Raw genomic sequence first — 72,089 nt, 5'->3', positions numbered from 1 at the left:
CTGCCCTCCACCCATGCTGTCCATATATCTCCACCATATTTCCCATCCCCATGTCACTGCTTTGTCTTTTGAACTTGGATGGTCCTACCTGGAAGAACATATGTTTGAGAAATTGCCAAATGGTGATTTGAGTGTGGTGAGCAGAGGAGGGGCAACTTCCAGGACCTGCGAATCTCTCCCTACTTGCTCTGCCCAGAGAAACAGAGAAGAGTGCTCCACCCTCCTTCTCATTCCAAGGAGAGATGATCAGCATTCTGGGCCTCTCTTCTCTGCCCAATACATAAGCCATTGCCTGACATGGAGCTAAGCACAGATAAACTTCCCCTCCCCTCAGAACTTTGGAAACTCCCTTCATTCTAGATTCTCTCTCTTCCAGAGAAGGAAAATGTAAAGTTGCATATCACACTTCATACCACCTAGAGTTCATCATCAGAGAGAATTCTGTAACACCTGAGGCCCAACACACACTGTTTAGTGCCCATGTCACTACTCTTATGCTATCAGATATCTAACCTCTTTAAGGTAGTAAACAATGAACAATCCCTTAAATACCTGCATATGGGCTTACCGGTTGTATTTCCCCAAATGTATAAATATCAATTGTAAAAGTAACAAAGCACCTCTAGATACTGAATTAGATTCAAAGCCCGATGTATCAGTTTCTCATGAAATACTCTGATCCCTTTAGGGCACTGAAAATGCACGCACAGTTTTATAGGATTACAAAGCCTGCCAGCATGGAGACATCACCACTTCAAACTGCTCTAATGCAAGTGATTGACAATTGTTTAGTTTTTCTTAGGGTTTGCCTTCCTCAGGGCTCAGGAATTTCACTATTCTTATTCTTCCCCAACGTGCTGTTATCTTACCAACCTTACCAGAACTTTTAAAGCAGAAACAGCATCCAGCTAGCCATGGCCACGGGGTCATTTTCCTTATTTAATTTTATTTTTATTTAATTTAATTTTTTCAGTGTTCCAAGATGCATTGTTTATGTACCACACCCAGTGCTCCATGCAATATGTGCCCTCCTTAATACCCACCACCAGGGTACTCCTTCCAAAACCTTCCCTCCCAAAACCCTCAGTTTGTTTCTCAGAGTCCTCAGTCTCTCATGATTTGTCTCCCTCTCTGATTTCCTCCAATTCACTTTTTCTTTCCTTCTCCTAATGTCCTCCATGTTATTCCTTATGCTCCACAAATAAGCGAAACCATATGATAATTGATTCTCTATGCTTGATTTATTTCACTCAGTATACTCTCCTCCAGTCCCATCCATGTTGATAGAGAAGTTGGGTATTCATCCTGTCTGATGGCTGAGTAATATTCCATTGTATATATGTACTGTATCTTCTTTATCAACAGTTAATCATGTCAAAAAATGGGCAGAAGACATGAACAGACATTTCTCCAAAGAAGACATACAAATGGCTATCAGACACATGAAAAAATGTTCATCATCACTAGCCATCAGGATAACTCAAATCAAAACAACATTGAGATACCACCTTACCAGTTAGAATGGCCAAATTAAAAAGACTGTAAACAACATGTGTTGGAGAGGATGTGGAGAAAGGGGAACATTTTTACACTGTTGTTGGGAATGCAAGTTGGTGCAGCCACTTTGGAAAACAGTGAGGAGATTCCTCAAAAAATTACAAAAAGCTACCTTTGTAACCTACCCTATGACCCTAAAATTGCATTACTGGGTATTTGCCCCAAAGATACAGAGGTAGTGAAAAGAAGGGCCATATGCACCCCAGTGTTCATAGCAGCAATGGCCACAATCACCAAAATGTGGAAAGAGCCAAACTAGGGTCATTTTCTTTAGGGGATCTCCACTAGATACATTTCAGTAAGATTTTAAAATCCACACTGTTCTCATTGTTTGTTTCCAACACAATGTCCTTCCCCCAATAGTGTTCTCTTGGCATTGTACTTGGCCAGCACTGTGTATCCAAGGGCCTGACCAATATGATATGGAGACTTGACCTGTTAGCAGAGTTAAATGCCCTCCAACCTTCCTCAGTATTTTTTCTTTTTTGCAATTAATGAGAGCCCTGAATTTGATTCCCAGGAGGTAGCGTTGTCAAAACTAAGGAAAGCTGGACATTAGTTCAAGTGGTTAGGATAAATTTCAATCAGTAATATTCTCTTGCAACAGGGAAGAGAGTCCAGGGTGAAGTGAACTCAATTTGTATAGAGGTGACTGGGCATTTTAAAGACAGAATGAAAGAATATGGAGGAAAAATTGGGTTCTTAAACAAAGTCAGGGAAGTAAAAAATGACAAAAGTAAGGAAGAGGGTTAAACACATGTGGGTTTGCTAACTGGTGCTTGTGGAAGTTGGGCTTCTCCCCCAGAGGCTGGAAGACAGGAATCCGTATCTTGAGGGGACAAACTGACTGGGACAAACAGTAAATTACTTTAGCAGGTTTGTTTTCTCAGGCAGGCATTTTGAGGGAGTCAGGGTCATTCTAGCGATACAGACTTGAATATTTAGGGATTATTTTGATGTTTTGTTTAGGACTTTATGGGCCAGTGCTGAGGTCCAGTCAAGAAGAGGGCTCAGAGTAGTATGACTAGAGTTTGGTCAGGGAGAGAATCTTTGCAGGATGGCCCTGCTTGGCCCCTATCCTTTTGGATTGTGTAGAAGCACCCTACTTTCTGGATAGAAAGCATTTCAGCAGACCCCTTCTCCATCGGCAATAGGTTCCCAATTCCCTATCTCTGTCCCTAATTGACAAAAGAAGGAAATCTTGCCATCAACATATCCCTTTTATGTTATCATAGGAGCAACTTATTTTTCACAGATGCATATTCTCCATTCTAGAGCAGACTCCTTGTGGGCAAGCACTAATAGCAGTTCCTAAGGTGTCCTGGTGAGCCATGGATCAGAGAAAGGGGGAGAGTGCTGTGACATTGGGGCGCAGACATCCTGTTGTCACTGTCTGTGTGCTGGGCTCCTGCTGTGCTAGCTGCTTGCTTGGGGAGCCTGCTGCTACAGGGTGCAGGCACTCTGTAATTTAGGTGCTGTGTGGCCGGGCAGTCTCTCATGATCTGGAAGATATAGTCCAAAAACACAGAAAGGGAAATTAGAGAATCGATTCCATTTACAATAGCACCAAGAACCATAAGATACCTGGGAATAAACCTAACCAAAGAGGTAAAGGATCTGTACTCGAGGAACTACAGAACATTCATGAAAGGAATAGAAGAAGACAGAAAAAGATGGAAGACCATTCCATGTTCTTGGATCAGAAGAATAAACATTGTTAAAATGTCTATACTGCCTAGAGCAATCTATACTTTTAATGCCATTCCGATCAAAATTCCACCAGTATTTTTCAAAGAGCTCGTGTAAATAATCCTAAAATTTGTATAATCTTTGGTATCGGTTGAGCCCTGATTTGTGACCAGTATGTGGTCTATTCTTGAGAAGGTTCCCTGTGCATTGAAGAAGAATGAGTATTCTGCTGTTTTAGGGTGGAATGTTCTGTATATATCTATGAGGTCCATGTGGTCCAATGTGTCATTCAATGCTCTTGTTTCTTTATTGATTTTCTGCTTCGATGATCTATTCCTGAGAGTGGCATGTTAAGATATCCTACTATTAATGTATTCATATCAATATGACTCTTTATCTTGATTAACAGTTTTCTTATGTAATTGGCTGCTCCCATATTGGGGGTATAGATATTTAGAATTGTTAGATCATCTTGGTGGATAGTCCCTTTAAGAATGATGTAGTGTCCTAACAATGAATTCTGTTACACTGAAAAGAAATTAAAAAAAAAAAAAAAAAAAGAATGATGTAGTGTCCTTCTGAATTTCTGCCTACAGTCTTTAGTTTAAAATCTAATTTATCTGATATGAGAATCACTACCCCAGCCTTCTTTTTTGGCTCATTAGCACGAAAGATGCTTCTCCATCCCTTCACTTTCAGTCTGGGTATATCCTTAGGTTTGAAATGGGTCTTTTGTAGATAACATATGGATGGGTCCTGTTGTTTTATCCAATCTGCAACCCTGTGTCATTTTATGGGTGCATTTAGGCCATTCACATTGAGAGTAATTATTAAGAGATACATTTTATTGACATTGTGTTACCTGTGATGTCTTTCTTTCTATAGATTGTCTCCATATATTTCTGTTCAATGATATTCTTAGGTTTTTCCTCTTTTATAGAACCCCCCTTAATATTTCCTGCAGTGTTGGCTTGGTGGTCGCATACTCTTTTAAACCTTGCCGGTCTTGGAAGCTCTTTATCTCTCCATCCATTTTGAATGTCAGTCTTGCTGGATAAAGTATTCTTGGCTGCATGGTCTTCTTATTTAGTGCCCTGAATACATCTTGCCAGCCCTTTCTGGCTTGCCAGGTTTCTGTGGACAGGTCTAACATTATTCTGATGGGCTTTCCTCTGTTTGTAAGGGATTTCTTCCCCCCAGCTGCTTTCAAGAGCTCCTGTCTACAATTATGATTAGTTATTTTCACTATCAGGTGTCTTGAGGTCTTTCTAGATTCTATGATCTTGCGGGAGACCGTTCTGCCTCTAGTACACGAACGCTGGTTCCATTCATGAGATTGGGAAAATTTTCATGGAGAATTTGTTCAACTATATCTTCTAGTCTACTTTCTTTCTCCTCCCCCTCAGGGATTCCAATAATTCTGACTTTGGAACATTTCATGGCATCATTTATTTCCCTAATTCTGTTTTCATGGCTTCTAAGCTGTTTATTCCAGGCTTCCTCCTGATCCTTTTTCTCCATCTGTTTGTCCTCCAGATCACTAATTCTATCTTCTGTCACAGTTGCCCTAGCTTTTAGAGAATTTAGATTGGATTGGAACTCATTGAGAACATTGTGAACATCATCCCTGGTGGCTTTCACTTCTGCCCTACTCAATTCCATTTTGTCATCCATGGCTTTCTCCAACCTACCTATTGCCTGGATAATTGTTAGGCTGAATCCCTTTCCAACATATTGTCTATGTCAATAGCCATTAGCTCTGTTGCAGAAGGCCCAGTCTCTGAATTTTTCTTCTGTTGGGCATTCCTTCTCCTAGCTATTTTGGTGAGAGATGGCTGAATGTATAGACTGTGGTGCAGGCAACATGCACCCTGGAACACTTCTGAGAAGTCAAGAGTCCCCACCCGAAAGAAAGAAAAAAGGAAAAAAAAAAGAGATCTATCTATCTATATAATATAAAAGAGAAGGCCCAGCCCAAATGGGCCCCAAGGTAAGATTTATGAAGTATACAAACAAAAACAGACAAACAAAAAGACTGACAAACTAGATGACAAGAGAAAAAAATCAATATATAAAAACAAAACAAAAAAAAGAACCTCGTTAAAAAGAACCCCCAGTATAAGATTTATATACTACCAGGAAAAAAACAAACACACAGAAACACTGGCAGAAGAAAAAGATGGGAGAGTGGTTACAAATTCTCAATGTGGGTGAGGAAGTTTATTTTGATTCTTCCTGGATGTATCTTGATATCTTTGTTAAAGGACTCAACTTTCCTATAATAAAAGGGGATTAAAAACTGGTTTACCTATCGGGGTAGGATTGATTGGGGAAAGGGGATTACCTTGAAGCTTAACTCTATATGAATACTTAAAAAAAAAAAAGAATAAACTAAACTAAAATTTAAAAAATTAAAAATTAAAAAAGGAAAAGAAAAACACAGGTATATGTATCAAAAAGTTCAGGTTAAAAGGTTATTATGGAATTAAAAAAAAAGATTTTATTTATTTGACAGACAGAGATCACAAGTATGCAGAGAGGCAGACAGAGAGGCAGGCAGAGGGGGAGAGAAAGCAGGCCCCCTGCTGAGCAGAGAGCCTGATTCAGGGCTCGATCCCAGGACCCTGAGATCGTGACCTGAGCAGAAGGCAGAGGCTTAACCCACTGAGCCACCCAGGTGCCCTGGTTGTTATGGAATTTGATGTACTGGACTTCTGACTGTGGTGGTAAATGAACCAGAATTGTGGGAAACGAATTAAAAATAAAAGTTGCATCTATGAAGTAGTGGTGGTTGTCCTCTTGTCTTTTTTTTTTTTTTTTTTATTTGGTTGGCTTTCTGGGGTAGGGGCCTGCTGTGTGGGTTTTCGGGCTATGTCCCTAGAGTTAAGTCCTCCTGCCCCCATCAAGGGGGTGGGCTCTGAGTAAACCGGTTTTTCAGGCTTTTGTTCTCTGGAGTTTTTTTGGTTTGTTTGTTCTTTTGTTTTCCATCACCTTGGCAGCTTTTGATGGTTTTTGGAGGTTTAGAGGAAAGAAAACTGCACCCAGACCTCCCTCTCAGAGAGAAGCCTCAGTCTGTTCCCTTCTGGGTCCTCCAAAGCACATAAAATCCCCCTCAGCTGCTGGCAGAGCATGTTCCCAGTCATGGTCTCTGGGGTCACAGGAACTCCTGCTTGTACCCAAAACCATGATAGCTGTGGCTGTCTGGGTAGCTCCAGACCACCAGAGTGGTCCCAAGCAGGGATAGCGCACTGAGATTTTCCCACTAGCCGGGGAAGGGAGTGCTCAGACTCTCTGGGTTGGGAAGAGCGCATGCTGGTGCCTGCATGCACCTTTCTCAAGGGAGCGTGTGGGGCAGGACTCAGACTCTGGTCATGCAGCACATGCATGGAGAGTGCAAAAGGCTGTGGTTCTGATGAAGTTCTAGAACCTAGGTGATGTTCGGTGGGATGAGGTCCAGAGCCGATGACCAAGAAAGAATTCTTGAAACATCTTTGGTGCAAAATGGTTGTTTATTAAAGCACGGGGACAGGACCCGTGGGCAGGAAGAGCTGCTGCCCCGGGTTGTGAGAGATGGCAGGTTATGTACCTTGTGGTTGGGGGAAGGTGAGGGGAAGGGAGGTTTCAACGGAGCTTTCACATGCTAAAGAGGGCCTACAAGGTGCTGGGATACCGGAGGCCTTGGAGGCCTTGGGGTTTGATCAATGTTGTCTTTTGGCAAGCCATTCACATTTCTGCTATCAAGTGTCTTTGTTAGTGAGATTTGGGTTTAGAAGAAATTTAACTTTATTTAGGACTTGAGGAACTGAGTTATTTGCCTCTGGAAATTGTGCTATTGATAAGGTAACTTCTTTGTTTGTAGATATCTAGGACATTTGTAAACCAAGGGAGACTCCTGTCTTGTAGGATTGTGATTTGGGCAAGTTAACTATTTGTTTCTCCCTTATGGCAGTGAGAAGGGGTGCAAGTGATGAAGTTCTAGAACCTAGGTGAAGTTCGGTGGGCTGAGGTTCAGAGCCGATGACCAAGAAAGAATTCTTGAGACATCTTTGGTGCAAAATGGTGGTTTATTAAAGCACGGGGACAGGACCCATGGGCAGGAAGAGCTGCTGCCCTGGGTTGTGAGGGATGGCCGATTATGTACCTTGTGGTTGGGGGAAGGGGAGAGGAAGGGAGGTTTCAATGGAGTTTTCATATGCTAAAGAGGGCCTACAAGGTGCCAAGATATCGGAGGCCTACCCAAGGCCTTGCCCTTGCGGCTTGATCAATGTTGTCTTTAGGTCAGCCGTTAACATCAAGATAGTTGGGAGATTCTTGGTGGGAAGTCACAATCTTGCTATCAATCGTCTTTGTTAGTGAGATTTAGGTTCAGAAGAGATTTAACTATATTTACATTCCCTTCTACCTCAGCATCCTTCAGTTTTGTTTATGGTGGGGAAGGTGACATTAGGGTTTGAGAACTGAGTTATTTGCCTCTGGAAATTGTGCTATTGATAAGGTAACTTCTTTGTAGATCTCTAGGACATTTGTAAACCAAGGGAGACTCCTGTCTTATAGGATTGTGATTTGGGCAAGTTAACTATTTGTTTCTCACTTAAGGTAGTCAGGGGTGCCTGAGGAATGTCACACACATTACTGAGGGGAACGGGTGGAGATGGGGTGCAAGGTGCCAGCTTTTGCTTTGTCCTCAACCATCCTCCTGCTCCCTCATCAGTTCTGCTGCCTGGTGAGTCTCCCTCACCCTCATGGGGGCCACCACCCAGATGCTCTCTGGTGTGCTGGTGACTCAGGAACCAAGACCTGGCTTCTCCACACTCTCTGGCTCAGCTCCAGGGGTGGCTGTCCTGGGTCTGGGGACTTAAGCCTCTATCCCTAATTGCCCCGATTCCCACAATTCCCCCCCCCACAATCCTTTGTTCTTTCTGAGTGCTTTCAACCAGACTCCAAGTTAATGCTGGTCCCCAATCGCAGGGCACTCTTGTGTTGGGGTATTACTTTCCAATGTGTCACTTCTGGTGGCTCCCTCTCCCTTTTGTTTATCTTCTGATATCAGTCTGATGTTCCCACTCTGCTTTACCTGCCCACTGACATCTTCTGCCTCGTAGAGATCCAGAAGTGTATAATTCTAATCTCAGGCTGATTTCATGGGTGATCAGTGTTCTTTGGTAGGTAATCAGCTCACTTTAGGGTACAGGTTGAAAAGGCGCTCTTGGGTCGGCGGTTCCAGGAATGTAGGAGGAACAATAGAAATGACCGCCAGGGCCGCCATCTTCCAGTCCCCTCCCCCCCCTTCCTTAACTCTAGACTCTCCCACCAAATGGGTGTACGCCCAGGTCACGTCTCCATAGGTAACCTGATACCTATGCAGGAAACAGGAGTATCAGGAGCCTTCACCCCATACCTTCTGATCACCAAATATGGATGTGAGGCCATGCCCTGCCTTGGCCTGATAAAAGACCCCCACCAACTCCCTCCCAGTACGACTTCCTCGACTCCCCCTTTCCGAGTCACAGAACATCACCCTTCCTCGACTCCCTCTTTCTGAGTCGCAGAACCTCACCCGAGAGTGCCCACCTCCTCCTGGCGTGACTTTCCTGGCTCCCCTTCTCCCAAGCCCTGAAACTTCGCCCAAGAGTGCCTTTAATAAATCTTGCCTGCGCCCACCTTGCCTGGTGTTGTGTTTACCTCACCTGAAAAACCTTACAGACGCCCCTCCTACTTCCCCACCATCTTGTTGAATCTCTATCCATTCATCTATTGATGGATATCTAGGTTCCTTCCATAGTTTGGCTATTGTGGACATATCTCTATAAACATTCAGGTGCACGTGCCCCTTCGGATCACTATATTTGTGTCTTTAGGGTAAATACCCAGTAGTGGAAATGCAAGCTGGTGCAGCCACTCTGGAAAACAGTATGGAAGTTCCTCAAAAAGTTCAAAATAGAGCTACCCTATTGATGAGGGAGCAGGAGGTTGGCTGAGGACAAAGCAAAAGCTGGCACCTTGCACCCCCTCCTCTCCACCCGTTCCCCTCGGTAATGTGTGTGACATTCCTCAGGCACCCCTGACTGCCATAAGGGAGAAACAAATAGTTAACTTGCCCAATCACAATCCTACAAGATAGGAGTCTCCCTTGGTTTACAAATGTCCTAGATATCTACAAACAAAGAAGTTACCTTATCAATAGCACAATTTCCAGAGACAAATAACTCAGTTCCTCAAGCCCTAAATAAAGTTAAATTTCTTCTAAACCCAAATCTCACTAACAAAGACACTTGATAGCAGAAATGCGAATGGCTTGCCAAAAGACAACATTGATCAAACCCCAAGGCCTCCAAGGCCTCCGGTATCCCAGCATGTAGGATGGGATTGTAGGCCCTCTTTAGCATGTGAAAGCTCCGTTGAAACCTCCCTTCCCCTCACCTTCCCCCAACCACAAGGTACATAACCTGCCATCTCTCACAACCCGGGGCAGCAGCTCTTCCTGCCCACGGGTCCTGTCCCTGTGCTTTAATAAACCACCATTTTGCACCAAAGATGTCTCAAGAATTCTTTCTTGGTCATTGGCTCCGGACCTCATCCCACCGAACCTCACCTAGGTTCTAGAACTTCATCACTATGACCCAGCAATTGCACTCTTGACTAGCTTTGAAAAACAGTAATTATTATTAGTATACAAACAGATAAACATCCCTTACTGTTGAGCTCAGTCTAAGTGCTCTATATGTATTTTCTCATTTAATCTTCACATCTACTGCTGAAGAGGTGTTATTATTCCCAGTTTACAGAAAGGGGAACTGAGGTACAAAGCCCTTAAGTCACAAAGCTAGTACCAGGAAGAACTGGGATATTTATTTATTTTAATTGGAATATATTGGAATATATTGACATAGAACCCTGTGTAAGTTTAAGGTGTAAAATATGTTAATTTAATGCATTTATATATTGTAATATGACATTGTAGTGAAAATTACTACCCCATCACATTACATAATTATCTTTTCTTTTTAGGGGTGCCTGGTTGGCTCAGTTGGTTAAGTGTCTGTCTTCAGCTCAGGTCATGATCCCAGGGTCCTGGAATCGAGCTCCACATCAGGCTCTTTGCTCAGTGGAGGGCCTGCTTCTCCCTCCCTCTGCTGTTTCCCCCTGCTTGTGTGCTCTCTCCCTTTCTCTCTCTTTGTCAAATAAATAAATAAACTCTTTAAAAAATATCATTTCTTTTTAGTAGTTGGAGTAGTTGAGATCTAGTTTCTTAGCAAGTTTGATGATAATAATACAATATCATCACTTTCTACATTCCCTGTACTGTGGATTATATCTCTAGTGCTTATTTACTACTTATTGTAGGTTTATACCCTTAAACAGTATCTATCCTGTCTCCCCACCTTTCTTCCCCTGGTAACCACCATTTTATTTTCTATTTTTACAACTTTGGCTTTTTAAAAATTCCACATGTAAGTGATATCATATAATACTTGTCTTTGTCTTTCTGACTTATTTCACCTAGCATAACACTCTCCAGTTCTACCCATGTTGTTACAAATGCCAGGGTATATATCCTTCTTTCTCATGGCTAAATAATATTTCAAATACTATTTGCGTGTGCACACACACACGCACACACACACACACCTGCTTTATTAATTCATCTGTTGTTGGGTACTTAGGTTGTTTCTATATCTTGGCTATTGTGAATAGTACTGTAATAAACATGGTAATATGTATATTTCTTCAATATCCTGTTTTTATTTTCTATATCCTGAGGATATAGACTCAGAAGTGAAATTGCTGGATTATATAGCAGATGTAATTTTAATTTTTTGAGGAAACTCATATTGTTTTTCATAGTGGTTGAACCAATTTACATTCCTACCAATAGTGTAGGAGTCCCCTTTTTTTCATATAATTACCAGTACTTGCTATATGTTGCCTTCTTGATAATAGCCATTCTAACAAGTGTGAGTTGACATCTCATTGTGGTTTTGATTTGCATTTCTCTGATGATTGGTGATGTGTATCTTTTCATGTACTTGGTCATTTGGATGTCTTGTTTGGAAAAAAAACTATTTAGATTTTTTTTTCTTTTTTTTGCAAATTTTCAAATTAGATTATTATTTTTTAAAATTTTGAGTTATATGAGTTCTTTATACCTTTTGGATATTAATGACTTATCTGATATATGGTTTGCAAAAATTTTTCTCCCATTCTGTAAATTGTCTTTTTGTTTTTGTTATTTATTTCTATTTTTGCTTTGCAAAAGCTTTTAAATTTGTTGTAGTCCTATTTGTTGGTTTAGGTGATATATCCAAAATATTGCCAAGCCAATGTTAAGGAGACTCTTCTCTATATTTTCTTCTGGGAGTTTTATAGTATCTTATATTTGAAACTTTGAACCATTTCAAGTTAATTTTTGTGGGTGGTATAAGACAGGGGTTTAATTCCATTGTTCTGCATGTGTCTATTCAGTTTTCCCAACACAATTTTTTGAAGATACTGTCTTTTTCCCACTGGATGTTCTTGGTTCCCTTGTTGAATATATAAGCAGGAGTTTAATTCTGGGCTCTTTATCCTGTTTTTGTGTCAGTACCATACTGTTTTTATTACTGTATATTTGTAGTATAGCTTGAGATCAAGAAGTCTGTTACCTTCTGATATCTTCAGCTTTGCTCTTTTCCCTCAGTATTGCTTTGGTTATTCCATGTCCTTTGTGGTTCATGCAAATTTTAGGACATATATTTTTTCCCCATTTCCGTGAGGAATGCCATTGGTATTTTGATGGAATTTGCACTGAATCTATAGATGTTTTGGGTAATATGGATGTTTTAACAATATCAATTCTTCCAATCCATAAATACAGAATGCCTTTCCATTTGTTTGTGTCATTCTCAATTTCTTTCAGCAAAATCTTACAGTTTTTATTGTACACCTTTCATTTCCTTTGTTAAATTTATTTATAAGTATTTTATCATTTTTTGATGTTATAAATGGCATAGTTTTAAATTCTATTTGTATGTTTCATCCTTAGAGTATAGAATAGTCATTGATTTTCATATGTTGATTTTATATCCTACAACTTGAGATCTAAGTGTTGAACCTGGTTTGGCTGGCCCCAGATCTGTGACCTTAATTGCTGTGTTTTCTGTCCCTAAGTATAGGAAACAACAAAAACAACATAAACAACAACAACAGCAACAACAGCAGCAACAACAGCAACGTCAGCAATAACAGCACAAACAGAAAAGGAAATAGGATAGAGAATTCCAGATTGCTTGTAGTAAGAATGAAGTGTTATCTTGTAAAAGTTATTTCAGTTGTGTATGTGCATGTATTGGATCACAATGTGAAATCTATTTCTTAAAATTGGTTATGGTCAAGAAATCAGAAAGATCCTGGTTGGACCAGAAGATATTTTCTCTGATGTGAATTTACAAATATCTGGTTCAGCCTACTGAAGACTGAATTTATGATTTACCTCTCATGTGGCAATTGTGAAAATCAATACAAGGAGACATCACTATCATGGTGTTAGTAGAATGGAAGGGAGAATTTTCAGGCCATACCACCTGATGTAAGTTACAGAAAAGTTGTCAGTTATAGACCCTAACAGAAGAATTGTCAACAGGAGAGAATAATCAATTATAGGTTCCAACACGAAAGGATATATATTGCATCTCCTACAGGAAACCAACTATCCCAGCCACTCAGCCAATGAGAAACAGTCACACTAACTTCTGTTTTTCTCAAATGGATTTTTGCTCAAAACAACCTCTCCCAACTTTCTCTGTCTTTTCCATAACATAACATTCTATCTTCTCTGCACCTTTGTATCATTCACACTCATGCAAATTACTTCACCTCTGTGAGACCCAAATTTGCTTAGCTTTACAAAGGAAATGATAATAATACTTACCATTGAGTATTGTTATGATTATTTACTGAATATATATAATCCATGTATAGGCTCCTATCTTTCTAGAGAAAAAATAAACAATCAAAAATATTAGTTATTATCAAAACACAGGATCTCTGGTGCCTGGCTCAGTACCCTGAACATAAAGACGTTATGGAGTACGTGGTTGACTAATTGATGCAAATCCTAGTACCACTATTTTGCTTCTTCACCAACAAACAAATGAGAGTTCTTTTTGCTCCACAGCCTTATCAGCATTTGGTGTGTCAGTGTTTTGGATTTTACTCATTCTAACAGGTGCAGAATGGTATCTCATTGTTGTTTTACTTTGTATTTCTCTGATGACTTGTGATGCTGAGTTTATTTTCATACATTTATTTGCCATCTTCCTGTTTAGTTTGGTGAGAAGTCTGTTCAAATGTTTTCCCAATTCTTTTTTTTTTTTAATTATGTTATGTTAGTCACCATACAGTATGTCATTTGTTTTTGAGGGAGTGTTCCAAGATTCATTATTTACATATAACACCCAGTGCTCCATGCAGTATGTCCCCTCCTTAATACCAATCACCAGGCCAAACCATTCCCCTATCCCCTTCCCCTCTAAAACCCTCAGTTTGTTTCTTGGAGTTTACAATCTCTCATGGTTCATCTCCTCCTCTGATTTGCCCTAATTCATTTTTCCCTTCCTTCTCCTAATGTCCTCCATGCTATTCCTTATGTTCTACAAGTAAGTGAAACTATATGATACTTGACTTTCTCTGCTCATCTTATTTCACTCAGCATAATCTCCTCCAGTCCCATCCATGTTGATGTAAATGTAGGGTATTCATCATCTCTTATTGTTCTCCCAATTCTTAAATTGGGTGGTTTGTCTTCTTATTGTAGAATTTAGTAAAATTAAATTTAATTAACCAACTTATGGTAGAAATTTTAAGAGTTCCTTGTATATTTTTGATAATAGTCTTTTCTCAGATACATCTTTTTGCAAGTGTTTTCTCCCATTCTATGACTTGTCTTTCATTCACTTTACAGTATCTTCTGCAGAGCATAACTTTTTAATTTCAATGAAGTTCAACTTATCCATATTTTCTTTCATGGGCTGTGCCTTTGGTGTTTTATCTAAAAAGTCATCACCTAAACCCAAAGTCTTCTAGGTTTTTTCTTATGTTGTTTTCTAGGAGTTATGTAGTTTTGTCTTTTACACTTAGGCCCAAGATCCATTTTGAGTTTTTTTTTTTTTTTTGAAAGGTATAAGATCTGTATCTAGGTTCATTTTTCTGCCTGTGGATGTCCACGTCATTGCTTTTAAAAAATTCTATTAATATGGTTTATGACATAGATTGATTTTCTTGTCCTGCTTGATCACGGTCTGTAAACCTTTTAACATGCTGCCAGAGAACAGTTTTCTACTATTTTGTTGAAGGTTTTTCCATTTATATTCATAAGCAACATTGGTCTGTAGTTTTGTTTTGTTTTTCCTTGTGATGTCTATGGCCATGGTGTCAGGGTAATACTGCCTCATAGAATATGTTCAGAGGTATTCCTGTTTTTCTATCTTTTGGGAGAGTTTGAGAAGGATTGGTGTTCATTCTTTAAAGATTTGGTAGAATTCATTAGTGAAGTCATCTTGTCTTAGGCTCTTCTTTTTTGGAAGGTTTTTTTTTTATTATTTGTTACAGATTTATTATTTTAGGTAGAGAACATGAGCAGGAGGGGTGTAGGGAGAGGGCTATCCCATGACCACTAGACTACCACCTGAACTGAAACCACGAATCAGATGCTTAACTAATTGTGCCACCCAGGCAGCCCACTTGCTGTAAGTTTTCGATTGCTGTCTCAATCTCTTATTATAGGTCTATTCATATTTCCTGTTTCTTCTTGCATCAGTTTTGGTCTTTGTGTGTTTCTAGGAACTTACATATTTTATCTAGGTTAACCATTTTGTTGGTATACTATTATTCATAGTATTCTCTCTCTCTGAAAAGAAATGGACTCTCTTATAGAGAGAGGGAGAGAGATTTTAAGGAATTGATTGGCTCACACAATTGTGGAGATTGGCAAATCCAAAATGTGGGTAGACACGCCAGCAAGTGTCCTAGTTAAGAGTCAATGCTGGCAGCTCCAGTCCAAAGGCAGTCTGCTGTCAGAATTCCTTCTTTAGAGGGTCATTTTTTTTTTTAAATGCTCTCCACGTGTATGTGGTACCTTTTTTTTAAAATTTATTTTTTAAAATTTCTTTTCAGTGTATCAGAATTCATTGTTTATGTACCACACCCAGTGTTGCATGCAATACGTGCCCTCCATAATACCCACCACCAGGCTCACCCAACCTCCTACCCCCTACCCCTTTAAAACCCTCAGATTGTTTCTCAGAGTCCATAGTCTCTCATGGTTGATCTCCCCCTCCAATTTCCCTCAACTCCCTTCTCCTCTCCATCTCCCCATGTCCTCTGTGTTATTTCTTATGCTCCACAAATAAGTGAAACCATATGATAATTGACTCTCTCTGCTTGACTTATTTCACTCAGCATAATCTCTTCCAGTCCTATCTATGTTGATACAAAAAAGTTGGGTATTCATCCTTTCTGATGGAGGCATAATACTCCATAGTGTACGTGGTCCACATCTTCCTTACCCATTTGTCTGTTGAAGGACATCTTGGTTCTTTCCACAGTTTGGCAACTGTGGCCATTGCTGCTATGAACATTGGGGTACAGATGGCCCTTCATTTCACTACATCTGTATCTTTGGGGTAAATACCCAGTAGTGCAATTGCAGGGTCATAGGGAAGCTCTATTTTTAATTTCTTAAGGAATCTCCACACCGTTTTCCAAAGTGGCTATACAAACTTGTATTCCCACCAACAGTGTAAGAGGGTTCAAGGGTCATTTTTTTTTTTTCCCCCTGTTTAGGGCCTTCAACTACTTGGATGAGACTCACCCACAATATGAAGAGTAATCTGCTGATTTAAGTGTTAACCACATCTAAACAACACTTTTACAGAAACATCTAGAATAATGTTTGGCCAAATATCTGGTATCATGGCCTAGCCAAGTTGACGCATGAAATTAACCACAATTATTTAGAAGAGTATTATTTAATTTCCACATATTTATGAGTGTCCAAATTTCTTCATTATTGATTTTTAAATTCATTCCATTGTGGTAGGAGAACACATATTATTTCTAGCAGTTAAAACATATTGAGGCTTGTTTTATGACATGGCACATAATCTATCCTGAAGAATGTTTCTTATGTACTTAAGCAAAATATGTGTTCTGCTACAATTAGATGGCATGTTCTATAGATGTATATTATTAGGTTTAGTTGTTTCCAGTGCTGTTTAAGTCTTCTATTTCCTTGTTGATATAAATTCTAGTTTTCTATCCATTACTAAAAGTGGAATATTAGAGTGTTCAACTATTACTGTTGAATTGTCCTTTCTCTCTTTATTTTGTCAGTTTTGGCTTCATGAATTTTAAGGCATAAGTCTGCTCATAATAGCTATATCTTCCTGGAGGATTGAAACTTTTATCATTATAATAGTCCTCATGTATCTCTAGCCATATATATATATATATATACACACATATAATTTTAAGTATCTTCTGTCTGATATTAGGATAGCTCCAGCTTATGGTTGCTATTTACATAATATATATTTTTTCTGTCCTTTTACTTTCAACTTATATATTTGAATTTGGTGTGTTTCCCCTTAGAAAACATATACTTGGATGTGTTTTTATTATTCTAGTATGATAATCTCTGCCTTTTTTGGGGCTTGTTTATCGAATGTTACTCTTGATATAGTTGGTGTGTGAGTGGAGGAAGGGAGACTTTGACCTTCTAGCTGCATCTGCCTGAAATTTAGTCCTGGTAACATGTAAATACGGGGAATGAGAAATGCTGGCAATCTGCCCATCCCAGAAAGATATCATAGTCCTCCACTGGGAGGTGGAGGGCAATAGAAACCCTGTGTTCTGGTCATACCCAACTTGAATGGAGTTTCTATCCTGTTGAACTTGGGGTTGGGGAAGCCAGTAGGTTGTAGTTCAAATGCTGAAGACACTTATAATTCTTATGGTTTTAGTAGATTAGTAGATTTAGTCCATCTTTAGTAACTTTTCATAAATAAATATTTTGTCTCTTACTGCATGCCCTTAGCACAATTGCAGATTTTTTTACATGGTTGTTTTTATTTTTTATTTTTTAATTTTTTACTAACATATAATGTATTATTTGCTTCAGGGTTACAGGTCTGTGAATCATTAGTCTTACACAATTCACAGCACTCACCATAGCACATACCCTCCCCAATGTCCATAAACCAGCCACACTATCCCTCCTCCCACCTCCAGCAAACCTCAGTTTGTTTCCTGAGATTAGAGTCTCTTATAGTTTGTCTCCTTCCCTGGTCCCATCTTGTTTCATTTTCGCCCCTCCCTTCCCCCCACGACCCCTCTCCCTTCTCAAATTCATTCTCAAATTCCTCATAGCAGAGAAATCATATGATAATTTTCTTTCTTTGATTGACTTATTTCACTTAGCATAATACCCTCTAGTTCCATCCACATCATTGCAAATGGCAAGATTTTTTTTTTTTAATGGCTACATAGTATTCCATTGTATATATATACCACATCTTCTTTATCCATTCATCTTTTCAAGGACATCTAGGTTCTTTCCATAGTTTGGCTATTGTGGACATTGCTCTATAAACATTCAGGTGCACATGTCCCTTCGGATCACTACATTTGTATCTTTAGGGTAAATACCCAGTAGTGTAATTGCTGGATTGTAGGGTAGATCCATTTTCAACTTTTTGAGGAACCTCTGTACTGTTTTCCAGAATGGCTGCACCAGCTTTCATTCTCACCAACAATGCAGGAGGGTTCCCCTTTCTCCACATCCTCGCCAACTTCTGTTGTTTCTTGTCTTGTTAATTTTACCCATTCTGACTGGTGTGAAGTGGTATCTCACTGTGATTTTGATTTGTATTTCCCTGATGCTGAGTGATGTGGAGCACTTTTTCATGTCTATGAAAAAGCGTCTATGTCTGTTGGGCATTTGACTGTCTTCTTTGCAGGTATGTCTGTTCATGTCTTTTGCCCATTTTTGATTGGATTATTTGTTCTTTGGGTGTGGAGTTTGATAAGTTCTTTATAGATTTTGGATACTAGCCCTTTATCTGATACATAATTTGCCAATACCTTTGCCCATTATGTCAGTTGTCTTTTGGTTTTGTTGACTGTTCCCTTTGCTGTGCAAAACCTTTTGATCTCGATGAAGTCCCAATAGTTCATTTTTGCCCTTGCTTCCCTTGCCTTTGACAATGTTTCTAGGAAGAATTTGCTGCAGCTGAGGTCACAGATGTTGCTGCCTCTGTTTTCTTCAAGGATTTTGATGAATTTCTGTCTCACATTGAGGTTTTTCATCCATTTTGGATATATTTTTGTGTGTAATGTAATGAGGTAGTCCAGTTTCATTCTTCTGCAGTTGGCTGTCCAATTTTCCCAACACCATTTGTTGAAAAGACTGTCTTTTTATCATTGGAATTCTTTCCTGCTTTGTTGAAGATTGGTTGACCATAGAGCTGAGAATCCAATCCTGGGCTCTCTACTCTGTTCTATTGATCTAAGTGTCTGTTTTTGTGACAGTACCATACTGTCTTGGTGATTACAGCTTTGTAATAGAGCCTGAAGTCTGGAATTATGGTGCTGCCAATTTTGGTATTCATTTTTTTTAAAGATTTTATTTATTTATTTATTTGAGAGAGAGAATGAGAAGAGACAGCATGAGAGGGGAGAGAGGAGAGGTCAGAGGGAGTAGCAGACCCCCCGCCGAGCAGGGACCCTGATATGGGACTAGCTTCTGGGACTCTAGGATCATGATCTGAGCCTAAGGCAGTTGCTTAAGCAACTGAGCCACCCAGGTGCCCCCAACTTTGGTATTCTTTCTCAACATTCCTCTGCCTATTTGGAATATGTCCTGGTTCCATATAAATTTTAAGATTATTTTGAAAAAAAAAATATAAGCTGATGGTATTTTGGTAAGGATTGCTTTAGGTAGCATAGACATTTTCACAATTTTTTTTCTTCCATGAGCATGGAACATTTTCCATTTCTTTGTGTCTTCTTCAATTTATTTCATGAGTACTTTATAGTTTCCTAGTACAGATTCTTTGCCTCTTTCATTAGGTCTTAATAAAGTGTCAGGACATAAAATAAATGCACAGAAATCAGTTGCATTTTGATACACCAACAGCAAGATAGAAGAAAGAGAAATTAAGGAGTTGATCCTATTTACACTTGCACCCAAAACCATAAGATACCTAGGGATAAACCTACATGGTTGTTTTTAAAACAATTTTTTGCCAGTTATACTTAATTCATTGAGGAATGGGTCCACAGATGACCTTGCCATTCCTGAAGTAAAACATATTTTGGGGATTTTATTTGACTAGCATTTAAAAAAAAAGATTTTATTTATTTATTTTGACATAGAGAGAGAGAGATCACAAATAGACAGAGAGGCAGGCAGCATGGTGGGTAGCAGGTCCCCTGCCAAGCAGAGAGTCCAATGTGGGGCTTGATCCCAGGACCCCGAGATCACAACCCGAGCTGAACACAGAGGCTCAATCCACTGAGCCACCCAGGCGCCCCCATTAGTATTTTTTTTTTTAAATCAGGAATTCTGTCTTTATTCTTCCCCTATGAAAATTTTAAGCATATTTAAACCCATGAGATAGTTTTAAAAGGCTTTGTGTGATAGGTTCACACATGGTCTAAACCAATGCCAGGTTGCCTAATCTTTCGCTCTCTCTCTCTTTTTAGCTACAATCATGGTCTTTATTTTTATTAATAATTTATATTCCACATACTTTTTGAACAGATTTGGTCATATAACAACAACACATCTGACACTAAATAATTAAAATAAAAAATAAAAGAAGATTAGTAATTAAAAGAAAGAGAAAAAAAATGAAGTACCGTGTATCTCTAGCCTGGAATTATTATAATTATTTTTAAATTTTTTTATCTTTTTATTTTTTCAGTGTTCCAAGATTCATTGTTTATGCACCACATTCAGTGCTCCATGCAATACGTCCTCCTTGATACCCACCACCAGGCTCACCTAACCCCCCACCCCTCCAAAACCCTCAGTTTGTTTCTCAGAGTCCACAGTGTCTCATGCTTCATCTCCCCCTTCAATTTCCCCCAATTCACTTTTCCTTTCCCTCTAATGTCCTCTGCATTATTCCTTATGTTCCACAAGTAATTGAAACCATATGACTTTATCTGCTTGACTTACTTCAGTCAGCATAATCTCCAGTCCCATCCATGTTGATACAAAAGTTGGGTATTCATCCTTTCTGATGGAGACATAATATTCCATTGTATATATAGACCATATCTTCTTTATCCATTTGTCTGCTTTCTTATTTATTTATTTTTTATTTTTAAAATTTAAATTCTAGTTAGTGGACATACAGCTCAATATTGGTTTCAGGAGTAGACTTCAGTGGTTCATCATTTACATATAACATCCAGTGCTCTTCCTAACAGGAACAGTTAGGGCATCTAAACAAGTGCCCTCCTTAATATCCATCACCATCTATCCCATCCCCCATCCACTTCCCCCTCAGTTTGTTCTCTATAGTTGAGTCTCTCATGATTTGTTTCCCTCTCTTTTTTCAACCTCTCAAATGTTCATTTGTTTTGTTTCTTAAATTCCACATATGAGTGAAATCATATGGCATTTGTCTTTCTCTGATTGACTTATTTTGCTTAGCATAATACAGTCTAGCTCCATCCACATCATTGCAAATTGTTAAGATTTCATTCTCTTTGATGGCTAAGTAGTATTCCAACATATATATATCACCTCCTCCTTATCCATTCATCAATGTCTGTCAACTGATGAATGGACAAAGATGTGATACATTAATTTTAGGAGTAGAATTAAGTGGTTCATCATTTACATAGGAGGTAAAGTGTATTATGCTAAGTAACACCAATCAGTCAGAGAAACAAATACCATATGATTTCACTCATATGTTAAACTTGAGAAACAAAGCAGAAAAAGGGAAAGAGAAAAAGGGAGAGAAGGAGGCAAACCATAAAATAGACTCTATAGAAAATAAACTAAGGGTTGCTGAAGGGGAAGAGGGGAGGATGGGGAAAGTGGGTGATGGACATTCAGGAGGTCACTTGTAATAAACACTGAGTATAAATTAGCAAGACAGGAAACAACATGTGTTGGAGAGGATGTGGAGAAAGGGGAACCCTCTTACACTGTTGGTGGGAATGTAAGTTGGTGCAGCCACTTTGGAGAACAGTGTGGAGATTCCTCAAGAAATTAAAAATAGAACTTCCCTATGACCCTGCAATTGCACTACTGGGTATTTACCCCAAAGATACAGATGTAATGAAAAGAAGGGCCATCTGTACCCCAATGTTTATAGCAGCAATGGCCATGGTCACCAAACTGTGGAAAGAACCAAGATGCCCTTCAATGGATGAATGGATAAGGAAGATGTGGTCCATGTACACTATGGAGTATTATGCCTCCATCAGAAAGGATGAATACCCAACTTTTGTATCAACATGGATGGGACTGGAAGAGATTCTGCTGAGTGAAATAAGTCAAGCAGAGAGAGTCAAGTATCATATGGATTCACTTATTTGCGGAGCATAACAAATAACACAGAGGACATGGGGAGATGGAGAGGAGAAGGGAGTTGGGAATTGGAAGGGGAGATGAACCATGAGAGACTATGGACTCTGAAAAACAACCTGAAGATTTTGAAGGGGCGGGGGGTGAGAGGTTGGGGGAGCCAGGTGGTGGGTATTAAGGAGGGCATGTATTGCATGGAGCACTGTGTATGGTGCAAAAACAATGAATACTGTTACGCTGAAAAGAAATAATAAAAAAAAATAATGCTGGCCTCATAGAATGAATTTGGAAGTTTTTCTTCCATTTCTATTTTTTGAAACACCTTCAGTGCAATAGGTATGATTTCTTCTTTAAATGTGGGATAGAATTCCCCCGGAAAGCCATCTGGCCCTCAAATCTAGTTTTTATGGGAAATTTTTGATGATTTCTTCAATTTCCTTGCTGGTTATTGGTCTGTTCAGATTTTCTACCTCTTCCTATTTTAGTCTTGCTAGGTTATAAATTTCCAGGAATGCATCCATTTTTTCTAGATTGCCTAATTTATTGGCATATACTTGCTGATAAAAATTTCTAACAATTGTTTCTATTTTCTTTGTATTATTTGTGATCTCTTCCTTTTCATTCATGTTTTGATTAATTTGGGTCTTTTCTATTTTCTTTTGGATAAGTCTGGCTAGGGGTTTATCCATCTTATTAACTTTTTCAAAGAACCAGCTTCTAGTTTCATTGATCTGTTATACTGCTCTTCTGGTTCCCATTTCATTTATTTGTGCTCTAATCTTGTTTATTTCTCTTCTCCTGCTTGGTTTAGGCCTTCTTTGCTGTTCTTTCTCCAGATCCCTTAGATGTAAGGTTAGTTTGTGCACTTGGGATTTTTCTAATTTTTTGAGAGAGGCTTAGATGGCTTTATTTCTCTTTTAGGACAGCCTTTGCAGTATCCCATAAGTTTTGAATGGATGTTTTCATTCTCATTAGTTTCCGTGAATTGTTTAAGTTCTTCTTTCATATCCTGGTTGACCCATTCATTCGTTAGTAGGATGATCTCTAACCTCCAAGTGATAAACATTGTTAAAATGTCTATACTGCCTAGAGCAATCTATACTTTTAATGCCATTCCGATCAAAATCCCACTGGTATTTTTCAAAGAGCTGGAGCAAATAATCCTAAAATTTGTATGGAATCAGAAGAGACCCCGAATCACTAAGGAAATGTTGGAAAACAAAAATAAAACTGGGGGCATCACGTTACCTGATTTCAAGCTTTACTACAAAGCTGTGATCTCCTTCCAAATTTCTTCTTGTGATTGCAATACAGTTTCAATGAATTGCGGTCTGAAAATATGCAGGGAATAATCTCAATCTTTTCTTATCAGTTGAGACCTGATTTATGACACAGGATGTGGTCTATTCTGGAGAAAGTTCCACACACACTTGAGTATTCTGTTGTTTTAGGATGGAATTGTTCTGTATAAATCCCCAAAGTTCATCTGGTCCAATGTATCCTTCAAAGCTCTTGTTTCCTTGTTGATCTTCTGCTTAGATGATCTTTCCATTGCTGTGGGTTGAGTGTTGAAGTCTCCTACTATGAATGTATTATTGTTGATATGTTGCCTTACTTTGGTTATTTTTAAAAAGTTTTTATTTATTTATATTCCAGAAAGAGAGCGTGCACAAGCAGGGGGAGCTGCAGGCATCAACCTGGATGGAATTGGAGGATATTATGTTAAGTGAAATAAGTCAATCAGAGAACACAATTATATGGTTTCACTCATATTTAGAACATAAGGAATATTGCAGAGGATTATAGGGGTAAGTGGGGAATTGAATTGGAAGAAATAAGAGAGGAAGACAAAGCATATGAGATTCTTGACTTCAGGAAACAAACTGAGGGTTGTGGAAAGGGAGTTGGTGGGGGATGGGTAACTGGGTGATTGGCATTAAAGAGGGCACCTGATATGATAAGCACTGGGTGATAAACTCAAGTAATAAATCTTTGAACATTATATAAAAAACTATATAATAATATTATAATATACATTATACATATATAATATATAAAATATATAATATATATATAATATAGTTCTATACCTTGGCTAATTGAATTTAAATTAAAAAAAGATATGGAAAATTTTAGTTTGAATGATAAATGTGTAGTGAGAACACACCTGTAGCTCAGTATACTATTTTCTCTTGGTGTTGTAGTTTTATAGTCTTCTGGGATCCATAAAATTGTAGTCCACCTGTTCTCCCAGTCTGTCTTCCAGGTAGGGGCCTGCTGTGCTTCTTCTCAGGTGTGTTTGCCTGGGGGTAGTTGCCCCACCCCTTGTCAGGGGGATGGGCTTAGTGATAAATGGTCCTTTGTGTGGCTTTTGTTTCCTGGAGGCTTTCTGAGCCTCTTCAGAGGATTAGAGCAAAAATGCCCAAGCACAGATATCTGGCCCAGATCTGAGAGATTGTGGTTCCCCTTCTTCAATAAACCTCTGGGACAAACTGTTTTCACTTTTGTGTGTGCCAAGCTTAGCAGACTCTTTTGGTGCATGCTCACTGCAATCCTCCCAAGGGGGAGTCCCAGGGACCCATGAGCATCACTGCCCTTTGTGCCATTACCAGTGTGAGTGGTTGCAGGCTCATGTGTGCTCTCAGATCATGCCTGGGTGCCACCCTACTGTCCTTTCTGGGGTCGCCATTGCCCTGAGAATTGTTGCATTGTCATGAGCACAGCCCTCTCATCATCCTAGGGGATGGTAAACCGTCCCCACATTCCAGTCCTTTTCAGGCTGCTCAGGCAAAGAGCAGTCTCTGTACTGGTCTTACTCAAGGTTTATGTTGTCCTGAGCTGGGAGTCCCTCCTGGGCTTGCTGATTGTAACCATTTCACAACTCCACTGCTTGGGCACTCTATCTGTTCAGACACCCCCATTTTTTTTTATGATTTTATTTATTTATTTGACAGAGAGAAAGGGATCACAAGTAGGCGGAGAGGAAGGCAGAGAGAGAGGGGAGAAGCAGGCTCTCTGCTGAGCAGAAAGCCCAATGCGGGGCTCGATCCTGGGACGCGGAGATCATGATCTGAGCTGGAGGAAGAGGCTTAACCCACTGAGCCACCCAGGCACCCCTCAGACACCCCCATTCTTTCTGTATCTCCTGGGATCCTAAGACCACAATGATCCACCAAGAATTCTGCCCTTTTCATCCTCTGTGCCCCTTTCAGAAAGGGATGTCTCTCACTCGAACAATTTTCTAAAGATTTTGATTTTGTGTTCTGGTATTATATCAGTTTCCAGTAGCCAGCTTATGGAGCCTCCCCCCCCCCCCCATTTATCTCCCTGCAGGTTTACAACTCTGTACCTCCTACATTGATTTTCTACTTGTAGAGTTCCAGTTATATTTTCTTACATTTCAGGCTGAATTTGTGGGTGTTCAGAATGGTTTGATAGATTTCCAGCTAAATTCAAGGGACCAGATGAAATGTGGTCCCTACTCTTCCTCCATCTTGATATTTTTTCCCGAGTATTTTTTTTTTTAAATCAATGAATGCTGCACTTGTCAAATGCTTTTTTTTATTTATTGAGAGGATCAAATGGTAATTATCAATTCTTTTATTAATGAGGTGTATCACATTGATTGATTTGTGGGTATTGAACTACCCTTGCATCCTAGGAATAAATCCCACTTGATTGTGGTGAATAGTTCTTTTAATATATTTTGGATTTGATTTGTTGGTATTTTGTTCAGAATTCTTTGCATCTGTGTTTATCAGGGATATTGGCCTGTAATTCTCCTTTTAGTGGAATCTTTGGCTTTGAAATCTAGGTAATGCTGGCTTTGTAGAATGACTTTGGATGTTTTCCTTGCATTTCTATTTTTTGAAACAGTTTGAGAAGAATAGGTATTAATTCTTTAAATGTTTGGTTGAATTCCCCTGGGAAGCCATCTGGTCTTGGACTTTTGTTTGTGGGGAGATTTTTGATTCCTGTTGCAATTTCTTTACTGATTATGGGTGTGTTCAAATTTTCTATTTTTTCCTGTTTCAGTAGTTTATATTTTTTGGAATTTATCCATTTCTTTCATATTTCCCCATTTGTTGGCATAAAGTTTTTCATAACATTCTTTTATAATTGTTTGTATTTCTGTGATATTGGTTGTGATTGCTTTCATTCTTGATTTTGTGTCCTTTTTCTTTTCTTTTTGATAAGTTTGACTAGGGGTTTATTAATTTATTAATTCTTTCAAATATCCAGCCCCTAGTTTATTGATCTGTTCTGTTTGTTTGTTTGTTTTTTGGTTTGTTTGTGTCTATGTCATTTATTTCTCATTTGATCTTTATTGTTTCCCTTCTGCTGGTTTTAGGCTTCATTTTCTGTTCTTTTTCTAGCTCCTTTAGGTTGTGTATTTGAAATTTTTCTTGTTTCTTGAGGTAGCCCAGTATATAGACCTATACACTTTTCTCTTATGATTGCTTGGTTGAATCCCAAATGTTTTGGACTGTTGTGTATTCATTTTCATTTGTTTACATGTATTTAAAAAAATTTCTTCTTCAATTTTCTGGTTGACTCATTCATTCTTTAGCAGGATGTTCTTTAACCTCCATGTATTTGTGGTCTTTCCAAATATTTTCTTATGGTTGCCTTGAAGTTTCATAAAGCTGTAGTCTTTAAAAAATGCATGTTATGGTCTCAATCTTTTTGTATTTGTTGAGGCCTGATTTGTGACCCAGTAGGGGATCTATTCTGGAGGATGTTCCATGTGCACTTTAATAGGATGTGTATTCTGCTGCTTTAGGATAAAATGTTCTGAATATATGTCTTAAATCCATCTGGTCCAGCGTGTCACTCAAACCCTTTTTTTTCCTTATTGATTTTCTGCTTAGATGATCCATCCACTGCTATAAGTGGGGTATTAAGCTCTCCTACTATTATTGTATTATTATCCATGAGTTTCTTTTAAATGATTTATGTATTTGGGTGCTTCCAAGTTGGGGCCATAAATATGTACAATTGTAGATATTATTGATGGGTAGATCCTTAATTATAATATAATGTCCTTCTTCATCCTAGCCCTTTAAACAGCCTGGTTTAAAATATTGTTTGTCTGATATAAGTATGGCTACTCTGGCTTTTTTTGTTGTCCATTAGCATGATTGATAGCTTTCCATCCCCTCACTTTCAATCTACAGGTATCTTTAGGTCTAAAATGAGTCTCTTGTAGGCAGCATATAAATTTTTTTTTAATCCATTCTGATACCCTTTGGATTGGAGCATTTAGTTTTTTTATTTCAGGTTACTTATTGATAGAAATGAATTTATTGCCATTGTATTTCCTGTTAAGTTATTGTTTCTGGAGATTTTCTCTATTTCTGTCTAGTCTTTGTCACTATTTTTTTTCCCCCATCAAAAGAGTCTGCTTTCATATTTGTTGCAGGGCTGGTTTGTGATCATCAACTCCTTAGGTTTTGTTTGTCTGGGAAATTCTTTATCTCTTGTATTCTGAATGACAGTCTTGCGGGATAAAGTGTTCTTCACTACTGATTTACCCATTAAGCACATTAAATATATCATGCCACTTCTTTCTGGACTGCCAAGTTTCTGTGGAGAAATCTACTGTTAGTTTCATTTGTCTTCCCTCATAAGTTAAGTTATGACTTAACTTTTAAGTTAAGACTTTTTTGTCTTGCTGCTTATAGGATTTTACCTTTATCTCTATATTTTCCAAATTTCACTATGATATGTATTGGTGTTAGCTTGCTTTTGTTAATTTTGATGGGAGTTCTCTGTACATGCTGGATTTGAATGTCTGCTTCCTCCCACAGTGTGATGGGTATTAAGGAGGGTTTGTGTTGTGATGAGTGCTGGTGTTATATGCAACTAATGAATTGTTGAACACTACATCAAAACTCATGATGTACTATATGTTTGCTAATTTAACATGAAAAAAAGAATTTTTCAGTTATAATTTGTTCAGATTAACCTTCTGCTCTTTTTTCTTCTTTTCTTCTGTTGGTAATCTCATGATACAAATATGCTTTATGGAATCACTCAGTTCCCTAACTCTAGAATCCTGATCTAACATTTTTCTTTCCCTCTATGTTTCAGCTTCATTATTTTCCATGATTTTATTTTTTATTCACTTACCTGTTCCTCTACTTCTTCTATCCTTATGGACATTACATGCAGTGGTTTTGCATCTCAGTTATAACATTTTTAAAATTTCAGCCTGACTAGTTTTTAGCTCTTTTATCTCTGTAGTAAGGGACTTCCTGGTGTCTTCTATGCTTTTCTCAAGCCCAGCTAGTATCCTTACCATTTTTGTTTTAAAATCTGGTGCAGGCATATTACTTATATCTGCTTTGATTAGATCCCTGGCTGTGACCTTTTCTTGTTCTTTCTTTTGGGATGAATTCTTCCCTCTTGGCGTTTTAAGCATGCCTTATCTCTGTTAGGAAAGTCTATTATGTTTCCTGTCCTGTTTTTTTTTTTTTTTAAGATTTTATTTATTTATTTGACAGACAGAGATCACAAGTAGGTAGAGAGGCAGGCAGAGAGAGAGGAAGGGAAGCAGGCACCCTGCTGAACAGAGCACGACATGGGGCTCGATCCCAGGACCCTGGGATTGACACCTGAGCCGAAGGCAGAGGCTTTAACCCACTGAGCCACCCAGGCACCCCCTGTCCTGATGTTTTATTAAGAAGAGATCATACCAGCAATTCCACTATTAGGTATTTACCCAAAGAATACAAAATTCCTGATTTGAGGGGGCACATGAACCCTGATGTTTCTAATAGCATTATCAACAATAGCCAAATTATGGAAAGAGCCCAAATGTCTATCTACTGATGAATGGATAACAAAGATATGGTACAGAGCTGTGGGGCAGGGTGGGCAGGAGGGCCCTGGCTGGGGTGGGTGTTGGTGCAGGGAGTCCAGCGGGAACTGGGGGGAGGCAGTGGGCATAGAGTCATGGTGGTGAAGTCACCAGTGGTGGCTCGGGGAGGGCAGCTGGGAGGAGAGGGGAATATGGGGGTGGATCCGCAGAACCAGCAGTGGCTGGGGAGCAGTGGCGAGTCGGGGGCAAGGCCAGGGCTTTCCAGGCTTTGGTGAAGTTGCCCCAGGACCCATCTTCTGGCAGTCACCAGAGTTTGCCGTGATTGTTGCTTCCGCTGCCACTCCCCCGGCTGCCATCTCCTTCTCCTGGGCTGCTGCCTCCTCTTTTTCCTCCTCCTACTGGGCTGGGCCCGCCGTGTCTTGTCCCATTGCAGGGTGGCTCCTGCCACAGCTGCCTCCTTATTCATCCTTGGCACCACAGGCAGCACAGGCATCAAGATGTCCAATGCTGTGGTCTGCTGGGAAGCCAGTCATGCCGGAGCTGGTACACAGCCTCAGGACTGCAGCTGAATGCACTGCTAGAAGTTGGCTCTCACAAGTACAGTCTACAGAAAGACCTGCAACCCATCAAGATATACGTACTGTGGGTCTTGTGCTGCTCATGCTTACAAACAGGTGGATCCATCTATTATCCCGAGAACCCTCAACCTTCTCTTCATGTGCCCCTCTCTCCATGTGCACTTTCCAGGGTGGATTTATGTAGGACAACTCTGTGTGACCTTGTATTGACCGAAAGATTGACGGAGAACTATGGAAGACAGGAATGTTTGAACGCGTGTCTCTGTAGACAGATGGAGATGAACACAGCACTGAAATGCATTTGCCTTATACAGCTAAAGCCATGGAAAGCCATAAGGATGAGTTAACCATTAATCCTGTACTGGTTGGAACTCTGAGTGAGTCAAAAGAACAGGAATTCTGAAAACTCTTTAGTAAATAGCTAGCAGATCCTAGTAATCTCCATGGTTTCTTCTGATTTCTGCCATTGGGGTTATGAGTATTATAGAACAACTAGGCCCTGTATTTTTTAGTGATTACTTGACGAAATGCCAAAATACTCTACGTGGAATACATCTCATTGGGGTGCTATTAATGTTATCACAGAGCTCCAGAAGAATGGAATGAATATGAGCTTTTCCTTTTTGAATTATGCCCAGTCAAGCCAGTGTAGAAACTGGCAAGACAGCTCAGTGAGTTATGCAGTGGGAGCACTCATGGTCCACTGAAGCTCTGAATCCTCAGGGATGCCACCTGCACATACTCATTCTCTGTCCGGGGTCCCCGCCTAACGCTTACCAAGATACTGGTCCTGGCTTAGGGGGATTCTGAAACCTCAAACTAATAGAACTTTCTTCTCTTCTTTTCTAGTAGGTGTAGTCCTTCCCTTAATTTCAACTCATTAAAAAATGCTTTGTAGTTTAGAGCAGTGGAAGGAAGACTGGCATCAAAATATTTTGATCAAAGAAGATGGCAATGTGAAAGCCCAGTTGTGGCAGACAGTTTTTTGAAAGTAACTGGTAAAGCAGTTGCTATATCCTAAATCTGCACTCTTTGCAGACTTGTGCACATATATTCCACTTTCAGAATAGTTTTGCAAGTTGCACACAAACAAAAAGGGTGGAAGCTTTTTAATAAAGAAATTGCATTTATAAATGATCTGTATTAGAATACAATAAATCTCCAGTTATAGTCGATTATACCCATGTCGTACAACAGATACCTTCTATTTTAGTCCCTAATAAAGGGCTACATAACTAAAAAAAAAAAAGAGATGTGGTATATAAATACAGTAGACTATTACTCAGCCATCAAAGAGAATAAAATCTTGCCATTTGAGGGGTCCTGAATGGCTCAGTGGGTTAAGCCTCTGCCTTCGGCTCAGGTCATGGTCTCAGGGTCCTGGGATCGAGCCCCGCATCGGGCTCTCTGCTCAGCAGGGAGCCTGCTTCCCCGCCCCCCCCTCTGCCTGCCTCTCTGCCTCCTTGTGATCTCTGACTGACAAATAAATAAATAAAAATCTTAAAAAAAATCTTGCCATTTGTAACAACAGGGATGGAGCTAGAGTGTATTATGCTAAGTGAAATAGGTCTGTCAGAGAAAGAAGAATCATATGATGTCACTCATATATGGAATTTAAGAAACAAAACAGATGAACATGAGGGAAAGCAAAAAAAATAGAGAGGGAAACAAACTGTAAGAAACTTAATGATAGAGAACAAACTGAGGGAGGTAGGCTTTGGATAGCATAAATGGTGATGGGTATTAAGGAGACCACTGGTTGTGATGAGCTCTGGGTGTTATATGTAAGTGATGAATCAGTAAATTCTATTCCGGAAACGAATATTACCCTCTATGTTAACAAACTGGTATTTAAATAGAAACTTGAGGTGCCTGGTGATTCAGTCAGTTAAGCATCTGCCTTTAGCTCAGGTCATGATCTCAGGGTCTTGGAAATGAGCCCCATATATTATCTTGGGCTCCCTTCTTAGCAGGGAGTCTGCTTCTCCTCCCTCTCCTCTACGTCTCTCCCCCTACTTTGTGCACTCTCTCTCTCTCTCAAATAAGTAAATAAATAAAGTCTTTTAAAAAAATAGAACCTCTAGAAGAAGAAGAAGAAGAAAGAAGAAGATGAACATCATTTCATGAAGTATTTCTGGTGTACACCGTGTGCACTCTGCTGTTGTGTTTTGGCTGCTGTTTCCCTCAGGTCAGTCCTCTGCAGAGTTTCTCCTCACCTGCAATGGGGAGTGCTTGGACCTTGGCCAGTGTGTGGCAAGTTTTAACTAGCTATGCTTCGGTATGCTCATTAAAACAGACACAATCCTATTTCCACTAGAGCTGAAGCTTTGCAGCACTGTATGCATCTGGGAGGGGGGCACCACCTCTCAAGGGACAAAAAAGCCCAGATGCCAATGTCTCAGGCATCCTCAGATTGCTGCATCTGCTCTTGGGTCTTTGTTCTTCACAGCAGCACCACTGCACCCATTGGGCTCCACACTGGCCATGGTGCAGACTTCTGAAAAATCAGTCTTTCATCTCTGGTGGTTGTAGAAATATCATGGTAATTAGTCTCTCTCATTTTCTAGTGAATGGGTTTGGAAAAGTGTTTTTCTTGTGTTATTCCCTGTGCACCGCTTGCTCTACTGCTCTCTTACTCTCTCTCTCTCCCTCCCTCTTCTCTGGGACCAAGACTGCCTCCCCTCCCTCAGCACCCATGATTCTTTTCTCCCTCAAATCATGTCTCCACACCTCCTCCTTCCATGATATGGCCTCTTTGCTCCCTCTAGTTTGTAGTTTTGTTTCTCAGTCCTCAGATTGATTTCTTGGGTGTTCAAAGTGTTTTGATATTTTTCTAGCTGTGTTTGAGGGACAAGGCAAGCATAGGGTCCCCCCACCAGCCTGCCATATTAGCTCCTACCCTCTGCCTAATCTTAATGACCATATTTGGACTCAGAAAAGAGACTTGAACTTGGGGACTAAAGCTCCAGAGCAGTTAGCTCTGTTGGAATAATACATCTGATACTAGACTGAATTCTGTCTTATAATGCCTTTCCTGGGGTAGAAAAGGGGGAAGGACATGGGTCAAAGTCACACAGCTCATGAAAACCAGAAATAGAAACCAAGTCTATATTCTGTATACTCCTGTTGTCACCAACATCAATATAGACGCTCCCCTGTTTCACCCTTTAATAACTAATTTAATATGTCTGAAATGACATTATATTCCTAAATGAAAATTCCATTTGAATGAGTCACAAAGACATGGGAAGCCTGTCCTTATTCCCATGAGCCAATAGACACAGCTTTGGAAGCAACCTGCCGGAAATAGTCTCATGAGTTGTCTGTTTTCAGCTGCCTTCTCTTGTTTGATTCTTCCTTTAGGTATGACAATCTTTCTTAACTCTTCTCCATTCTATCTGCTGTCTTCAAAGCAAACCAAATAAAAGAATGAGGTCTATGCCCTAGGGGTTCGCAAGCATATATCTGGAACTTCCACAGGGTTTCCAATTTTATTTTGAAAAATATAGTAAAAGAAAATATAAATAAAACAAAACCAGCACTACTGTTTGTCATCACCATCAAAGTGACTGGAAGCTATTTGTTACACCTTACTGAAGTAAGCCAGTCTTGCCTGCTGGTGGAGGCATATTCTGTCACAGGTTGGTGGGATGCAGCAGGCAGCTACATCCAGAAAGAGCCCGAGTTTTTTTCTGGGTCTCACAGAGGAAGCAGGATGGAAGGAGGGTCCTGAATGATCCTTTTTTCCTCCTGCATCCCCATTTCCCTAATTTCCATTGTTCTGTCTCTTTTTATGAAGCCTCCACTCTTGTGTCTACTCTACCATCTTCCCATTCCCCAGGGAAACTCAACTCCACTGCATCCCAAAGGACACAGAGCCTCATCATTTGTTTCTTTCTGGGGTCTCCCCAGTACCATCACTTTGGGCTCTGGCCACCTGCTAATGGAGGTTGACTTCTGTCCAGGGTTTCTGGTTCTGATGGATAGAAGGATGAGCAGGGAGATAGGTAAACAGATCCAGTTCAGACTCAGTAGTGGGAGGTTACTTCACTCACTACTCAGAAGGTAAAAGTCAGTGTTAATATTCTTCCCAAGACAATGTAATTCATTTATATTAAGAAAGTGTGTCTTCCTGTCAATATGACTTTGACTCTGCTCCACTGCACATGGCCATAATAACCTTGGCTTGATGTGTAAGGGATACTGGTTAGTCTGGCTCGCTTACCACACTCATTGGAAATGATGTAATCAGTGGAAAATTAATTATTTCTTATTCTGTTTTGTAGACAAGAGGAAGGAAGTCATCAACTACTTTCATCTAGGTATATATTACTTATTTTACCATCTTACAGGTAAGGAAATTGTGACTCGTGGAGAAAAGTTAGCATGTAACTAGTAAATTGCAAAACTAAAACACCTCTCTTCTGCCAATAATCCCAGTGCTCTTTGCACCTCCTCTATGCCATTGTGAGAAGAACCAACATAAAATGTTGAAATGAGCTGAGGAGGGTGTGAATACTGGTCTTTTGATTCTTCCATAAACTGGTGTTCTTTTGCTCAGTCCCTTAAGCAAACTATATTCTTCTTCACCAATGAGCCTTTTTTGCTCATGATTTTTGCCCTCTCCAGGGAACCATCTGATCTCCTTTCCTTTGTCTGGTCCCTTCCCACCTCTCAGAGAGGTCTCGCTCCCTCAACCTTATTCTTTCCTACCTCAGCCACCATTTTGTTTCCATCACAACTCTTCGATTTGCAATTATCTTTATTTGTCTGTTTACTTGTATTTTTAAAAAGTTTCCTTGTTTGGTTGTAGTTGTTATCAGCTTAAAAATCTTAGGGAAGGCAAGGAACTCCTCTATCTCATTAACTTTGCAACCCCACTACCCAGTGCTTAACATAAAGTCAGTAACACATATTTGTGGAATAAATGAGGACATTTAGGTCTTTATTGTCAGAGAAAGGATGGGGGGAAAGGAGCAGTCATTTTCATTGAGTGCTTTTTGTGTGTCTGCCACTGTATGAGTCAACATCTGTGTGAAATAGCATTGCTTTTCTTTTGTTTTGTTGGAGATGGTGAGAATCTCATTAACGAGGTTATAGAGCCAATAACTGGTGTAGCCAGGTGTCAAGCCAGGCCTGTCTGTTAGTTTTTGTTTTTCCTCAGCAGTCCAGTGGATGTCCACAAAGTAAATCATACAAACAAACTGGTTTTATAATATTGGCTACAATAATTCTTCAAATATGCCTTGTATTTAGAGCATGGCGTTTTAGGGAAATGATCATATTGAAAACTGCCTGATGTGATTATTGATTTAGTGCTAGACATGTTGCCTACCTCAAAGGAAGCCCAGGGAAACTGTCAGTGACTGAATTAATTGACCATAATGGCCTAATTTCCTTAGGCTAAATTTATAATAGTATATGCATTGTACAAAGAGTATCTCAATCTTTATGATTTCAGGTGAGGAAGTCAAGACTCAGAGAACAAGTAACTAATTGTTTAAGCTTAATCCCTCAGTAGGTAGCAGAGGTGCACTCTGAGGTCAAGCTTCATCTTAGCCCCGGCCCTATATGACTTTGGTATTCCCCTAGGTGTGGTGTCACTGGTGTAGGCTCAGAGTGGCAGCAGTGGGAGCCATCATTTTTGGAGCCCTTACAACATGATAGGTACATACTAAATGTCTGCCTGAGTGATCTCTTCTAACCATCAGAACGACTCTTAAGAAGTAGGTGGCATTGTATTTTTCCATTTGGCAGATGGGGAACCCAAGACTCAGAGGGTCATTATCTGGCACAGGGCAAGGACTGTTGGCAGGATTGTCTTTCAGAGCACTGCCATACTCACTGAGTGCTGTGTGCAGGTCAGGAATACGGGAAACAGTTTTTTAGTTTGCTTTCACTTTCCAAGTTGGAGGGAGAAGCCAGTCAATGAAAGCTCCCTGAAGTAAATACAGACAGAGAGCAGGTGAAACATGGGGGAAGATCTCAACTGGAATACTTAGCTGAGTTTTTAGCTTGGACCCCTATTGGGGTTTCTGCTCTCGCTGCCCAACTGTGCTCACCTCCGTGTACTTATTCCAAAATGGAGTGGACCCCTCTGAGAACTCACCTCCAAGCTTTGCTGATGGTTTAGGGAAACTCAGGAGAAGCCCATTTCCCACATGGGTTTCAGATTCACACCTCAGAAAGACTGTCCACTGTCTGGGTGAGTTTCAGCTTCTTCCTACTGAATGGTCATGGGGACAGCCAGCCTTGTTGTCTTATAAGGGGATAATACCGGCACAGTGCCTGAAACGTGCCAAGTATCCTTAATTTAAGAGAAAAATTTAGACAGTGTGTTGAGACTTGCCTCTCTTGGGTCCCTGGACTTCTTTGCTAGTCAGGAGGGTTTACTTTGGGGGCACTATTTTTTTTTATAATGCCTTATGAGTGATCCCAGCCTTCTGGCTCTGAGAGTCCCATGCTTACTACAGAAAGGAACAAAGAGAAGGAAAGCAGGTCAACATTCCCAACCCTGTGAGGAGAGACTGGCCCCACATGAGTTGTGTTGCAGTAGAAAGAATGTTGGCCCAGGTGTCTTAAGGCCTGGAAGAGAGGCCTCTCTGGGGCTCAGCCTCCTCATCTGTCAAGGGGGTTTATGATACCCATCTGTACATTTATCTAGACCTCGGGATGGGCAAATCTGGGACCGCTGTGAGTGGCTGCGCACAGCCCAGTTCAGGATCTACAACCACATCACACAAGATCAACCCCTGCTTCTCATGCCATTGTTGTTACATGACATCAGAGAAAACACAGTGGGATGGGGTGAGGGTTCCAGGAGGAAATGCATAACCAGCAACCATTTCTTCAGGGTCTGATGGTTCCATTTTACAGACGGGGAGCTCAGGCCCAGTGGGCCAGGTTAATAAATCACTTATTTATGAGGGGCAAAAACTAGATTCAGCAAGTCTTTGGCCCTTTTGCCCAGGTATCTGGTGCCTTCTGCAAAGGATTACTGTCGCTTAGCCTGATTCTCCTCTCGATTCTCAGTGTATTACCAGAGTGGCCCTTGGGGCTATTATTGTGTTTTTCAAGTCCTTCATCTTTGGCTGGGGAAAGCCCAGTGCACAGGACCTTTTTCTCACCCACATCCTGCTGGATGTGGTGGCTCCTGCTACCACCTCTCCCACTGGGCTCTCCCAGGTGGCTGGAGTGAAGAGTAATAAAATTCAGTTAGAGAGGGAATTGCCTTTGTTTAGGTAAAGGCTGTTGTCACCAGCCTGAGGGCAGAAAGGGAGAAGTGGAGAAAATGAGAGATGGCCAGAAGCTCTGCTTATAAAAAATGACCTAAATTTTGCTTTCTTCATGACACCAATGCTGCAGACCCAACTATTTAAAACTGAATCCTGTTTCCCCCAGCACGGTTGATCCCTCACCTTTGCTTTTCACTGTCTTTTTGCTAGAATAATCACCAAATTCTAATGTACCCTGTCATTTGCTTATTTATCACTATTTATATTGTCTGTCTCCTACTCTAGACTACAGTCCAGGAGAGCAGTCTCTTTTTGCTCAGATACTTCCCAAATGCCTAGAGCAGACCCAATGCATGGTGCAAAAAAACCCAAACAAACAAACAAAAACCAAAAAATAACCCATCGCTACCACCATCACAAAAACAAACAAACAAACAAAAAACCCAAACCCCCCCCCCCCCCGAAAAACCAGCAAATGTTTGTTGGATGGATGAATGGGTCTGGAAAAGGGAGGGAGAGCTGAGCCACCAAATACAGAGGGGCAGCAAACGGATAAGGGGTATTTTCAAGAGCAGGGAACTCCAAGTCTAACTGCAGGCAAGGGGTGATGGTGTGATGTGCCCCCAACCCCTGTACCCTTGGTCCTCCCTCACCAATCTTGTGTGTGTGTGTGTGTGAGTGTGCGCACGCACGCGCATGTATGTGGTTTATGATGTGTGTGATTTGAGTGTGCATGCACGCTAGTGTGTGCATCAGTGTGTAGGAATGTGTGTGTCTGAGGTGGCAAGGACTGCAGAAAGATGAGAAGCGCCGAGAAATCCAGTCCACACTCAGTGCTCAAGAACATGCATGGTTTGGTGTGAAGGTGCTGGGAGGGGCTGACCTAGGCTCTCACCAGCAGTGGCTTCCCAGACAGCTAGGCTGTCTGAAGTGCCTAGAGTGTTGGCGGTGACAGCAGCGATGTTTGTGGGCCCCTGACTTTGGTGTATAGACTAGGCTTCATGGCCCCCTTACCCTGCAAGACTGTATTGTGGGTTTACCCTCATCTTTGTTGGATTTAGAGAGGTTAAAACAGTGGCCCCAGAGGGCCTGACCCCCTTTCCTGAGCTGCATGGTCCCCATGTGGCCTGATTCTGACTTCTGACTCTGCCTGAGCTGTGTGACCTTGGGCAAGTCTCCTACGTTTCTCTTGTGTGCCTTGGTTTCTTCATTTGTAAATGGCCCAATGAAGATGACTGCCTTATCAGGCTGGAGTAAAGTGACGCTTGTGATTTATTAGCAGATATCGGAATGCATTCAGTGGACCAACAGGAGACAATGTCAGGGACACACCTTCCTCTCTTGCATGTTACGCCGAAGTCAGGCCTTAACCAAAGTCGCACCCAGTTTCTGGAGGTCTGAGAGGGTTGACCAACAGCACAGCTGCCAAAGACTTAAGCTGCCTGTGGCCCTATGGCTTGGCAGAGGCCAGTCTGGCCCAGTAGCCTCTCCCTGCAGGCAGCCGTACTTCCTGATTGTTCAGTCACCTGCTATATAAGGCCCTTCACACACCTGCTGTAATCCTGTGCCAGGATCCACCTTCTGCAGGGCAGTCTCCAGGCCAGACTCTGAAGGTGAGGGGCTGAAGCCAATGTGTGGTGGGGGGTGGGCATCTTGGGAGAAGCTGAAACCAAGAGAGGGGCATTGAGGGATGGCTGGGGTCCAAGACACTCTCATGGCTCTTGCTCCTTTTGCAGTGCTCAGGAGAAGGAAGTCTCAACAGGAGAGGTGTGTGGGCTGGGGTTTGCTCTCCTTTGTGCTGTGTCCTCCTCTTCACAGCTGCGTGGAACTTGCCTGTGTATAAAATGAGAGCAGATGTGGAAAGACTCTTTCAGAAAATATCCAATGTAGATGAGTGGGAAGGACTTTGCAAAGGGGTTTTTCAGATGCTACTTGTTCTCCATTTCTGTTTGAGGTCTCCTGCCCCAACTGCCACCTCGCTGATTTCTCTCCTCAGAAGTGGTGAGCAGGGCCCAGGATTTTGCCACTTCTAGGCTCTGACTCTCTGCTGTGTGTTTCTGGGCTGGATCCCGACGTCTGTGGACCTCCTTTTTTCCTCCTGAAAATGAGGCTAATAATCAGGCTTATACCATAAGGAGAAGTAATTTATGCATCTGACATGGCTGCTGTGACCTCTTTACCCTCATCTCTTTCCATCCCCTTTCCTTCTCCATACTCACAGGCTTGAGAGGCCCTTCCCAGGAAGTTCGACCTCTGAGCCTCTCTCCCCACAGGGGTTCCAGGCATGGAGGGGTGAGCAGGCAGGGGGGCATGCAGAATGCAACACATGGAATATCTACCAAAAGTTCCAAACCAGACATTCTTAATTTTTCTCCTTGGATTTCTGTATGATGTGGCCCTTAGATGGGCCCCTCTGCCACCCTTGACTGAACTTGTTTCTCTTCCTTTCCGCCAATCCCTAATAAGTCAACAAAGGGGTCATAGTTGCTGTGGTATATGTGGTGTGTGTGTGGTATGTTTGTGGTGTGGTGAGCTGAGAGGTGGGAGGCTGGGTGCAGCTTCTAGGTAAAGGTCCAGTCTCCCTTGGTAAGTAGAGCTGTCATGGTGTCACTCAGCTTTGGAGCTGGAAAGATGCAGAATGAAGTCCCAGTTTTGGCTTACGAGGCTGGGAGACTTGGGGCAGCTTTTCTTCTCTCTCCATGGGCAGGTGTCTCCCCTGCCAAGTGGGGCTATAAGCCACGCTGTGCACTGGGACTTTCTGCAGTAATAGGAATGTTCCAGAGTTGTGTTGGCAAATAGGTAGTCGCTAGCCAGGTGACTGAGAAACAGAATTTTTTTTTTATTTTTTCATTCCTTCAATGAGTCTAAATTTTTTTTTTATTTTTAAGATTTTTAAAAAAAATTTATTTGACAGAGATCATAAGCAGGCAGAGAGGCAGGCAGAGAGAGAGAGGAGGAAGCAGGCTCTCCGCGGAGCAGAGAGCACGATGTGGGGCTCCATCCCAGGACCCTGGGATCATAATCTGAGCCGAAGGCAGAGGTTTTAACCCACTGAGCCACCCAGGCGCCCCTCAATGAGTCTAAATTTAAGTAGCACATGCACTTTGTGGCTGCCATTTATAGGCTAAATGAGCTAACAGTCAGGAAGGACTCAGCGCAGAGTTAGAGCTTCCCCTCCGCGCTGCTCTTATACACGGGCAAGTTGAAATTCTGGGAGCTCTCATTCAGGATCCTAATGAATACAGGTAACTTAGCTTTCTGATGACTGGTGACATACCAGTCGGAGGTGTGCTGGGGCTTCTGGTTCCTTCCTGCAGGTCACATGTGGGGCTCTGGGAGTCCCATCTGTTGGAGGCAGTATGTGTGGTGATTAGGGCCTGGGCCAACCCTGGCTCTAACACTTTCCAGGAACGTGATTTTGACTTTGACTGGTTTATGTGGTCTCTCCGGGACTTGATTTCTCCTCTGGAAGGAGGGTGATGCTAACAGTAGTCCCTGCTTGCTGCAGTGGAGGCATTTCATGAAGTAATGAACATGAACTGTTCAGAGTCAAGTAAGTGCTCAGTAGGTGTCTGCCTGTTGGGGTGGTGATGACAGCGACAGAGGCCCTAAGTGAATTAGGTGACTGTGAACAGATATTAGCTAGAGAACTCCATTATGCTCTGGGAGAGGAGAGCCCAGCTTTCTTCTTGGACCCCATCCCCCGTGGGGCTGGCAATCATCTGCCTGCCTATGCTGTATCTGAAGTGGCTGTGGGCAATGCCCAGCTGTGTTTTGTGTCTCTGTGTAGATGCTTCTGTAGGCATCCAGGACTGGGGACAACCCAGACCCTGGTGCAGGTATAATGGCAGCATGGAAACTGTGTCACAGCTCTGTGCTCCCAGCTGAGAGTGCCAATTCCTTCCGTCACAAGGATGGGCTGTGTGTGTGATGTGTGGAAGTCTGATTGCAACCTTAGGGGCTGTTGTGTCCCAGCAGCCTTGCAGGCACCCTGACTGCCTTCTTTGTGTCTCTTCAGGCATAAGGTTCTGCACCACAGTCCTCATCCTCGAGAGACACCGGGTCCTGCACCATGAAGGGCATTCTTGTTGCTGCCATCATCACAGGATTCATGGTGGCAGCTGTAGGTAAGGGAACCCACTGACACCCTTTGGGAATGAAGACCCCTTTTTGTACCTCATCAGAGTCTTCTCCCTTGGTGTTCTGGGGTCCTGTCCCATGGCCTCTATGTCAGGGTGTGGTCAGTGGAGAACATGAGACCCCTCTGAGCACACTGCCCTCAGAGAAGCTGCTCTGTGCTATGGGTCTTCCTATTGGGAAATGGTGGGGAGAAATGAATATGGGTGGCTCCATCACACAGCCTCAAGTTTGGGGGATCCCAGAGGGAAGGGATGCTGTCCTGACTCTTCTTTTGCCCTGAGCTGGATGTGGCGCTTTGTCCAGGGTACAGTCTATAAGTGTCCCCCTGAGTGTTGGCGATGCTGTCCATCTTGTCTCCCCAGAATCCCTACATTGTGTGCAGTGTAATTCATTGACAAACCCTTGTAACAACAGCATCATCACTGAGTGTCCCCCAGATGACAATGCCAGCTGTACCAATTTCATGACCAACTCTTCTTTAGGTGAGCCTGGGATGCCATAACCCCTGTTTCTGGGATTTGCATGGGGGCAGGAGCTAGAGAGGGTGGTCAGGGAGGAAAGGAAGGCTGAAGAAGGGCCAGGCTATGCAAAGATGCCTTCCAGAAGAAGCAGCACACAGGAGTGAGATGAGAATGGAGGGCCAAGCAGACAAGCCCTGTGGAATTGCTGCCCTTGACTGAAACCTCATTCTAGACCTATACTGGTGGGTGTGAGAAGCAGGGGCAGCTCTTAGTCAAGTTGTAAAGCAGGCGATTTGCTCTGGGTACTTGCATTCTTCCATTTTTCTGCACCCTCCTTCCTCCCCTCAGTGCTCCTTCCTGCTCCAGACCCAACAGGCTTTTACCCAGTGTGATTTGCTGACATGATTGTTACTTCTCTCCCAGAGCACTTAGATTTCTTATTAAATTTTATTGTGGATAAATTTTATTATTTATTTACTGGCTACCATTCAATAGCTCTGGTCTAGAAGCTTGACTGTATGCAAGTTTAACATCATATTGCTTGTAGGACCATCATGTCTGCTTGGCTGTTTATAGAGATACTAAGACTGATCAGGGGGCCTTGGAATGTTGGCCTGAACCACCATTTCCAAGCTCCCCATCAGTCCTTGACCTGAAGTTTAGCCTGTACCTCTGCTCATCTCCTGCTAAAGGAAGGAACTACCTCATGGGGAAGGATTTTTCTGTTTGCCAGGAAACTCTCTCCAGTGTCTCTGAAATCACATTGAACTGAGGGTATGTTTTCTGCTGTTGTTTGAAGCAGTCGCTATTCAGGGTCTCTGCCCTTTCTGAAGCCACCTACCCAGGACTGACGGTCTGTGTTTCTCTTTGTGTAGGAGCAGCCAATATATACCAGGACAAAGCCTGCTCTGCAGAGAACTGCAGGGAAGGCAGAGACATGGTTGAAGCCTTCACTGTCCAAGTGTCTGATAATGTACACTTCCACTTTGTAAGCCAGTGCTGCCAAGGAAAGGAGTGCAACAAGACCAGTGACGCTCCGGGTGGGTGTTGGCAATGTACCACCCTTCTTCTAGCCTCCCAGCTCTCTCCCTTCCTTTGCCACCTCTGGTCTTCACCTTCTGGTGGACTTCTCAAGTCCAAGCACTTCATTGTATACCTGGGTAACATCAACAGCTGACTTAAAACAATTGCTTGGAAAACAAACGGGAAAATCATTACTGCTGTCATGCTTTCCTCTTTTCTCAGTATAGACAGAAATCAAAGCACTCCAAGTTGTATGGAATTAGATGCTTATTAGTATTTCTCAAACTTTGTGGCCCCAGGCCCTATTTTAAGATGCTAAATCTTCAAAATTATTGAGGACTCCAGAGAAATTTGATTTATGTGAATCGTACTGTCAATATTTGCAGTATTAGAAATTTCAAAAATTCATAGAATTTCCAAAAAAATTTAAAAATCTTTATTTAGTTCACCAAGAAATAATAAACCCATTACATGTTAACATTCATAACATTTTTATATAGAAATAACTATCTTCCAAAACAAAAAAATTAGTAAGAAGAGTGGCATTTGTTACATATTTTCTCAAAGCTCTTTAATTTCTGGCTTAATAGAAGACAACTGGGTTCTCAGATTTGCTTGTGCATTTGGTCTGTTGCAATCTTTTATGCCATGTAGCCTCCAAAAAACTCAGTACATTCATGAAAGAAAGAGTAAAAGAGGCAAAGAACATCTTAGTATTATCATGAAAATAACTTTGACCTTGTGGACGCCCCAGAAATTTTCTTGGGGATACCCAGGAGATCCTGGACCACAGTTTGAGAACCACTGGGCTATACCAAAGCTCTCTTTTTGGAGATGAAAACATGAGCCAAAAAGGCAAAGTTAATATGTCATAGTTCTAGAGTACAGTTCATTGATAGCAGAACTGGGTCTCAGTATAATTTTGTATTAAGTAATAAATAATGGCATATGTTCATTTATTCAGAGAAAGATTTAGTAATAACTACACACCTATTGGCTAATGTGCAGAATAGCTGGCTAATGTTGACATTTGTTGGTTTTAGATCAAAATCTTACCTTTCCCTTCTCAGCCCAACACATCCCTTGACCACAGTTCTTAAAGACTGAATCGTTTGTAAGGGGAGGTCTGAGAGATTGTGTGCTGTAACTGTTTTGATGGGATATGAGGTTAGGATGACTGTTGTCTTCGTGCAATTGTCCCATTCTCAAGATCTCTCTGGCCAGGATCTTTGCTTGCTTGTCCCCTTTGGTACAAGGCAGTACCATGTTCTATGTTCAACTCTTCTAAATTAATGGTTCTTATCCTACCAGCTCCTCCATGGAAGATATGTCCAGCAACATAGAGTGTCCTGCATGTTATGGATCTAATGAAAGTTCCTGTAATGAGCAATTCAGGAAATGTTATAAAGAAGAACGATGTGTCAATCTAGTTGCAGAATTTAAGAATGGTACGTCCTGGGGTTTCAATTCCCTGTTACGGAACTTGAGTTGGAAACATATTACACCTTGGGTAAAAGTTCAGGGTTAACAAAAGAAGGCTGGTGGAGTTTAGTAGGAGAAAAGGATCAAGTCAGAATGCCTTTGAGATAGCGAGGCTGTCAATGTAGCCTCAGGCTGGTTGCTCTCTCTACCTCCTTAATCCAGAACCATTCTTCCTGGGCTAGGCGACTCTTGAACCCTGTTCTCCTGTGGCTTATAAACAAGTCAGGCTCATTTAAGTGCATCATGTCATTCCTGGCATTTACTTCTTTACTAGGTTGCATTGTTCTCTGTGTGCATGTGGGTTGGGCTTTTATTTCCTTTTATCCCTACATTTATTTTCTCTAATGGTTACTGAGAGGTGCTGGCTTATGACAACTTGGGTCACCTCACTGAAAAAGAGTCAGAATGGGCTTTAATAGCCAACCAGTTGTTCTTTTCTACAGAAATAATTTGATAATAACCATTATGGAATACAAATTAACCAGTATAAAATACAGATGTTATGATATAACATCTGCCTGAATACTTAAAGAATAATATAGTTATTAGTTGGGGTAAGTTAATTACTGTTAAACAGCAACCTCTAAATCATCTGGCTCTATGTAACAGATGTTTATTTCTTGCTCATATGGCAGTTTCTTGCAGGGTCCCCGGGCCTGTGTTCTTTCCATCTGGAGGCTCTGGCTCCCACCCACCCATGACTGGGCAACTCCCTACTGTATTCTGTGCCTCTCACCAGCAGGTGATGAAAGACAGGGAGTGGAGGAAGGCAGGAAGGTTTTCATAGGCAAAGCCTGGAAGCACGTACATCACTCTCTCTCACATTCCGTTGGCTGGGACCAAAACGTCACTGGAGGGTGGAAATGCAGTCTAATGGTGTTTAGTGGTGGTCCAGCAGGAAAGGAAGAGACATGAAGCTAAAATGCACAGCTAGCCAGTCTCTGTCACAATATGGCTCAGAATAGTAACAGCTTAAGGGCACTAACACCCAGGTACAATTTGATTTCAACTTTTATTAATGGCAATTGTAGTACTGGAAATCCATGCTGAACTGTAATTGCAGGTTTCTCAGTGAGGCCAAACATCTCAAGTATCCTGAACCTCCTTTTACTTTTTTTTTAAGGTTTATATTTTTAGAACAGTTTTAAATTCACAGCAAAACTGAGAGGAAGGTAGAGAGGTTTCCCAGATACCCCTGTCCCAACACATACATACCTCCCCCACTGTCAACATTCTCCACCAAAATGGTACCTCCATGAATCCATGAACCTATGCTGATGCATCATTACAGGGTCCACGGTTTACACTAGGGTTACTGTTTATGTTGCATATTCTATGGGTTTTGACACTTGTGAGTATAATCTGGCATTATAGTATCACACCGAGTAACTTCACTGTCCTAAAAATCCTCTGTGCTCTATTAATCTCTAACCCTTGGTAACCTCTGATCTTTGTAATCTCCCCATAATTTTGCTGTTATCAGAATATCATATATTTGTAATCATACAGTATGTACCTTTTCACATTGACTTATTGCACTTAATAATATGTATTTAAAGATTTAATATTTTTTTTAAATCCGTAGGATGTCTACACAGCTCTGATGTTTAATTCTTAAACTATGTGTAAGGATAACAATAACATCAGAAAGACTCTCTTTCTGCTCACTTTGTTTCCAGGTGTCTTTTGATGCCAAGGATGGAATTTTTAAAAAATCTGTAACATTTGACTTAATCTGAAAGCCAGACAGATCAAAGTCATCATACACATAGGGCTTTTTTCTTCGTTTATTTTTGCCCAAGGTCACTTTCCCCCCAATACTATAGATATGTGCCAAACTGCACATTTTTCTAGCTAGCTTGCTGTAATTCAATCTCCAGCACTGCTATTTGCTACAAAAAAGGACTTAATTGTTTTCTTCAAATGGATTTGGAGATTTCTCTTTCCTTTTCAGAGCAAGTTTGTAGCCCTTCTGATAAGTAGCTAGTCCTGTCCTCCAGTTCCTTCCTTCCTTGTGAACTGCATGTCCTCCAGCCCTGTTGAAGTTGTAGCCAACAGAGCAATACTGACATATAGTAGGAGCTCAATAAAGGTAGTGCAGTCACATTTTTGTTTGCACATTCCCTTGGCTTTTTCCTAGGACTTGCACCTTAAAAAAGAGTTAAACACAATATAATTCAGATTTAGAATTAAGATCACCTCCAGCTATTTTTTCCTTCTCAGAGAAAGCTCAGGTCCAGAGAAGAGTGGGGATGGAGAGTAGAGCCTGGAGGAGGGGAGCCTGGGAGGAGTCTTTCCTGGATTGAGAGCACAGGGCCCTAGGGTGTCTGAGCCCATCCCTGTATTTTATCACCTGCCAGCTCCTCAGGAAAACATTGAAGACATGAGTGCCATGTCTGGCCTTCATCTGTGCTATTTCTGGCCTTCATCTGTGAGGTCGGGCTTCCATCAATGTTCTGGAGCCTCAGTTTCTTTCAGGTTTAGGTGTGGGAGGGTGTCTGGGCTCTGACCTTCATGGTTCCTCTGCCATTACCATTTGGTGTTCTTGATCCTGGGCTCCTTCCTCCAAGCTCCTGTTTTAGGACCAGACCTAAAACAGGTTGCTGAGAGACCTGCAGAGGAAGGGTGAGAGGGCCGTGAAGTCCTTATTGTCTCCATTGCATTCACAGAGACTAAGAAGCTCGTGCTGAGGGGCTGTTCCAACATCAGCAACTCCACCTGTCAGTTCCTGTCTGCTGAGAACCGGACAGTTGGAGGAGTCATCTTCCGAAAGTTCGAGTGTGTAGACAGTGCTAACTCCTCCTTAACTGCTATTCCCAACCCAACCCTGACCACCCCTCTTGCCAGCAGCTCCAATGCCTCCTCAGCACCCACCTCCAATGAGCCCACCACCCCGGACACTGGCTCCAAAGTCTCCTTCACCCCTGTGGCCCTTGCCAGCCTCCTCCTGCTGGGGCTGCTGATCTGAGGTCCATCCTGCCCTCAGCTGCTTCACCTTTCCCCTATTTAACTGCTCAGTAAATAGCAGCCACAGCCCTCCAGGCAAAGCCCTGTAACAGCTGCATTTTTCTGCATTATTAAAGCACTGTTCACTGGCTGTCCTCATAGGTTCCTTTGCATCAATTCCTAGTTCCTTGCATTGAAATCTGTGCACCTTAGTGTGTGGGCTCCTAGAACATCCCTAATCCCCGTCCAGCTTGAGTTTGAGAAACACAGCTTTCACTTTGTTGGCACTTTCTGCCTGCAGCCCTGACTTCTGGGGACGTATCTGCCACCATCCCCACCCACACACTGAGGGCATGCCCAGCCATGCCTGTAATGTCTTGTGTTGTCCCTAGCACAGATATCTGTCCCTTCAGTGATTGTCCAGGCTCTGGTCCCAGGCCCATAGTGACATAGTCCACAGGACCCAAAGAGGGGTGCAGAGGGGTTGCAGAAGCCTGGCAGACTCCCCTGCCTAACCTCCCAGGCAGAGACATAATGTTGTTGGTGCTCAGGCTGACCAGATATCTCATAGCCTTGTACAGAATGGAACATAGCTACAGAGCCCCAGTCCCTTTTCTCAGAGAACTTATAATCAAAGGCAGAGTTTTTGACTCCATGTCCGATACCCAGGGAGCAAGAAAGCTGTTCAATACAATATGCACAGAAGTCCAGGTTTGGCAAATAAGCTGGATCTTGAGCTGGACTTGGGAGAATGGCGTTTTCTGTAATAAAACAATTTTAAAGGTGTAAACCAGTGTATGTCTTTGTTGGTTAGACCTACTAACAATACATCAAGAGCAAAGCCACCAGAAAGGCAAACTGGTGGTAGCGCATCATCACATTCATTCTTTTTTTAAATCAATTAATTAACATGCAGTGTATTATTAGTTTCAGAGATAGAATTTAGTGATTAATCGGTTGCATATAACACCCAGTGCTCATTACATCACGTTCCCTCCTTAACGTCCATCACCCAGTACCCCATTCCCCCACCACCTTCCCTCCAGCAACCTCAGTTTGTTTCCTATAGTTAAGAATCTCTTATGGTTTGTCTCTGCCTCTGATTTTGTCTCATTTTATTCTTATTTATGTATTTATTTTAGCTTTTTATTTCAAGATAATTTTAGACTTACCAAAAAGTTGCAAAAATATCACAGAGAATTCTAGAAACCCCCTTGTTAGGTCCGTAATCAAAGGAGCGAGACTGATACAAAGTGAAAGTCAAGCAGAGCTTTATTTCGCGCCAAGCATTGAGAATCAAACTGACCAGTTGGGGCCATCTCTTACAAAGAGGCGACCCCTCCCAGCCTCACAGCCTAATTTTTATAGAGCAAAGGCCATGTAGTTGAGCCTGGCCACACAGAGGTGGCCAATGAGATTGCAACACACAGAGAAAACTGCACAGTCATGCTAGGTCACACACGGGTGGCCAATTGAATTTCAATTTACCCTAGTAGATATTTGAACTAGCCTATCACCTTGGTCAGAATTGGTGCCCAAAAGGCGGGACCCACATTCCTTGGTAGCTAGGGAGACAGTATGCACACCCCACTGATTGGGTGTCTCCACCTGGCCTGACCTGTCTTGTATTTGGGCTTTGTTACCTGGGACTGGTTTCCTGGACTTGTTTTTAAGTAAGTTCCCTGGGGGGGAGGGGGTCAGTTTAAGTTTTACTGCATAAACAACAAAATCACTGTTTAACTGGATGGAATCGCTCTGGCTAAATAGGCCCTTACACCCCTCATCCACCTTCCTTTCAAGTTTGCATGTTACATAATATGCTACAGTTACTGAAACCAAGAAATTAGCATTAACACAGTATTATTAACTAATAGATCTTCACCAACTTTCACTAATGTCCTTTTTCTGGTCTAGGATCCAACTTTTTGCATTTAATTGCTATATTTCCTCAAGCTTCTACAATCTGTGACAGTTCTGGAGTTTTTCCTTTACTGGTCAGTTATTTCCCAGAATGTCCTTCAATTTGAGTTTACCTGAAGTTTTGTCATCACAAGATTGACGTTATGCATGTTCAACAAGAATCCTAAGAAATGGTGTGTCTTCAAACCAAGGGTTGCTGGAAGGGAGAGGGGTGGGAGGACAGGGTGGCTGGGTGATGGACATTGGGGAGGGTATATGTTATGGTGAGTGCTGTGAATTGTGTAAGACTGATGAATCACAGAGCTGTACCCCTGGGGCAAATAATACATTATATGTTAATAATAATAAAAAAAGAAATAGCATGTCTTTTTCAGTGGGTCGTACCAGGAAGTATATGATGTTGATGTGTTATATCGCTGCTGTTATTTAATCTTGCTTGCTTGTTGAAGTGGCATATTCCAGGTTTCTCCAGTATAAAATTATTTTTTCCCCTTTGTCGTTAATAATAGGCTATGTTTTGCTGCTATAACAAATAAGTCTTAGTCAAAAAAATTTTTAATATAAGCAAAAGGATTTAATTCAATGATAGTTCATTTCTTAGTTACTTAAACCTCTACAGATGTTCCTGACTGGGCAACTGTCCTGGGAAGCTATCCTCTGAGAGTGAAAAAGAAACCAGGCTCCTTTTATCCCATGGTTCCCCCATGCCATGGAACTCTTGGGCTCTCAGTGAAGTGTTCTGTGGCTGACAGGTGGAGAGACAGAGGGAGCCTAGAGGTCTACACAGCATGCTCTGGGACAAGCCCTGGCAGAAGCATCCATCACTTATGCTCATATCATTGGCTAGAACTGAATTACATGACCTGGGAGGAAGTAGTTCATCCACAGGCACTTCCAACACTTTGCCTCAGAGACAATATGACTCAATGGTCAAGGGCATGTCCTCTAGAGCCAAGGAATATGGCTTCAAATTTCAGCCCTGGAAAATTGGGCAACAGATATCACCTTTCTGTGCCTCAGCTTCCTACCTGCACTGAACGGATAGTTAACGCCTGTCACATGTGTTTGTGAGAGTGGCCAACATAGTTCTTCTTGGTAATGAGCAAAAACTAACAATTAGTAAATTACTCCAGTTTGAAACTGGCTCCTGCACATGCTTTAGGGAGGGGAGAACCATCAGAAATGGTGACGTGGAAGGAATATACCTGGCCCGTATCCCTCAAACCATGCTGATCTCACTGCTTCCATGTCCAAGGATTCCCTCTCTCATTTCACCCTCCCTACACACTTCATTGCTGCTGTTACCCTATAGACCAGAAGTGGCCCTATAGACCATAGCATAGAAGGGCCCCAGAAGTGGCCCTATAGACCATAGCAAGGGTCATTTGCAACCCCTACATGGCTGTCTACTCCAGGCAGGCAAGACCACCACCATAGCTTTCTGTTCCTAGAAACCCCTGGATTCCCCCATGCTCAGCATTGATGTGAAGAAGCAGTGGTAATTTTGGTGAACTGCAGAATCACTCAGGAATGGAAACCAGGATGCTGAGAATTGGGATGGAGGCTGGAGAAGAGCCACATCCCAGGAGGTCTCTGCATGTTGCAAGGACTCTGGCTTTAGACAGAGAGGTGAGCAGAGCCATAGCATGAGCATATGAGTAGGAGTGGGGTTAAGTTTCCATTCTGGGAGCCTCTCCTAGACTGCCAGATATAGGTGGAAAGACAGAAGAATGATAGGACAAGGAGGAAATTTAAACAGAGAAGTAGTGGGGACCTGCCCAGGCAGATGCTCTGTTATCCTGCTATAATCAAAGTAATTCTAACCCTAGAAATGCACTTCAATTTGCACTAATGGCTCCTGACTCCTCCCCCATGGTAGGGAAGAGGGCTAAGCACCACTTGTGCTCAATGTCTATGTTACTTTCCCTAGTTGTCCATGCTTAATTCCAGACTCTTGTCCTCTGGGCCAGGTCTTGGGCTCTCCACTGAGATAAAGCCCTTCCCTGCCAATTCTTCCATAGTCCTGGTCTAGGCTCTACGATAAGCCCCTATGTCTGAGAAGTTCCACAGAATTCTACACTCACAGCTAGACTAATCACAAATCACTGCCTTGTCTTTCCAAAGCACTTTACAGTTTGTAAAGCATTTTTTGCCCAGGTTATTTTATTTTATTTAGAATCAGCTTTTTATTCAGGTATGACTTACATATAACAAAATACATGCATGCAGACTTAATTTTGTTAAACATGTGCACTCCTCCAGTAAAGATACAAGTGTTCCTCCCACCCCCTGAGCTCCTCTAGGATCCCTTGTAGTTTGTTCTACCAGCACCAGACATCTACCTGCATCTCCATTGTCCCCTCCAGTAATTGTTAGGAAACTCTTCCGCTCACATTCCATTGAGCTCAGCAGTTAGTAACCACCTGGATGCAAGGCAATGACCCTGGGTTGGGGGTGTGAACTATTCCTAGCAACTCTGCACCAGGGAAGGGAGAAGTCACAGGGCTATTTCCACCAGATTCCAATACCTTCCATCTACTCAGTGCTTTGACTATGAAGACAGAAGGAGGGTGTGGGTTCCCTTCTTTGTGGGCTGGATGTAGCACCTCTTGGCTGAATTATGATCTGAACTAACTCTCCAAATACTTGATCCAAAATATGAACCGAACTAAAGCAAAAACCACTAATCACTGTAAATCTCATCAATGTTCATTTTTAAATGTGAGAGGGATGCTGGTCTTGAGATGTTCTGCAAGGGTCTTAAGCAACCGAGTGTAATTGTAGATCTGAACATCAGAGTGAAGAAGGTTAAGGAAAGGGAAGTCTCTGGCAGGATGAGTAGTGGGCTCAAGGTGTGGTTGCTCTAAGGCTGGAGGGACCAGCTACTTCATCCAAGTGATTCCAGACATTTTTGTGTTCCCAAAAGTGCTGTCACTAGCAAAGTTAACAAGAGGTATAAGGCTTCCAGTACAGTGTCTCAGGAAAAGGGAAGAAGAACAACCAGTTAGAATTTTGGTGCCAGGGACACACAGTGGATCATTCCCAGAAGTGTTTTGTTTTTGTTTTTGTAAAGATTGATCAATTTGGGGCACCTGGGTGGCTCAGTTGTTAAGTGTCTGCCTTTGGCTTGGGTTATGATCCCAGGCTCCTGGGATCGAATCCCTCTTTAGGCTCCTTGCCCAGCAGGAAGCCGGCTTCTTCCTCTCCCTCTGCCCCTCCTTGTGTTCTCTCTCTCACTGTGTCTCTCTCTGTCAAATAAATAAACAAAATCTTCTAAAAAAAGAAAGATTAATTGATTTTAGTGAGAAAGAGCATGTGGCAAGTGGGGGAAGAGGTGGAGGAAGAGGGAGAGAGAAAAACTCAAGCAGACTCCTCACTAAGGCTGAAACCTGATGCAGGGCTCAATCTCATGACCCTGAGATCATGATCTGAGCCAAAATCAAGAGTTGAATGCTTAACCGACTGAGCTACCGAGGTGCCCCAGAAGTGGGTTTTAAAGCAGGATGAAGTGGAGGGGCTTCCATTGCCCCTTGAATATCAAGCTTTAAGCAGGAGGTAGGTTCTGAACCCTTATTGGGTATGCTACCCGGAGGGAGGTCTCCTGAGAAGGCTAAACGAGAAGACGGTTGAGAAAATTGGGAAGGATCTGTGAGAGAGGAAGAGAAGGAGACTAAATCAGAGGGGTTGAGAGCCCCTACGACACATCAATAATCCACGTGCTTCAGGCTCATGTGTAGGTCCAGACCCAGGACAACTTTATGTGAGTTGGAGTTAATCCAATAACAGAACTAACAATTATGGTAACAGTGGTGATGATAATAAAAGTCAATACTCCCTTTGAACAGCTGGCCCTGTGCCACACTTTATTCTCAAGGAGGCAGGTGATACCTGGTTGTCCAGGTGAGCAAAACTTGCAGAGGCCAGGTACCTTGGCACACATTAACCTCTGCAGGCTTCAAGGCAGATGTGGGGTGGGGGAATACAGAACTTGGGAGTACTTGGGGTCTCAAGTAAGCACAGTAGCCTCGGCAGGAAGCTGGAGATGGCCAAGCTTTTTCCTCAACTGAAGGAGGGGCTTAAGATCCCAATGCTCCTGCATTAGGGCACTCAGTTTTCATGTCAGCTGGGAATGGACTCTCACTTTCTTCCTACATCAGCTCATCTCACTTTTCTATTGGACTCTACTGCCTCACTTATGTTCCCTAAGCTCAGCTCATCTACTTCCATTTTCCTTTCCCCTGTGAACTGTACACAGCATAGAAACTAAAGTTTTTCTCTTTTCACTTCTTACATTGAATAGTTTCTATTGTTTCTCTGTAAATTAGTCACTTTTTACCTGGATGAACCAAGTTTTTATTTTTTTCTTGTTTATGTATTTAATTTCTTCCTGAGGGTCAGAGACATTCTTGGCTAAAAGATTCTTTGTTCCCCAGCCTTACTCTCATGATTTTTGAGACCCAAGCACCCTAGGGAGCTTGGAAAATGTCCCAGTTGAGCTGCAGAAGATTTGCATTTGGCTTGAGGGCCCACCATCCAGGGCTTCCTTCTAGAAGGAGCCTGTCTACACTTTGGTGAGGAACAGTCCCCTCCAGTAAAGAACCTCTTGTGGGAATTAGACTTCTCTTGGACTTTACTGTTGTCCTGGTCACTCTCTCTAATCATCTTGGAATTGCAGACATCAAGTTAATAACAGCCAGCACAGTGTAGCTTACCATAGATAGATTTCCTCAACTTTACTTTTCTCTTCACAGAGAAATTTCTCGACAGTTCATTTATGGTGTCTCCTCATTCTGCTCTAGGGCTGCTCAAGACTCCAGGGTGTGGCTTTTCAACCTCTTCACACTGTAAGGGTGTTTAGGTTATTCCAATATTTTGCAATCAGAAAAAATTGCCTCAGGAGCACCTGGGTGGCTCAGTTGGTTAAGCAACTGCCTTTAGCTCAGGTCATGATCCTGGAGTCCTGGGATGGAGACCTGCATCAGGCTCTGCTCAGCAGAGAGTCTGCTTTTCCCTCTGTTCCCCCCCACCCCTCGTGCTCTCTCTCTCTCATTCTCTCTCTCTCAAATAAATAAATAAAATCTTAAAAAAAGAAAAAAAAATTAAAAATGCCTCAATGAATACCCCAGTGCATATGTATGTCCAATTGTTAGAGCTATGACTTCAGGGTAGATCCTGAGATGTGAGTCAAAGAAACATTAAATACATATGTAGTTTAGTTAAGTTTGTCACATTCCCCTCTTGAAGGGCTGTGCTATATCTACATTCCACCAGCAGTTTATGTTCCCCCACAGTCTGACCAAAGAATGTGTCATTTTAAATTGTAATGTTTTGCTAATCTGATAGGTGGGAAATGGTATCATAGTGATATTTTCATTTGCATTTCTCTAATTATGGAGTATGAATATTTTTTCACATGTTTAAAGGCTATAAGGATTTTGTATAGATCTTACATATTTTGTCATTTAATGCCTTTCCCCTAATATTCTGTTGAATTTCAGTTCTTTGCCCTTCAATTTTTAAATTTTGATTTAATAGGTGCAGAAACAAACACTATAATCATATCAGTAGTGTGTCTTTTAAATTTACAAAAATATAGCTCATATTTTACTTCATTCAATACTCATCAGATGGTTGTGACTTAAGTTAATAAAATTATATCCAATGGAAAAAAGTAATCTCTTCAACATATGGTATTGGGAAAACTGGACAGCAACATGCAGAAGAATGAAACTGGACCACTTTCTTATACCATACACAAAATAAATCCAAAATGGATGAAAGACATAAATGTTGAGACAGGAAATGATCAAAATCCTAGAGGAGGACACAGGCAGGAACCTCTTTGACCTGGACCACAGCAACTTCTTACTAGACAGGTCTCTGGAGGCAAGGGAAACAAGAGCGAAAATTACTGGGACTTCAGGTAAAAAGCAGTGAACAAAACAATCAACAAAACTAAAAGGCAACATATGGAATGGCAGAAGATATTTGCAAATGACATTTCTGATAAAGGGTTAGTATCCAAAACCTGTAAACAACTTATCAAACCCGACACCCAAAAAAACAAATAATCCAGTTAAGTAATGGGAAGAAGACATGAATAGACATTCTTCCAAAGAAGACATCCAGATGACTAACAGGCACATGAAAAGATGCTCAATATCATTCAGCATCAGGGAAACACAAATCAAAACTATGATGAGATATCACCTCACACCTGTCAGAATGGCTAAAATTAACAACACAAGAAACAACAGGTGTTAGTGAGGATGTAGAGAAAAGGGAACCTCTTGCACTGTTGGTGGGAATGCAAACTGGTGCAGCCACTCTGGAAAACAGTATGGAGGTTCCTCAAAAAGTTAAAAATAGAGCTACCGTACTACCTAGCAACTGCACTGCTAGAGATTCACCCAAAGGATAAAAATGTCCTGATCCGGGGTGCCTGGGTGGCTCAGTGGGTTAAGGCCTCTGACTTCAGCTCAGGTCATGATCCCAGGGTCCAGGGATCGAGCCCCGCATCGAGCTCTCTGCTTGTCAGGGAGCCTGCTTCCCCTCCTCTCTCTCTGCCTGCCTCTCTGCCTACTTGTGATCTCTGTCTGTCAAATAAATAAAAATAAATTAAAAATATATATTTAAAAAAAATGTCCTGATCCATAGGGGCACCTGCACCCCAATGTTTATAGCAGCAATGCCCACAATAGCCAAACTATGGAAAGAGCTCAGATGTCCATCAACAGATGGATAGATAAATAATACACACACACACACACACACACACACACACACACACACACACACAATGGAATATAACTCAGCCATCAGAAAGGGTAAATATTTACATTCATGTGGATGGAACTGGAGGGTATTATGCTGAGTGAAATAAGTCTTTCAGAGAAAGACAATTATCATATGGTTTCACGCATATGTGAAACTTCAGAAACAAAACAAAGGATCATAGGGGAATGGAGGGAAGAATAAAATAAGACAAAATCAGAAAAGGAGAGAAAACCCTAAGAGACTATTAACTATAAAAACAAACAGGGTTGCTGGAGGGGTAATGAGTGGGGGGATGGGGTAACTGGGTGATGGGAGTTAAGAAGGGCATGTGATGTTACACACAACTGATGAATTTTTGAACACTACATCTGAAACTAATGATGGCATATATGTTGGCTAATTGAATTTAATGAAAATAATAATAATAAAAATGAGCACTTGGTGTAATGATGAATTACCTGATAAATAACTGACCTCTACATCTGAAAATAATGATAGACTATATGTTAATTAATTGAATTTAAATAAAAAATATAAATTAAAAAAAAAAGATATCATTGCCAAATCCAAAGTCATGATGATTTATTTCTGTATTTTTTTTTAACCTCTGGGTAAATCCCAAGTAGTGCAACTGCTGGGTCATAGGGTAGCTCTATTTTTAATTTTTTGAGGAACCTACACACTGTTTTCCAGAGTGGCTGTAGTTTTATAGTTTTAGCTGTTACATTTATATGTTTGATCCATTTTGAGTTAATTTTTGTGCATGTGTGAGGTAGGGGTCCAACTTCATTCTTTTGCATATGGTTATACAGTGATCCCACCACCATTTATTGAAAAGGGTGTTTTTTTCTATATAAGATCTTGTTGAAAATCAAGTGAATGTGGATGTGTGAGCATATTTCTGGACTCTCAATTTCTAATACATTGATCCAGATGTCTATTGTATGCCAGCACCACATTGTTTTAATTTGTGGTAAGTTTTTGTTTTTGTTTTTGTTAAGAGAAAGAGAGAGTGTACGAGGTGTGGAGAGGGTCAGAGGGAGAGAGAGAGAGAGAGAGAGAGAGAGAGAGAGAGTATCTTAAGTAGGCTCCACACTCAGTGCAGAGCCCAGTGTGGGGCTCAATTCACAACCCTGAGACCATGACCAGAGCCAAAATTAGGAGTCGGCTGCTTAACCGACTGAGTCACCCAGGTGCCTCAATTTGTAGTAAGTTTGGTAATAAATGGCAGTAAGTAGTAGCTTTGAAGCAAGGTTTTGGGTGGTGTGTGAGTCCTCCATATTTGTTCTTCTTTTTCAAGATTGACTATTCAGGTTCTGTAATTCCAGAAGAATTTTAGGGTTGGATTTTCCACTTCTACAAAAAAGCCTGCTTAATTTGGTAGGGATGGCATTGAATCTGTAGATGACTTTGGGGGTTCTTGTGATCTTAACCATTTTGTGTTCCAATTCATAAACCTGAGATATCTTTCCATTTATTTAGGACTTCTTTAACCATTTCTCAACAGTGTTCTGTAGTTTTTAGTGTACAAGGCTTGTGGCAGTTTGCCTAAGTTTATTACTGTCTTAAAATCTTTTTGATACTATTGTAAATGGAAATGCTCTCAAATATTTTTGGGGATTGTTTATTGTTAGTGTATAGAAAAAGAGCTGTTTTTTGTGTGTTTATCTTGTATCCTGTTGATTTGCTGAATTCATTTATTAGCTCTAATATTTAATTAATTAATGAATTAATTTAAAAACGATTTATTTATCCACTTGAGAGAGAGAACATGCACAAGCAGAGGGAGGTGCAGAAGGAGAGGGCAAATCTCCAGTAGACTCCACTGAGCATGGAGCCCAATATGGGGTGCAATCCCATGACCCTGAGAACCAAGAATCAGATGCCCAACCAACTGAGCAACCCAGCTCTAAATTTTTTTTTGGTAGATTTTTTACAAATTTTCTATCTCTGGATAAAAATTTTACTGTGAATAAAAAATTTTACTTTCTTCTTTTCAATTTAGATGACTATTTATTTTTCTGTGTTCCTCCTAAATTTCAAAAGTTCTTTATATTATGAAGCCCATATTTGTGGTATATATTGCAAATATTTTCTCCTATTTTTGTCAGTTATTTTTGGTTTTGTATATATTTTCTTTTTTAAGCTTATTTTATTTAAATTCAATTAGTTAACTTATAGTGAATCATTAGTTTCAGATGTAGAGTTCAGTAATTCATCAGTTATGTCTAACATTTGGTACTTATTACAGCACATGCCCTCCTTAATGCCCATTACCCAGTTACCCCATACCCCCACCTACCACCCCTCTAAAGACCCTTAGTATGTTTCTTATAGCTAAGAGTCTCTTATGGTTTGTCTCTGTCTGATTTTGTCCTATTTTATTTTTCCCTCCCTTTCCCTATGATCCTCTGTTTTGTTCCTTAAATTCCACATATGATTAGTATTAATTAGTATAGTAATTGTTTGAAAGCCTTGAGTTCCAAAGTTTGACTTTTGTTCTTCTCTTCACACGTCCGGAAGGCCAGATACTCTGTCAGGGCTCAGATTATCATGTTGATATACAACTATCTGTGTTTAAATTGATTTATTTAAATTCACACATCAATTTTTGTTTCCTAGTTGGAGATTTTTAAAAGAAAATAGAATTGAGATGAACCACATAACTCTGAAGAGAAGGCTATGAAAACTATATTTTGTTGGAGAAGTAAAAAATAGAATACTTGTATTTTTTCTTTTAAAATGACTGATTTTTCAGAACTTGTTTTGTACTTACAACATTTTACTTCTCTTTCCATTTTTAGGTATATAACTTATTTTCCTTGTCTAATTGCAAGGACTAATACTTCTATCCTAGTATGATGTAGACTAGATCTACCTGGACACTGTTTCAAATATTTTCAGATTTAGGACCAACTTAAGTCTTTCTGGTTGTGGTTTCAGAGCAATCTTAGGCCTCATTGTTAGCTACTCTCTTGTTTCCCTGAAAATTTTTGCCATCTGCTTTGTTTGTCATAAAACATTGTGGCAGGATGGAGGTCAAGTGGAGGTGAGGCAGGGAAGTGAGAGATTCATTCCGAGATTTGGTGGTTTTTCCATTTTGGTTTATAGTTATTTTGAGGGTTTGACATTGTGTAACTTCAAGTTATGCAGATGGCAGATTTAATTTTATTTGTTGTGTTTTGATTTGAATGCTTTTTTTTCATTTTTTAAAAAAAGATTTTATTTATTTATTTGTCAGAGAGAGAGAGAAAACACAAGCAAGGGGAGTAGGAGAAGGAGAAGCAGGTTTCCTGCTGAGCAGGGAGCCTGATATGGGACTTGATCCCAGGACCCTGAGATCATGACCTGTGCTGAAGGCAGAAACTAAACAACTGAGCCACCCAGGCACAACTGATTTCGGGGGTTATATTGGGAGAAATGTAGGTAGGTGGCACCATTTTCTTTAGCTACAGGAAAGTCTATATTATGTATTTTTGCCCATTCTCAACACTCTTGTTCAACATAGTATTAGAAGTCCTAGCAAAAGCAATCAGACAACAAAGAGAAATAAAAGGTATTCAAACTGGCAATGAAGAGGTCAAACTCTCTCTCTTCACAGATGACATGATACTTTATATGGAAAACCCAAAAGACTCCACCCCAAAACTACTAGAACTCATACAGCAATTCAGTAATGGGGCAGGATACAAAATCAATGTACAGAAATCAGTTGCTTATCTATACACTAACAATGAAAATATGGAAAGTAAAATGAGAGAATCAATTCCATTCAGTATAGCACCAAGAACCATAAGATATCTGGGAATAAACCTAACCAAAGAGGTAAAGGATCTGTATTCGAGGAAATGCAGAACACTCCTGAAAGAAATTGAAGAAGACATAAAAAGATGGAAAAGCATTCCATGCTCATGGATCAGAAGAATAAACATTGTTAAAATGTCTATACTGCCTAGAGCAATCTATACTTTCAATGCCATCCCAATGAAAATTCCACCGGAATTTTTCAAATAGCTGGAACAAACAATCCTAAAATTTGATGCAATCAGAAGAGAGCCTGAATTGCTAAGGAAATGTTGAAAAAGAAAAACAGAACTGGGGGCATCACATTGCCTGATTTCAAGCCTTACTACAAAGCTGTGATCGCTAAGACAGCATGGTACTAGAACAAAAACAGACATATAGACCAGTGGAACAGAGTAGAGAGCCCAGATATGGACCCTCAACTCTATGGTCAACTAATCTTTTACAAAGCAAGAAAAAATATCCAGTGGAAAAAAAACAGTGTCTTCAATAAATGGTGCTGGGAAAATTGCACAGCTATGTATAGAAGAATGAAACTCAACCGTTCTCTTACACCATACACAAAGATAAACTTGAAATGGTTAAAAGACCTTAATGTGAGGCAGGAATCCATCAGAATCCTAGAGAAGAACATAGGCAGTAATCAGGGAGATTCAAATTAAAACAACATTGAGATTCCACCTTATACCACTTAGAATGGCCAAAATTAGCAAGACAGGAAACAACATGTATTGGAAAGGATGTGGAGAAAGGGGAACCCTCCTACACTGTTGGTGGGAATGCAAGTTGGTGCAGCCATTTTGGAGAACAGTGTGGAGATTCCTTAAGAAATTAAAAATAGAGCTTCCCTCTGACCCTGCAATTGCACCACTGGGTATTTACCCCAAAGATACAGATGAAGTGAAAAGAAGGGCCATCTCTACCCCAACGTTTATAGCAGCAATGGCCACGGTCACCAAACTGTGGAGAGAACCAAGATGCCCTTCAACGGATGAATGGATAAGGAAGATGTGGTCCATATACACTATGGAGTATTATGCCTCCATCAGACAGGATGAATACCCAACTTTTGTATCAACAGGGACAGGACTGGAAGAGATTATGCTGAGTGAAACTAGTCAAGAAGAGAGAGTCAATTATCATTGGTTTCATTTATTTGTGGAGCATAAGAAATAACACGGAGGACATGGGGAGATGGAGAGGAGAAGGGAGTTGAGGGAAATTGGAGGGAGAGATCAACCATTAGAGACTGTGGACTCTGAAAAACAATCTGAGGGTTTTGAAGGGACGGGGGGTGGGAGGTTGGGGGATCCAGGTGGTGGGTATTATGGAGGACATGTATTGCATGGGGCACTGGGTGTGGTGCATAAACAATGAATTCTGGAACACTGAAAAGAAATTTAAAAAGTAAATAAAAATTAAAAAAAAATGTTATTAAATTCCACTTTGCATACAAGAAAATGAGATACACAGTTCAATGAGTTTTGGCAATTGTGTATAGTTTCATCATGACCACCAGAATCAAGATGTGTATTATTTCCAGCACCCTGGAAGATTTCTTTATTTTCCTTCCAGTCAATCACCCACCCTGATCTTATTTATGACACTATTGATTAGACAAGAGGTCTCAATCTCACACTAGTGACATTTGATGCTACATGAGTCTCTGTGGTGGGAGGTTGTCTTGGTATCTTCTATGCTATAGGACTTCTAGCAGCATCTCTGACCTTGTCTTGCTAGATGGTAGGAGCACCTTTAGATGTGGTAACTCAAAATATCTCCATACAGTGCCAGACGACCCTAGGGAGCTCATAGATTAATTGGCTTGTTCTTGGACTTCATATAAATGACATAATAGAGTGTATACTGTTCTGTGTTTGGCTTCTTTCCTTCAGTATAATGACTTTGAGATTCATTTGTATTGCTACAATCATTCTCGTTGCTACATTCATTCACGTTGCTACATTCATGTTTTTACATTGATTTATGTTGCTACATACATAGTTTCATCCATTTCATTGTACATGGACATATCACCATGATTATCATATATTCTCTTTGGCTTTTGATTAATAGTCGACACACTTTTGGAGTGTTCTGTCCCAGATTTCTTCTGGGACAACTCTACTGGATGTGACAATTTTATAATCAAGTGTCTGCTCATGTGGGTATTCTTTTCTTTCTAGGAAACTTTGCATTTTCACCCTTTCTGAGCCACCTATCATGTCACCTAATTGCTCGCAAGTCAGCCACCTTTGGCACATGCTCAGGGTCACAGTATTGGAAACACTGATTGCTTAGTAACTTACCTCATTTCATACGATTGGCAAAAGTCAGGAGGACATTTGCCTGGAGTATGAGCTTTCAGTTACTTTGCCCTCCTCCTGCAAATCTTGTATCCTTTCTTCTACTACATGGTAGGGGGCCCAAGGGATTTGGGACTAATCAAGGCAAAAGTTACAATCATGAACAGTACTTTTTTATTGCTAGTACCTGGATAGGGCTGCATGACTGGGAAGTCTGGGAGAGACTTCTTACAAAGGGAAAAGGGCAAGGGAACTCCTTGGGGACAGGGGATCAGAGAAGGGGCTTATGTATTTGAGTGATGACACTTAACATCATGATGGGGAGTCTCTAGGTCAGAGAACTCTGAAAACCCTTAGCAACTCGGGGCCTTCTAACTGCAAGACCCTATCTCAATGCTGTTGGGTGAGGTTTCATGGTAGTATACAAATGCAGTCTCTAAATGGCTAACATTTTGCTTCTTTGGGCTATTTTAAAAATAATTAAAATTTTGAGTTTGGTGATGGCAGGCTTTTGAGCTAAAGGTCTCAGCCTGCTGTGAAGAAACAAACAAGCTATGAGCCAATACAATACACAGAGACCATCTATGGTTCATTTATATGACACATACCCAACACTCAGGTGCTCTTCACTTGATGCTTTTGCCTTCAGGGATGTTGTTCAGTAAGCCACAAAAGGATGCCATCATTGCCTTTCTGCAGAGATACCTTAGAAACTTTTGATTCCAGGACTAGCAAAGGCTGAGATAGACAGTGGCCAAGAAAGAGGAAGATGGGACCCACAAATGGAGAGAAAGTTCCCAGATTTTTAATTATAAAGAGAAATAAAGAAAAAATTGGGAGAGCGCTATAAGGAAAAGTAAATAAAGAGTGAGGCTGGTGCCAGGTCCTCAAGGCCATTACTGTGGGCTCCCTACTTAATATGTAGCTGTCTATCTGAGGTCTCAGCAGACTCATCCCACATGGTCAGGTTTAGCAGGACATTCAGCATGGGATGAAAGCTGTAGATAGGTGCCTCTTGGTGGACCTAACTCTGAAGTGAGCTCTACACAGTGTTAGCTGGCTCAGTAATTCATCCTTTACCAGCAACTTTTCCTTTCCCTGGATCCCTCTTGTCCTGCCCTACTGGTGTTTCCTAAAGAATGCTCTTCAGGGTCTGCTTGTGCCACCTGTTAGAAATGCTACCACATGCTCACTCTGCAACCTTGTAACTTCCTGAGCCTCAGTTTCCTCCAGTAGAATATGAGTCGCTGTAGAACCCACCTAATAATGTTCCTGTGAGGATTAAAGAAGTTAATACATGGAAGAGTTTTGAACAGTGTCTGGCATATAAGAAATGCTCAGTAAGTATTAGCTTTGAGGATTTGCCAACTTTTAATTTTGCCAAGTGAGGACATTAAAAGACAAACCCTTTACTGTCTACCATTGCCATATCCTCTCACACTCCTTGCCTCCTGAAAACCATTTGGCACAGACTAGCCAGATCCCTCTAAAACTAATCATGGTCAGGGATACTCTCTTGCTTCAAATATTCCAAAGTTTCCAAATAAAATCCATATCTCCTTTGGCCCTTGTGGCTCTGCAATGCTGCCCATAGGTATCTCTTAGATACTACCTCCCCAATTCTTCCCTCAGTCTCTTAGTCTGCTCCAGAAACACACACCATTCACTCTCTGCTCAGGGCCTCTGTGATCACAGGGTCTCTGCTAGAACATTCTTCCCCATGTGTCTGTGGGTCTGCAGGTTGGCCCAAATGTTCCTTTCAGAGAGGTCTTTAGGAAGAGGACCATTTAAGGGACTGCTTTTCCCCACTCCCCTCATTTGATTTCTCTTCCCTGCCCTGGGAACTTTTGGCATATCTTGAATGCATTTGATGCAGTGTTAGCCTGAGCTCCACTACCTCCGGGGTGTGTTTCTCTCAAACAGGTGGGAGGAATGAACGTTGAATGAATGGACACCTAGAAGAAAGATAAACATTTTAGCCTCCTGATTTGCAGATTAAAGCATAGACTTCAAATGGAATTTTTTATTTCTCCCCAGAGTGGTACCAGTGGATATCAGAAAACCCTGCTATTGTCACTGCTCAAGTGAGAGGCTGGTTGAAACCAAGTCCACCGCTTTGAAAGCAGGCATCTGTGTACTCTCAAAGCAAAAACTACATCAGACAAAGTTAAACATGCAAGGAAGACTTTATTCAAGGCTACTGCAGTAGGGGATAGGTCAAAACTCAGTCTGAACTAAACTCCACTGAGACAGTGAGGGTAGGATTTTTAAGGACTGGCATGAGCTAGTGGGAAAATACATTATAAGGAAGTCATAGACATATTTGTGAATTGGCTTTATCCACAGGAAAAGTAGTTTCACCTTTATGTCAGGAGGTAGTTTTGCAATTTGGAGCAAGGCACCCACCAGAAAGATTGGGAAATGTAAGCACTATGAAGCTTGCTTGAGATTCTCTCTCCCTCTCCTTCTGCCCCTCTCTGTGCTCTCTCTCTCTTTCTAAACAACAACAAACCCATATATCTCATTTAAAGGGAATTGATTTACAATTACAGGTATTCTAGAGTAAACACTCTAAGAAATGGGAAGTTAGGGGCTTAGAGTTTGGAGTCTGTCTTAAGTTTAGTCAAGGTAAGGGAGATAGCAAGGTCATCTAGTGTAGCATCTAATCTCACATACACAATTATATAAACACAGGGAATTCAAGGGCTCCTGAGCTCATTCCCAGATCAAGAACAGGAGACCATGATTTTGGAAGTGGAAGTGCTTTGGGGGCATCTGGGTCTAGATGCCTGAGATGGGAAGAAGAGAGAGTCTAGAGAGGAAGATAGAGGCTGTGAGAATGTGGAGAGGGGAAAGCATCATCCCAAACACACAGGAGTTTGGAGACCCACAAGTGGCAGGAGGGGCCTTGGTGGGAGCAAGGGGCATGTGTGGACCTTTGTCTCTTAACTCCTGGGTGAGGGTAATGGAGAAGGTGCCCTGTGGACTCTTGAAGAGCAAGCTTTCTGTATTTTTTTTCAAACTAGTTTATTAAGGTATAACTCAGAAGTAAAAAGCTGTATGTATTTAATGTATATAACCTGGCAACTTAAAGGGTTAGTATATATTCAGGAAGCCATCACTACCATCAAGTCCAGAAACATGTCTACCACCTCCTAAAATTTCCTTCTTCCCCATATATTATTATTATTATAATTAGCAGCAGCAGTAGTACTAGTAGTAGTAGTAGTAGTAGTAGTAGTAGTAGTAGTAGTAGCTGTAGTAGTAATAGTAGTAGCAGCAGTATATGTGTTTGGTAAGAACACTTAACATAAGATCTACCCTCTTAGCCCATTTTAGGTGTACAGTATAGTATTGTTACTTATAGGTACTATGAACTGGTTTTCCGACAAGAATAATAAAGGGGGCAGGAGGGGGGCGGGCACTAGACAGAAGCCTGCTGCAGCTCACAGATGCCTGGTTTGGTGACACATTTGCCTCTTGCTTCTCTTCTCCTCTTCTTGCTTGCATTCTAGAATGTGTCCTCCCAGACTGGGTAGGGCTCCTCTGTCCTTCCTTCCTGCCCACTTGCTTTCTACTCAGCTGACTTGGATCTGCTTTCACATCTGCTCCAGTTCAGGCCACTTCCTTGCACTCCCACTGGAGGCATCTGCTCAGGGATGCATTGTATGCTCTAGGGTGGTGAAGTATCAGATCCAGTTCTCTGTGTAGGCCCCCAACCCTCTCTCCCATCGCCTGTGAAAATGTTCCTGGGCATGCCATATGTGTGGCTAAACCAGTGTTACCTTGGGGCAGAGACTTGAGCCTGGATGGCCCTCCAAGTCTCTTCATCTCCCAATCTCCATTGAACTTCAAGTTTCCCCTATACTAATAACCACAATGAATGAGGACATTTTGCACCAAGGAGCCTCTGCCCTGGGCATGTACAGGTGGTCCTGGGCACACCCCCTAGCCAACCACTCTGGAGTGTACATCTACATTTGTTACCACCAGGAATGCTTCCTTTATAATAGCCTTTACTCTCAAAATAATGCATTATTTTAAAATATTTTCAAAATGATTTTCTTTATTCAGAATAAGTATAGCAAACGTCTTTTAAGTTTCAGAAATTGCATAAAGACTAAAAGAAGAAAAGAACTAATACAACCCAAGATAATCACTCATAAACTCTAAGTGTATTTCTTTTTTTTCCATTTCATTTTATTTCTTTCAGTGTTCCAAAATTCATTGTTTGTCCACTACACCCAGTGCTCCATGCAATACATGCCCTCCTTAATACCCACCACCAGGCTCACCCATCCCCCCATCCTCCTTCCCTCCAAAGTCCTCAGTTTGTTTCTCAGAGTCCACAGTCTCTCATGGTTTGTCTCCCCTCCGGTTTCCCCCAACACCCTTCTCTCCTTCCAATGTCCTCCGTGTTATTCCTTATGCTCCAAGTAAGTGAAACCATATGATAATTGACTTTCTCTGCTTGGCTTATTTCACTTAGCATAATCTCTTCCAGTCCCATCCATGTTGATACAAAAGTTGGGTATTCATTCTTTCTGACGGCTGCATAATATTCCATACTATATATGGACCATATCTTCTTTATCCATTCGTCCATTGAAGGACATCTTGGCTATTTCCACAGTTTGGTGACTGTGGCCATTGCTGCTATGAACATTGGGGTACAGATGGCCCTTCTTTTCATTACATCTGTATCTTTGAGATAAATACCCAGTAGTGCAATTGCGGGGTCATAGGGAAGCTCTATTTTTAATTTCTTAAGGAATCTCCACACTGTTTTCCAAAGTGGCTGCACCGACCTGCATCCCCACCAACAGTGGAAGAGGGCTCCCCTTTCTCTACATCCTCTCCAACACATGTTGTTTACTGTCTTGTTAATTTTGGCCATTCTAACTGGTGTAAGTTGGTATCTCAAAGTGGTTCTGATTTGAATCTCCGTGATGGCTGGTGATGATGAACATTTTTTCATGTGCCTGTTAGTCATTTGTATGTCTTCTTTGGAAACTGTCTATTCATGTCTCCTGCCTATTTTTTGACATGATTATCTGATTTGTGTGTGTTGAGTTTCAGGAATTCTTTATAGATCTTGAATATCAACCCTTTGTCTGTACTGTCATTTGCAAATATCTTCTCCCATTCTGTGTGTTGCCTCTTTGTTTTGTTGACTGTTTCCTTTGCTGTGCAGAAGCTTGGGATCTTGATGCAGTCTCAAAAGTTCATTTTTGCTTTTGTTTCCTTTGCCTTTGGAGACATATCTTGAAAGAAGTTGTTGTGGCTGATGTTGAAGAGATTACTACCTATGTTCTCCTCTAGGATTTTGATAGATTCCTGCCTCACATTGAGGTCTTTCATCCATTTCGAGTTTATCTTTGTGTATGGTGTAAGAGAATGGCTGAGTTTCATTCTTCTATACATAGCTGTGCAATTTTCCCAGCACCGTTTATTGAAGACACTGTCTTTTTTCCACTGGATATTTTTTCCTGCTTTGTCAAAGATTAGTTGACCATAGAGTTGAGAGTCCATATCTGGGCACTCTACTCTGCTCCACTGGTCTATGTGTCTGTTTTTGTTCCAGTAGCATGCTGTCTTAGTGATCACAGCTTTGTAGTAAGGCTTGAAATCAGGCAACGTGATGCCCCCAGTTTTATTTTTGTTTTTCAACATTTCCTTAGCGATTCATCAGTGATATTGGTCTGAAATTCTCCTTTTTGGTGGGGTCTTTGCCTGGTTTGGGGATCAGGGTAATGCTGGCTTCATAAAAAGAGTGTGGAAGTTTTCCTTCTCTTTCTATTTTTTGAAACAGCTTCAGGAGAATAGATATTATTTCTTCTTTGAATTTTGGTAGAATTTCCCAGGGAATCCTTTAGTTCTGGGCTCTTGTTTTTTGGGAGGTTTTTGTTTGCTGCTTCAACCTTTTTACTAGATATTGGTCTTTTCAGGTTGTCAATTTCTTCCTGATTCAGTTTTGGAAGTTTATAGGTTTCCAGGAATGCATCCATTTCATCTAGGTTGCTTAACTTATTGGCATATAACTGTTGATAATAATTTCTGATTGTTTCTATTTCCTTGGTGTTAGTCATGGTCTCTCCCTTTTTATTCATAATTTTATTAATTTGGGTCCCCTCTCTTTTCTTTTGGATTAGTTTGGCCAATGGTTTATCAATCTTATTGATTCTTTCAAAAAACCAGCTTCTAATTTCATTGATGTGTTGTTCTACTGTATCTGTAGTTTCTATCTCATTGACCTCTGCTTCTAATCTTATTCTCTTCTTGGTGTGGGGTTGGTTTAATTTGTTGTTGATTCTCCAGTTCTTTAAGGTGTAAAGAGGGCTGGTATATTCTGGATTTTTCAATTTTTTTTTGATGGAGGCTTGTATGGCTATACATTTCCGCCTTAGGACCGCCTTTGCTGTATCCCATAGGTTTTGGACTGAAGTGTCTTCATTCTCATTGGTTTCCGTGAAGTGTTTAAGTTCTTCTTTGATTTCCTGGCTGATCTAAACATTCTTAAGCAAGGTAGTCTTTAGGTCCAAGTCTTTGAATTTTGAATTCCTTCCAAACTCTTTCTTGTGGTTCAGTTCCCATTTCAAAGCAATGTGATCTGAGAATATGCAGGGAATAATCTCAATCTTTCGGTATCAGTTGAGCCCTGACTTGTGACCCAGTATGTGGTCTGTTCTGGAGAAAGTTCCATGTGCACTCGAGAAGAATGAGTATTCTGTTGTTTTAGGGTGGAATGTTTTATATATATCTATGAGGTCCATCTGGTCCAATGTGTCATTCAATGCTCTTGTTTCTTTGTTGATTTTCTGCTTGGAATATCTGCTATTACTGAAAGTGGCGTGTTAAGATATCCTACTATTAATGTATTCATATAAATATGACTCTTTATCTTGATTAATAGTTGTCTTTTGCAGATGGCTGCTCCCGTATTGGGGGCATAAATATTTACAATGGTTAGATCTTCTTGGTGGATAGACCCTTTAAGAATGATGTAGTGTCCTTCTTTGTCTCTGACTACAGTCTTTAGCTTGAAATCTAATGTATCTATATGAGAATCACCACCCAGCTTTCTTTTGAGGCCCATTGGCATGAAAGATTCTTCTCCATCCCTTCACTTTCAGTCTGGATGTATCCTTAGGTTCAAAATGGGTATCTTGTAGACAACATATGGAGAGGTCCTGTAGTTTTATCCAATTTGTAATCCTGTGCCATTTTATGGGAGTGTTTAGGTTGTCACATTGAGAGTGCTTATTGAGAGATACGTTTTTATTGACATCATGTTGGCTGTGAAGTCCTTGTTTCTATAGATTGCTGGCTTGGTGGTCACATACTCTTTTAAACCTTGTGGGTCTTGGAAGCTCTTTATCTCTCCATCTTTTTTCAATGTCAGTCTTGCCAAATATAGTATTCTTGGCTGCATGTTCTTCTCATTTAGTGCCCCGAATATTTCTTGGCAGCCCTTTCTGACTTGCCAGGTTTCTGTGGAGGGGTTATTCTGTGGACCTTACTCTTTAAGGAGGGAATCTCTTCCCCTTAGCTGCTTTCAAGAGCTCCTGTCTAAAATTATGATTCATCATTTTCACAATTAGGTGTCTCAAGGTCTTTCTAGATTCTATGATCTTGTTGGAGAGTGAACTTTCTGCTTCTAGGACATGATGCTGATTCCATTCCTCAAATTGAGAAAATTTTCATGGAGAGTTTGTTCAACTATATGTTCTAGCCTTCTTTCGTTCTCTTTCCCCTCATGGATCCCAATAATTCTGACATTGGAATGTTTCCTGGCATCATTTATTTCCCTAATTCTGTTTTCATTGCTTCTAAGCTGTTTGTTCCAGGCCTCCTCCTGATCCCTTTTCTCTATCAGTTTGTCCTCTAGATCACTAATTCTCTCTTCTGCCTCAGTTACCCTAGGTGTTAGAGAGTTTAGATTGGATTGGATCTCATCTCATTTTAAACTCCTTCCCAGGCGGCTTTCATTTCCATCCTAATCTATTCCATGTTGTCATTAATGGTTTTCTCCAACCTAGCCATTGCTTGGATTATTGTTAGCCTGAATTCCCTTTCTGGCATACTGTTTATATCCATATCCAATAGCTCTGCTGGAGAGGGCACAGTCTCTGGACTTTTCCTCTCTTGGGCATTCCTCTCTCTAGTCATTTTGGTGAGAGATGGTTGTGGGGATGTGTAGTTGAATGTATCAACCATGATCCAGGCAAGGTGCACCGTGGAATGCTTATGAGCAATCAGAAGTCACCACTAAAAAGAAAGAAAAAGGAAGGAAAAAGAGAGAGAGAGAGAGAGAGAGAGAGAAGACCCAGCCAGAATCGGCCCCAAAGGTCATATTTATAAGGTATACAAGCAAAAACGGACAAACAAAAAGACTGACAAATGTAAATGACAAGAAAAAGGAAGAACCCAGGCAAAATGAACACCAAGTATGATATTTTTATAATACCAGAACAAAAACAAATACACAGAAACACTGATAGAAGAAAGAAAATGGGAGGGTGGTTATAAATCCTCGATGGGGGTGAGGAAGGTTATTTTGGTTCTTCCTGGGTGTATCTTGATATCTTTGTTAAAGGATTCAACTTTCCAGAAATAAAGGGAGATTAAAACTGGTTTATATATAGGGGTAGTATTGATTAGGGAAGGAGGATTACCTTGAAGCTTATATCTATATGTATATTAAAAAAATAGAAAAGCAAAAGAAAAACACATGTATATGTGTAAAAAAAGTTCAAGTTAAAAGTGCAGTATGTTGTGTTAAACCTCTTGTTGTGACAGTAAGTAGGTTAAAAAAGATTAAACAGAACAAGAATAGTGATATTGAGTTAAAAATAAAAGTTGTATCTATGAAATATATAGGCTTTAGGGCAATACCAGGAACTTAATATCTTCTGTTCCCCTGATATTGGGGTTTTACAGTTTTATGGGGACCCTGTGCTGGTTGTCCTCTCATTCTTTTGGCTGGCTTTCTGGGGAAGGGACCTACCACATTGTTTTTCAGTCAGTCTTGCTTGGGCTGAGACCTCCTGCCCCTTACTAAGGGGCAGGGCTGTGTGTAAACCAGTTTTTCAGGCTTTGTTCTCTGGAGGTTTGTTGTTTGTTGTTGTTTCTTCTTTGGTGACTTTTTGCATCTTTGGCTTTTTGGAGGATTAGAGGAAAGTAAACTGCACCCAGACCTCCACCTCAGAGAGAAGCCTCAGTCTGCTCCCCTCTGTGTGGAGCAAGAGTTCTACGGAGTGCAGGCTGGCGCCATCATCAGACTCCTTCATGCGGGGATGGGAGTGGCTGTGATGCAAGCCTCATAACCCCGGGGCTCAGTGGCACTGTCTCTGGCATGGGTGGTCGCTGGCGGTGGTGTCCTGGGTCCGTGGGTTTAGGCCTGTGCCTGTGACATGCCGATTCCACCAGTTGCCCCTTAAGATCTTGTGTTCTTTTTGAGTGCTTTTTTTTTTGTTTTGTTTTATAATCATTTTTTTAACTTATTTTCAACATAACAGTATTCATTGTTTTTGTACCAGACCCAGTGCTCCATGCAATCCGTGCCCTCTCTAATACCCACCACCTGGTTCCCCCAACCTCCCACCCCCCACCTCTTCAAACCCTTCAGATTGTTTTTCAGAGTCCATAGTCTCTCATTGTTCACCTCCCCTTCCAATTTCCCCTAACTCCCTTCTCCTAACTCCCCATGTCCTCCATGCTATTTATTATGTTCCACAAATAAGTAAAACCATATGATAATTGACTCTCTCTGCTTGACTTATTTCACTCAGCATAATCTCTTCCAGTCCCGTCCATGTTGCTACTAAAGTTGGGTATTCATCCTTTCTGATGGAGGCAAATACTCCATAGTGTATATGAACCACATCTTCCTTATCCATTCATCCTTTGAAGGGCATCTTGGTTCTTTCCACAGTTTGGCGACTGTGGCCATTGCTGCTATAAACATTGGGGTACAGATGGCCCTTCTTTTCACTACATCTGTATCTTTGGGGTAAATACCCAGTAGTGCAATTGCAGATTCATATGGAAGTTTTATTTTTAATTTCTTGAAAATCTCCACACTGTTCTCCGACGAGGCTGCACCAACTTGCATTCCCACCAACAGTGTAAGAGGGTTCCCCTTTCTCCACATCCCCTCCAACACATGTTGTTTCCTGTCTTGCTAATTTGCGCCATTCTAACTGGTGTAAGGTGGTATCTCAATGTGGTTTTCATTTGAATCTCCCTGATGGCTAGTGATGATGAACATTTTTTCATGTGTCTGATAGCCATTTGTATGTCTTCATTGGAGAAGTGTCTGTTCATATCTTCTGCCCATTTTTTGATATGATTATCTGTTTTGTGTGTGTTGAGTTTGAGGAGTCCTTTATAGATCCTGGATATCAGGATATCAATCTTTTGTCTGTACTGTCATTTGCAAATATCTTCTCCCATTCCGTGGGTTGCCTCTTTGTTTTCTTGACTGTTTCCTTTGCTGTGCAGAAGCTTTTGACTTTGATGAAGTCCCAAAAGTTTGTTTTGGCTTTTGTTTCCTTTGCCTTTGGAGACATATCCTGAAAGAAGTTGCTGTGGTTGATATCGAAGAGATTACTGCCTATGTTCTCCTCTAGGATTCTGATGGATTCCTGTCTCACGTTGAGGTCTTTTATCCATTTTGAGTTTATCTTTGTGTACGGTGTAAGAGAATGGTCGAGTTTCATTCTTCTACATATAGCTGTCCAGTTTTCTCAGCACCATTTATTGA

General features: G+C 41.1%; 1 protein-coding gene and 1 pseudogene across 1 annotated transcript; both read left to right on the top strand.

Moving 5' to 3' along the window:
• The first annotated feature begins 29,149 nt into the window (after positions 1-29,149).
• On the top strand, positions 29,150-29,937 carry LOC111139683 (annotated as a pseudogene).
• Positions 29,938-40,537: 10,600 nt separating this feature from the next.
• Positions 40,538-46,539, top strand: LOC111139672 (LY6/PLAUR domain containing 8). The gene is made up of 5 exons (XM_022492012.1): positions 40,538-40,592; positions 40,968-41,087; positions 41,942-42,110; positions 43,401-43,537; positions 46,241-46,539. Exons 1-5 carry the CDS (start codon positions 40,538-40,540, stop codon positions 46,537-46,539), a joined length of 780 nt encoding a protein of 259 aa, XP_022347720.1.
• Positions 46,540-72,089: the final 25,550 nt, after the last annotated feature.

The sequence above is a fragment of the Enhydra lutris genome, unplaced genomic scaffold (assembly GCF_002288905.1).
Source record: "Enhydra lutris kenyoni isolate GAN:26980312 unplaced genomic scaffold, ASM228890v2 scaffoldscaffold112, whole genome shotgun sequence".
In the NCBI taxonomy this organism is placed as follows: domain Eukaryota; kingdom Metazoa; phylum Chordata; class Mammalia; order Carnivora; family Mustelidae; genus Enhydra; species Enhydra lutris.
The sequence above is the reverse complement of the archived record's forward strand: the minus strand, read 5'-3'. Positions and strand labels throughout refer to the sequence as shown.

Excerpts from the sequence above, each read along its gene's own strand:
- LOC111139672 (XM_022492012.1), top strand. The coding sequence starts at position 40,538 with ATGAAGGGCATTCTTGTTGCTGCCATCATCACAGGATTCATGGTGGCA. Across the intron at positions 40,593-40,967 it reads ATTCATGGTGGCAGCTGTAG|AATCCCTACATTGTGTGCAG; the intron begins GTAAGGGAACCC and ends TTGTCTCCCCAG. Across the intron at positions 42,111-43,400 it reads ACCAGTGACGCTCCGGGTGG|CTCCTCCATGGAAGATATGT; the intron begins GTGTTGGCAATG and ends TTATCCTACCAG.